The 72,089-nt window shown below is 43.3% G+C and overlaps 2 protein-coding genes and 1 long non-coding RNA gene across 3 annotated transcripts; all 3 read left to right on the top strand.

Moving 5' to 3' along the window:
- The first annotated feature begins 14,063 nt into the window (after nt 1–14,063).
- Nucleotides 14,064–56,438, top strand: zmiz2 (zinc finger, MIZ-type containing 2). The gene is made up of 21 exons (XM_080739645.1): nt 14,064–14,185; nt 27,249–27,327; nt 28,345–28,459; nt 32,064–32,251; nt 33,100–33,256; nt 34,813–35,055; nt 35,751–35,877; nt 36,529–36,647; nt 36,865–36,957; nt 39,845–40,031; nt 41,023–41,164; nt 42,638–42,716; nt 44,426–44,557; nt 45,055–45,160; nt 45,462–45,619; nt 45,822–45,889; nt 46,726–46,794; nt 49,158–49,468; nt 52,796–52,980; nt 53,599–53,802; nt 54,341–56,438. Exons 2-21 carry the CDS (start codon nt 27,293–27,295, stop codon nt 54,446–54,448), a joined length of 2,826 nt encoding a protein of 941 aa, XP_080595771.1. The 5' UTR covers nt 14,064–14,185; nt 27,249–27,292; the 3' UTR covers nt 54,449–56,438.
- A 1,256-nt stretch (nt 56,439–57,694) lies between these two features.
- LOC308296218 lies at nt 57,695–58,889 on the top strand. The gene is made up of 2 exons (XR_013962608.1): nt 57,695–57,766; nt 57,797–58,889. It is a non-coding gene; the product is annotated as an uncharacterized lncRNA (long non-coding RNA).
- A 3,310-nt stretch (nt 58,890–62,199) lies between these two features.
- ppiaa (peptidylprolyl isomerase Aa (cyclophilin A)) lies at nt 62,200–67,296 on the top strand. Its single transcript, XM_080739302.1, has 4 exons — nt 62,200–62,361; nt 65,399–65,518; nt 66,020–66,192; nt 66,857–67,296. The coding sequence occupies exons 1-4, from the start codon at nt 62,293–62,295 to the stop codon at nt 66,987–66,989; spliced, it is 495 nt and encodes a 164-aa protein (XP_080595428.1). The 5' UTR covers nt 62,200–62,292; the 3' UTR covers nt 66,990–67,296.
- Nucleotides 67,297–72,089: the final 4,793 nt, after the last annotated feature.

Consider the following 72,089-nt stretch of genomic DNA (forward strand, 5'->3'; position numbering starts at 1 on the left):
CAACAAAATAGTTAGTCTGATCACTCTGCAAAGCTGCTGCCATCACTGAAACAGGATGTCCGGGTCATAGTTTAGATCAGTGGTTCCCAGACTTTTTAGCTCAAGACCCAAAAGAGAAATGAAGTTTGCCCGCTACCCAAACTAGTGAAAATAGCAGATCTACAAGCTCACAACACATCGCTTCATGCCACATTTTCATTTTATCTTATGAGCAATGAACACGTGATGACCATTTATATGAAGATAGGATGAAAATCGGTGAAGAGGTCCTTTAACACTCCATCTCCATCGATTTGTAGCTATTTCTGAGTTGTGGGTGGATTTTGACCATCACTTCAAAGAAAGAACAACTGTGTAAAAGCATCCATCAGCTTTTACACAGTTGTATGTTTCATTCAATCACTCTAGAGCGTCCCGGGCTGAATGTCAAGATGCTGTGACTTTAAACAGAGTGTTTCCATAAACAAACATGGAAACAATTTCACCATCCAGCTTGGCTCCACTCCTCTCCTCACAAAGACCCTGTAAATGCAGTATGAAACATATCACCAAAATGGACATAATATGTCCATTATCATCCTATAGCACACAACGGCCGTTAATTACTAGTAAGACGGCCTAAGGGCATGAAGCGACCTCACTGTAAAGGGCTAGAAGCGACCTCTGCCTAAAGGCGATGTCGCACACATGGGCACGTGCACATGGGTGTGTAAACACATCCGCCTGGGTGACAGCAGACTGCTGGCCGAGCGCCCGTCATCAACTTAAACCAAAAAAATGCACAGACCTGATTGGTTGTTTAAGTTGGACAAAATGTTGCCATATTTTCCCAAATATGTAGATGACTGACATCTGACATCACACAAGACTGACGTTATAGACCACATCAGACTGACACGATATGCCCATATATGGGCATTCAGATATGGGCTTAATATTGACGATCCCTGGGATCTTGGCCATATATGGAGTGTGACGCACGCATGGACGGACATGATCTGCAGGATTTCGTACTAAATGCGACCTACGGTCGCAACCATTCTTTTATCTTTTTCAACGGAAGCCAGCGACATGAAGATACAAAGACCCATCCGACATTTATGGCTATTACAATAGCTACAACAGCTCCAAAGCTACAAAATGTTGAGCTGGTTTCAACTTCAGCTACAAAGATACATACAGTAGCTACAAACACGCTGTGTGTCTTTGTATCTTTGTATCTTTTGTATCTGTCAGTGTGAAGGCAGGCATGAGCTGCTGAAACACACTGCTGTCCAATGTGCAACAGACCCAGCCGGTGACACATACTGTATCACACAAGCGGTGACACACATCACGACACGGCCAGTGATGATACGCACATTGAGCCACATCAGAACGGGGGACACACATGACCTGACGAGTGACACATGACACTAGCGGTGACGCACATGACATCACATGACCCGTAACCAGTGTTGGAGTAAGTATATAAAATAAATCTTGCGCTCAAGTTAAGTATCAATAAAGGTAGAAATACTCTCATTCAGGGCAGGAATTTCATGGAGGCCATGAAGGCCATGGCCACCGTTGCCCCTCAGTTTGGCCTTGTGCCCCTCAAAACAAAGGCATGACCTGAGGCCACAGTGGCCTTAATGCCCAGCTGACTGTATTTTCTCCTCTGTCAATTTCTTCAATAATTATGTAGACAGTAGACACCAGTGTCTCTTTCTTGTCATGTCGACACCAATGTCTTTTGTTGAGATTCTGAAATCTTAACTCCCCCTCAGAGTCCCCATCTTTAAACCAATCCAGTGACTTTGATTTGATTTGATTACCATCATTTATCTATTTCACTGCAGATTCAACAAATTCTTTCAATGGACTAAAATCTTGTTTTATTTGATGGCCTTCCTGCCCTGGCATTCGGCCTTTGTGCCCTCAAAAAATACCAAAGGCCCAAGTGGCCTTGCCCCAAAACTGATGAAATGCCACTCACGCCAGGCCTGCTCTCATTACAAGTAAAGGTCCTGTTTTTGAAATTTGACTCGAGCGTATTTTGGGGTGAGTGTTAATAGTCACATAATTTAGGCACACTGCAGTTATCAGTTATCACACACGTCGGTGTAAACATGTGCATGGCAGTGGAGGACGCCTTGCAATCTTATATAGCCTACACACAAAAGGCCATCTACACCTGTGTTGTCAGGAAGGCCTGCTCAGTGCTTGGTATAGCCAGTCAAATGGCACTACAATTAGGCCTATTAAGCCTACTGGTGGCAGAGAATGTGCTACTAAGTGCAATCTTTCTACTTAATAATTAATTAATGATCTCGGACCAAGTGGAAAACATCTAATTTGGAACATAATGTGGTCTTTGTGACCTGTTCCACTATGGTGTCTCACCTACAGACAGATTGCCTCACATTCAGTATGTACATTGTATATACAGTTCAAGAACAGAAAATGACAGTGGACGGTTTGTAGGCCTATCTGCAAATTACAGTTTGCAGGGTTTGTTGTGGACGCAAGTCATATGATCAGCTGCTGTTTTATTGCCTGGATGCACGCGCGCACACACACGCACGCGCGCGCGTGTGCACGCGCGCACACACACACACACACACACACACACACACACACACACAGACACACACAGACACACACATGCGCACAGTACGCCCTCTCTCTCTCATTGTGTTTTCCCTATCTTTCTGTCTCTTTCTAACCCCCCCCCCATCTCTCTCTTACACACACACGCGCACACACACACACACGCACGCACGCACGCACGCACGCACGCACGCACGCACACACACACACACACACACACACACACACACACACACACACACACACACACACACACACAACCAGTTAGAATGTGCTGAGTCACTGTAGAGAAGTGAGTGAGTCCTTCTTTCTTCCTTTTAAGGTGGTTTTACACCAGACTAACTCTGCCTTCCAGAGGAGCTCGTCTCCAAGCCGTTCAGTTCAGACTGTGAAGGCAACTCAACACAGTAGCGTTAAATTGAGGATTTCACTGCTCCTCTGGAACCAGGAACACATGAAGCCACGGGAACACACAGGGTTCTTTAACAGTTTTCAGTTCAGACACTCTGAGGCTCTGAGCTCAGAAACAAAGATCAGCGAGAGATTTAGAGAAAGGGAGGAGGGAGGGATAGAGGGAGGGAGACTAAAAAGAGGAGGGAGAGAGAGAGAGAGAGAGATGCTGTGTTTACACATTACCAGTATATTGCTGGCTACAAAAAGTGACATAAATTGCCGGCATAGGCAGGAAATAATAGGGGAAGAGTTGCTCACACATCACCTGCTGTCATGTCTGTCCATCCATCCATCCATCCACCTTCAACCGCTTATCTGGAATCGGGTTGCAGGGTGTTCCCTCTCCTGAGCATTCATATCCACTTCATCCAGGGGGATCCCCAGGAGTTCCCAGGCCAGTGTGGAGATGGAATCCCTCCATCTGGTCTTTGGTCGCCACAGGGTCTGCTCCCAGTGGGACGTGCATCAAGGACCTTCCTAGGGAGAGACTCGGGAGGCATCCGTACTAGATGCCTGAACCACTGGCTCCTTTCCAAGCGTAGGAGCAGCGGTTCTACTCCAGCCTGCACTATCACCAGTACAGTACTGTACGTAGAGAGAGAGGTGACTATAAGCATGCAACAAGATGGCATTTGGAGCTGACCAACACTGTCTGTTCCCATTCCCTTCAGGAAGATGCACCTGCACCTACCACAACCACATTGCAACAGGTAGACCAGATAGATACAAATAGTGTATACCTACCTATGCAACTATCCTGCACTAATATATCTTGGATCAAAACGTATCTGTTGGTTGGGTGCCTTAATAAAAGGCATTAAAGGGAGCTACAGTGTTCTATTCTTATCATTTTGAAAGGGAACTTAGGTAAAGCACATGGACTGGTGGGTGCTGGGCTAAAGAGGCTTTAGTTCACAAAAGGATAGAGCCAGCACGCCGAAGTAGGTACAAGCGTCTTTATTTGGCTGACAACGTTTCGATCCTGCTGTGGACCTTCATCAGGTCAGTTCTTATTCTCTGCCTTTGGGCCTTCAAAGCACAACTAAACATTTGTTTTTGAGTAAAAGTGGAGGGAAAAAATGCAATTCTAGCAATTTAATGTCATTGTTTATGTGTGTTTGTTGCCAGGGTGCAGCAGGTCTCCCCATTCCCAGCTCAGATCTGGATGCAGTCCAACGTCTTGTTGGGTCACTGATTATTCCAACCCTCTCCCTGTGCCGTTCCTCACTCATCATCCTGGGACCGGGAGGATGAGTGGGTGGAGACGAATCCACAACTTTCTTACATGCATTTTTTAAGAACAGGTTCAAACTATAACAGGTTGTTTGATTATATTTCTTTTTACGGTAAAATAGATGGGTGCTGATTGCTGAGGACACCTTAATCCATGCTCTTTGGCACTGATGCTGCAATTGAAAGGTTCTGGAAACGAGTCGATAACACTTGACGGGGTAGATTTCCCCTCTTGCCCAAGGCTGTACTTACGGCTCGACTGCCTTGTGGTTAAAAGCGTCTGCCCTGAGATTGGAAGGTCGGGGGTTCAATCCGCCGCAGAGCAGGCCAAAGACTATAAAGATGGGACCCAATGCCTCCCTGCATCAAGGGTCGTATTGGGGCAAATCCCTGTGACATGGTAGCGTGGTGTCCACGGGCTGTGCTTGTACATCAAGCTGTCTCACACTGAAGGAAACAGGAGATAATCTGCTGACCTGTGGGGCACACGGGAAAAACCTTGGTTCCCCAGGCTACTTTAATATTGCTGAGAGACTCAACCAGTTTGCTGCCCTGCTGTAATGATTTCATCTTGACTGCTGTCTGGTTGGAGGACAGGTTCTGGTGAGGTGATGGAGGTCATCAATATGTCCGTACACTGACAAATGTGTCCATGGCAAGACTTGTCCGTGTCTGTGGCATATTTTAAATAACATTATAATGTTGTGTGTAGTGTCATGTAGGGTGCTTTTTAAAGCAGCATGTAGTTTGGGGTATCAGTGGCCCCTTTGGACACAAATAACATGGCAACCAACGTCTTTGACTTCATTACCCATGAGTCTCTGCAAGCATGTATTGTGGGGAGCCAGGGACCTGCTGTGATTGGCCAGTCTTTGCTTTGAATGGCAGTTCTGCATTGGTTCCTTGGCAAATTCCAGGATGAAACTCATTGTCTCCCCTACTGTACATACTGTACTACTCTTCATACTGTAGTAATACCAGTAATACAGTCGAGCCCCTAGCAGCTAGGGACCCCCTAAGTCTATTCATTTATGGAATTAGTTTTTGCTTAAACGATTTTGTGGGACATAATATGCTATATAGTTGTTAAAAAGCTACATAGTGCTACTTTAAGTTGTCTTTGAGCTTTTTCTTTTTTTGTGTGTGATAGTTTTTAGTTTTTTTTTTTCTTTTTTTTGTACATATCTTTATGTGATCCTTTTGCTGATGTGTTAAGTTTCGTAAAATGTAAAATGTTGTTCAAATGTATGAGGTGGGGAAGTTTTGAGGGCAGTTTTAAAAGAGGATTGGGGTGGGGGCTGCTTTGATGTGGGTTATGTGAGTTCCATAGATACTGTAGGCCAGGGGTGGAACTGAGAAGAAGGCCCTTTCACCCCAGGTCCAAACATTAGCCTTGTCCTAGTCTCCCGTAGCCAGACAACTATTCCACAATCTCTGAATGCTATATAGAGTCTGGAACAGCAGCTCCCTAACGGCGAGTAATGGAAACGGGCATTACCGTTCAAGAAAATATATTTCAAAATGTCATTTCTGCTAAGCAGCAAGCTAAACATGCTTATATGATTTTTATTTGGGTCATGATAAATGTGTGCGATGTGAGACAGAAACGGAAGTGACGAGGAGGCTTCACTTCCGCTTCATCTCGCACTCATCATTTCTGCTCCGGTTTACCAGACTGTATGCCGGGAGCATTTGCCCAAATCGCGGCGGCAACAGTCTGGCCTCGCGAGACTAGCCTTGTCCCAACCTGTCCTGCCATACAGTGATGTCATATCCTGTTTACTGGTCGTACAGATATATCTTGTTTACTCTCTTCTCTTATAAAACATATCCTGTTAAATGTCATATCCTGTTAACTATTTGCACTGCAATAGACATTGTTAATAATTTTATTAAAATCTTGATGAATGTAATAAGAAAGAGTCTGTTTACTCTACCTAAACAGAAACAATATGCCAAATAACTCAAAATATACTTTATAAATATATTTGGTTTCTTTTTTCCAGAGGCTAGAATATATCCAAATACTGTATAAGATGGAAGTACATTTCTGGAAGTACATTTTTCAAAAATGTACGTATCTAACTATTAATTTAGAGAATGTCCGTCCGATGTCCGCCCGTCGTCTGACCGTCTGTCTGCATGTTGACATCACTGATACTAAACGGGTCTGGTTAGGGTTAGAGTTAGTTTTAGGCATAGTTTTACTGAGGTTAAGGTTAGGATTAGGCACTCGCTGAGCACACGCCCGGTGCGCATTTCCGAACGCACCCTTTGATACACTCGGACTGAAAGACCTGCAGAAAACACTCTCCCGATACTAAACAGTGTTCCCGCCATGGTAACAGCCATGGTGAAAAAATGCCCAAATTTGGAGATGATATCCACTGTCTGTCTGCATGTTGACATCACTGATGATATACAAGTCGCCACCATGGCTGTCTGTCTGCATGCTGACATCATACTCTGACGTCATAGTACTGACATCACAGACTGATACAACGGGTATTGGACAACTGCACATCAACGCTGACTGTTCTGCCCAACGGGCACCGGTTCTCTAGCTCAACCTTTTTTCTGCATGGGCACACTTTTCATGTCCCAAGAATCCATGGTCACACCAACATAATACGGGGGTGTAAATATCCTCACTGTCGGGAAGAAACCTTGTATCTCCAAGTTTCAAATTTCTACGTTTCTTCGCAAAGTAAAGCCCTGCTTCATCATACAAGGCTGTCGCACAACAGTGAAAACAGCAGATCTACAAGCACACATGCAACGCCTCGCACCGCATGCTTGTAGATAGGCTTTTTTCACTAGTTTAAATCATTTTTACAATGATAAATACAATACTGGCTTTCAAGCAGTTTCAAGGGGCACACTTGACCCTTCTCAGGGGCACACCAAAGGTCCCCAGGCACAGTGGATGAGAAACACTGAACTAACATTACTTCTGAGACTCCTACATTCAATCCCTCATATACTGTGAGTGTGCATATAGGACTCGTTTATATAATAAATAGAATATTGAACTACATTATGACGTTAAATGTATTTGTAATGATCATGGACAGTATCTATAGCCAGGGGGAGCCAGGAATGGAACAGGGCCACTCTACCTCCTGACTGTCCTCTTTGTAATGAACCATATCTGTGAAATGTGTGTATTGAAATAAATGAAATGTATGTCTGGTAATATTTATCTTTCTGTTAGTTTTGTACAGTTCTATCCGTCTCTCTTGCTCCAAGCCTGTGTCTCCTTATCCCTATCCCTCCTCCCTCTCCTTTCCTTTCCTTTCCTTTCCTTTCCTTTCCTTTCCTTTCCTTTCCTTTCCTTTCCTTTCCTTTCCTTTCCTCTCCTTTCCTCTCCTTTCCTTTCTCTCTCAGTTCTTGACCCCCCTCCCCTTCTGTCTTTGTTAAAAGGAACTGTTGGAAAGGAACTTGTTCCACCACATACTGCAGCAGCTTTCACTTTGATCTCTCTCTCTCTCTCTCTCTCTCTCTCTCTCTCTCTCTCTCTCTTTCACTCTTTCTCCCTGCCTTTCTCCCTCCTTTCCCCCTCTCTTTCTCCTTCCCTCCCTTTCTGTCTCTCTCTCCCTTGAACTGACTCTACCCCTTCTCAATTCAATTCAATTCAATTCAGTCCAAAGGCATGAGAAACATACACGTAGGTCTACAGTATATTTACATTGCCAAAGCAAAAGTGAAATAAAAACAAAACAAATGTAGGTCTACCTGTACATACAGTTAAAGCCATAGGCCTGCTAGAATAAAGAAACATGTAAACAGAGCTGTGCAACACTGCAATCGAATATGGTAGGTAAAGATTTACAGTAAAATACAAACACAAATGTATGCTTTTTTTTTTCCAGTACAATACATTTACAGATATGTACTGTGTGTGTATGTATGTACAGTATGTACAGTAACAGTATAGGTCTGCACTGAGATCAGTATGGTGCAAACAGAGCAGGAATCTACGCAGATGATTAATGACTCTCTCTCCCCCCCTCCCTCCCTTTCTCTCAGATAGAAATTCAGTTTGACATCTAGCAGACCTTGTGTGTGTGTGTGTGTGTGTGTGTGTGTGTGTGTGTGTGTGTGCGTGTGTGCGCGCGCGTGTGCGTGCGTGCGTGTGTGTGTGTGTTGATGACTGCAGCAGGTGAAGGGGCGGGGGCTATTGTAGCAGCAGAGCATGTCTGCTACTGTGTGTGTGTGTGTGTGTGTGTGTGTGTGTGTGTGTGTGTGTGTGTGTGCAAGCTTCGTCGTCATGGCAACAAGGATCTGCAGATCACAGCAGCTCTTCAGGCTGCAGACTGTCTACATACATGCACGCACGTGCTCGCTCCCACACACACACACACACACACACACACACACACACAGAGCAGTAATGTATGTGCAGCAGCAGTAACATTACATGACATATTGTACTGCAGTTCACGATACAGTTATACAATGTATCATATTATAGTGACATTATTTTCACTTATTGTTACATTTGTTACATACATCAGGACAGACTATGTTTGTTATACGTTTTTAGGGTCAGGTTATATTGTTACTAGGGATGGGACGATACGCGATTTTATCGTGATAAAAAACACTCACGATAATCGTATCGTGGAGATTTAATTAATCGTGATATCGTCCTCCGTCATGCTCTGGGATCAATTCACCTTTTATTTGCCAAGCTGCATATATCCGGTACCACTTAAACCCTCTATAATTGGTAAAAGGTACTTATAATATACGTACTTGATACAGTCTTTTTGTTCACTCTCTATCAAATGTCTTTGTCAAAAAATAGCCGATCTACAAGCTCACAACGCGTCGCAACGCGACGCGTTGTGAGCTTGTAGATCAGCTATTTTTTGGCAAATGTTCCGCCCCGGGATAATGGATTTTGATTATCGTGATGATATCGTAAATCGTGATTTCTTTGGTCACAACAATCGTGATATGAAATGTTCATATCGTCCCATCCCTAATTGTTACAGGACAAATGATGTTGTTACATTTTAACCACCTTAACCCTATGTGGTTGACTGGAGTCCCTCAGGGATCTATATTAGTGTCTTTTCTGTTTTCTGTTATTGTGGGGAAAGGTTCAACAGAAAATATCAGATTCTTGTCTTTATGTGGTCAAAGACAGATTATGTAGTCGCGTTTTCTTTTTCATTTGTTTTTGCCTTTATTGGTAGTTATTTTTATTGATAGTTATTTTTATTGATAGTTATTTTTTAAGTGAAGGTGGACGGGAAAGAGGGAGACGGTGAGAGACAGCAAAGGTCGTCGGGGACGAGACTCAAACCCACGTTGCACTGTCAGGCTGCATTAGAGCCTAAGTGTCCGGACCGCTAGGCCAAGGTGCGGGCCGTAGTTGCAAATTACGATAACGTACTGTTTTCTAATCACATTATGTAATTATTATGTTAAATTGTGGTACATTTTCATGTCATAATTATTAATATTATGTTACATTTGGTTACATGTTCACCCCAGATATGGGGTATTTCCAGCGATATTGTTATATTATTTTAATATACTGGGTTTAACATTTTAATAAAATACACATACAGTACAACGATATGCTACTGTATGTGTATATGTACAATTGCATTTTACTATTACTTTAGATGCCATTTGTATTCGTGGAAATGATACATTCCTTCAGAACTGCAATATCTCAATGTTCAATTTGGAGAGAGTGAGTGTCTGCGTGCGTGTGCGCGCGCGTGTGTGTGACAGAGAGAGAGAGACACAAAAGGTTGTGTTGAGCAGGCGTGCGTAGCAGAGAGAGGGGGAGAGAAGGGGTTGGGACATAAAGGTTGGCTAAGGAGAGAGAGGGCGAGGGACCTATGGTCAATATTGTGTAGCGTGTAGAGAGAGAGAGAGGGAGGGAGGGAGTGTGTATTGTGTGGGCTGGATATTAAGGAGCTCCAGACCAGTTGGCAGTAGAACAGAATAAACACAGCCTGCCAAATACTGCTACTCTATATCTCTGTCTGACTATCAGCCTGCCAAATACTGCTACTCTATATCTCTGTCTGACTCTAAGTATCTGTCTGTCTGTCTGTCTGTCTGTCTGTCTGTCTGTCTGTCTCTCTCTCTCTCTGTCTGTCTGGCTCTAAGTATCTGTCTCTGTCTCTCTCTCTGTCTCTGTCTGTCTGGCTCTAAGTATCTGTCTCTGTCTCTCTCTCTCACCCATTCCACATCACATCATGTACACCAGGGTTCCCAAATAGGCGGCACGCGGGCCATTTGCGGCCCGCGGGGGGCTACTGTCTGGCCCCCACCAACCCCAGTAATAATGGTGGTATAAGAGCAGCAACAACACTAGTATATCGTCGTTGTTGGGTGGAAATCTCGTATCTCCAAATTTGTACGTTCTTTCGCAAATCATACAAGGCCGTCGCACAAAAGTAGTGAAAACAGCAGATCTACAAGCACACAACGCCTCGCACCGCGAGACGTTGTGTGCTTGTAGATCGGCTGTTTTCACTAGTTTAAATCATTTTTAAAATGATAAATTCAAAACGAACGGTTTTGGACATACAAGATTTTCACCCAACAACGACGAAAACTGTCGCTGGAGTAGTGGGAACGCCACCGTCGCCCCCTGCAATGTTGTGGCCCTCGGCTTGGTACCCTAGACATAATTCGGCCCTTGGGGAAAACTAATTGGGGAACCCTGATGTACACTATATTTGCTGCTATGTTCACGTACCTTTATGTCTTACCTCTGGCACTACACGGGTACCATGTGTAAATAAATATGTAGATGAATTGTTTGTTTTGTATTGATCTCAATTAATTCAATTCAATGACGACATTATTGACTTGGGAAACATACAGTATGTCTTACATTTCCACAAGCAAGTTTGAAATACAAACAAAACCTATAAATCTACATAGTACCGACTATAGGCCGACTAGAACAGAGAATTGTGTGCAGAGCTGAAAACACGTCAGTAAAGTAAAGATAACTTCAAATAATAATAGCAACACTTTTTGTTTTCTGTGAGTATTTAAAGGTGTCTTCTCTGTTTGTATGTAGGCTACACTATAGTTAAAGATGAGCATGGTGCAGATATGGATTACACAGATGATTGATTTATTTTCAAATCTGTGGCTATATTCCATTGGACATTCTTTTCCTGTCAGAACTGCTCACAAATGCAGCTGTGTTTGCACATTGCTATACTTCACCCAGGAGATAAGGGAGATTCTTTTTTGTATTATTATTTGACCCCTTGCCAACTCTACACACACACACACACACACACACACACACACACACACACACACACACACACACACACACACACACACACACACACACACACACACACACACACACACACAGAGCTCTTCACTATAGTTTCTTGTCCTCACATTCACTGTGGACACGTTTTATTGACCTATAAATAAATATTAGTCATCTGTATATCGATACATCTTGGTGTTGCCAGGTAAGGTAGTAAAATAATTATGTTCTTTGTTGTGATTGGCTTCAATTAATTGAAAGGTGATTGACTAATTATTGCAGATAGGTGTTCATTGTAATGATTGTCTTACCCCTTATGTCATAATTCTCTAATATAAAGATCCTTGATAATATTTTACAATGAGACTGTTTTGTTATTATTACAAATGTTATTATATATAGGCTAGTTATATACTATTAATTATGCCATTGTGTCTTAATGTCAGGCTAATGGTGCTCTGGTGCCGCTGGCAGACCAACTCCTTGATGTGATTGTGATCCCATCATCATGAATAAATTACAGCAGCGATGTGCCAGGGAGGCAGCCTGGCACGCACTGGCAGATCCTCACCAAAAACACACAGACACGTGGAACACTCCAACAGGAGACATTATAAATGATATGTCTAACCCTGTGTCTCTGATGGGACTTTGCTCCAGCAGAGCAGAACCACTGCTCAACCTGTGGGTCGGGACGGGACCCCACAATTTGTGGGGGTCCCCAGATGACAATAAAGTGACAATTTAAAGACCTTTTTAATGCCCCCAAACAAGAAAGAAATAAAGGAAAAAGACCATTACTGCATTAAAAGTAATCAACAAACTATAGGCTACAATAGAAATTCCCCAAACATTGGCTAACTTGTCAAATAATATTAGAAAGAGGCACACAATGTGAAAATAGCTGATCCATACAGCTATTTTCACAATATTAGTGCTAGTCAGGGTGAGGTGTGTGTGTGTGTGTGTGTGTGGGGGGGGTACCCAGTTCAGTGGTCCTATATTCAATTCAATTTCAATTCAAAGGGCTTTATTGGCATGAGAAAACATATGTTTGCATTGCCAAAGCAGAATACACAATACAATACAATACAATACAATACAATACAATCTATACTTACATTCCTCTAAGAGCCGCATCCCACTTCCAAGCCCATTCACGCCCACTTCACATCCACCTCAACTCATAGCTAGATCAGATGTAGGTCGGTAGTAGGTCGGTAGAACTCACGGAATACCGCCCTAACTCTATCATTGGCCCCCCGTTGCCATGGTGACCGGTGACCGCCGTCCATTGGCTTGTATTCCCAGCTATGGGACCGGCGGATCCAATTTCAACCGAGGGGGGCGTAGCCAGAACACACACACACACACACACAAACACACACACACACACACACAAAAATTCTCTTTCACCTCAATCGCAGTAACATCCGTATACACCACGTCATCGCATCACCATTTTTTTTTTCCAAATTTTTTTTTTCTCAAAATTTTTTTTTCTCAAAATGTTTTTTTCTCAAAAAAATTTTTTTTCTCAAAAACTTTTTTTCCTCAAAAAACTTTTTTTTTCTCAAAAAACTATTTTTTCTCAAAAAACTATTTTTTCTAAAAAAAAACATATTTGGCCATTACACACACCACACTGCCGCAACATAGCGGTGAGGGCCGCGCAGCGGCCTGAACTCTAGATTTCGGGCCGCAAACTTCTAGTACAATACAATACAATACAATACAATACAATACAATCGGAACACAATATGTACAGGTGAAAAGAGTGTAACAGTTTTCATGCATCACGGTTATGTGCAGGCAGAGGAGGGATATATTCAATTCATCAACTTCCAATTCCAATTTAGTTGATTTTGGTGAATAATACACAATGAGGTGATGATTCAGACAGACAGACAGACAGACAGACAGACAGACAGACAGACAGACAGAGACTCTTATTATTTGCTCATGGTTTCTTGAGATCTCTAAGGAATTCTCTTGTGCTGGATGGGTCACTCTCTCTGGCTACCCCCCCCCCCCCCCCCCCCCTCTCTGATCGCCCCCCACCCCCCTCCTCCTCCTCTGTCTCTCCCTACCAGGCAGCAGGGAGGGAGGGTGAGACTAGAGAGAGAGAGATCCAGTCCTACAGAGCTACTGCAACTGTAATTCTCCAGTGTGCAATGCAAAAGGAGGAAAAGAAAGGAGTTAAAATGGCCTAAATGCATCAGTCGGTAGTCGGTTTGATTGTTCGTTAAAGCCTGCACTGAGAGCAGGGGATGGACGAGAAGAAGATCTTGTGAAGGATAATAGCAGTCCAACAGGAGGACCTCATAGAGGTGCTGCTAGCTGCTAGCTGGGCTGAGGCTGCTTGGCCAGCGGGGGCAAAGCGAGAAGAAAATCCAGTTTTTTTCCTCCTCGGGGGCTTCAACGCATGTCGCTCTCCATGGCAGGAGGAGGACATTATTACTACTGGGACATGTTGTTGTTGTTGGACAATCTCATCCTGGTTTTGTGGTGTAACAATAACTGATCAATAAGGATTTAATCGATAACGCGGTGATTAATGGTCCGGAGAGGAGCAGCTTCTTCTGTGTTACTGTACTGTTGGTCGTTGGGGACGCAGCAGAGGAAGAAGTGAAGAAGGTAAGATCGAACAGAATATCGGATTTATCGATTATTATCGGGGTTTAATGAAAAGATACGTCCGTTGGGGTTTTAACGGTTTTTAACGGGGAAGGCTTGAAAGAAGCGACCGAAGCCTCGCTGTGTGAATGCATTCTTGTGCGTATTATTGGCGCTGGTGGCTAACGGCTAGCCTAGCCTCCATTGTCACACACATACTACATACATTACACACACACATACAGTCCCACGGCTAGGCTAAATGCTAATGCTAGGCCGCCCAGGATGATAAACACGTCAAGGATCCGCCGGTGACGTCGCGCTGTGGCGTTGAATTCCAGAAAATGGCTCTGCAGTGAAACCTGAACACGCTGCTCCACACTTCCGCACCGTGGGTGACATCACCGACGCATCCTTGGTGGGTTTCTTTCTCATCCCAGGGCTAGGAGGCTAACATGCTAGCGTAGTGAGCTAATATTAACGAGCTGGTTTTCTTGTTCCCACGTTAGTTTTTGTATTTATTTACTGGTTTTGGGTGGAAATTGTGAGTTTTTTAGACTCGACGCCGCTGAACTCACGCTTTGTTCGGCGGCGTTTGGGTTTATTTTTTAAACCTTAAACCGCTTCGTTAGCAAGTTGGTGCTAATTAGCAGGAAGCAGTGGCATGCTAGGCTAGGCTAGGCTAGCTGCTGCTGCCATTGTAAACAGTGGTGTGTTGCAGGTAACTGTTAGCTTAGTAGTAACAACACACACACACACACACACACACACACACACACACACACACACACACACACACACACACACACACACACACACACACACACACACACACAGTAATGGTGGTAATAACAAGGCAAGACATTAGTGTACGAGTGTGTCTTTTTGATTGAAGACTTTATTGTCAGTTTGCATAGGAAAAAGTACAGTTTCATGACGGTACAGTTCACTGGTACAAGGTCTACCAAAAGGAGATCCTAGAAAAGACTAAGCTTATTTCCATAGGAAACCATTGAAGTATCTCATATAACTTTGAATGACAGACGGATAGAACACAGTACTTACTATGCAGTAGATATATATAGTCAGGAAAAAGGGGGAAAACAATTTAAAAATAAAGACATACAGTGTGTCATATTATATGATGAACAGAGACAATTCAAAGTGCTTTGCGTAAAGAACAAAATGCATTTTACGAGAAATAACAATAATATTAATAATACAATTAAAATAAATGTGCATTAAATGAATAATGCTAAAAGTGCAATCGCAGGTTAACTCTACTTTAATTGCCAAGTTGCACATTATCGGCAATAAACTGCTTCTTCAGGACCAAATCATCCTGTTCAGCCACCACAGCTTGATGATGCTGCTTCAGTTTTTGTGATGCCACTTTAAACTAAAGCAGTGTTTCTCAACCTTTTTTTTTTTCTGCATGGGCACGCTTTTCATGTCCCAAGAATCCATGGGCACACCAACATAATACTGTCGGGCAGAAACCTTGTATCTCCAAGTTTCAAATGTGTATGTTTCTTCACAAAGTAAAGCCCTGCTTCATCATACAAGGCACAACAGTAGTGAAAACAGTAGTGAAAACAGCAGATCTACAAGCACACAACGCCTCGCGGTGCGAGGCGTTATGTGCTTGTAGCTCGGCTGTTTTCACTAGTTTAAATCATTTTTAAAATGATAAATACAATACTGGCTTTCAAGCAGTTTCAAGGGGCACACTTGACCCTTCTCAGGGGCACAGCAAAGGTCCCCAGGCACAGTGGTTGAGAAACACTGAACTAAAGGAGTGTTTTATCAGCTACCACATGTGGACAGACAGACAGTGGTAGTTGGTGCTTGTAGTGGTAGCAGCAGTGATAGCAATAACAGCATGTGGTACTAAAGGTACACAGAACACAGTGAAATCATTTGGTTCACATAGGCTCTCTGTGTAGTGCAGCCACTACTATATTGTGACTTTTAAACTGCCCTCCCCCTGACATTTTCACAGAGTTGCAGTAATTTCACAGCCTAGGTCTGTAATACATTGTATTATAGTTACTTTCTCTTCAAACCCGGATTTGAACCCTGTTTCCTGCACAAGTGCTGATGTTTTTACCCATCTGATTGAGCTGATGGAGCTTGCTTGGGTGATAAATGAAATCTTGACAATCGGGTCAAAATTCGTGTTAGATCTGTGTCTAGGTGAGACATGACCTTTCACAAAGTTAATATAAGTTACTAAATGCATTTGCAAATTATTATTTATTTGTAGTAACTATTCGCATACTGTGAACTCTGTCGGCCATTTGAGTGATGGCGTTTACAGTATACTACCGGTGAGAGACTGTGTGCATATGAAAAAATGTGGCCTCCTGGAGTGCGTGTGGAAATGTAGTGCCCGTAACCGTTCTCCCTCATCAATGTGTCCCATCCCTTAGCACAACATTGGAGAATTTAAGGGGAGCGTTTCTACTACGGCAACGTGAGGCGGGACAACGGCTGCTATGACGCAATCGCCGTTGCGGTCTAAATTGTTAAGCAAAGAGCCGTCGGCGACGGGGTCCCACCTCTTTCACTGGACGCTTTGGTTCCCATGCCGACGGTGTCAGACCGCCATTCCGAAACACCGCCATTCCGAAACAGGGTTAGGGTTAGGGTTAGGGTTAGGGTTAGGGGTAGGGTTAGGGTTAGTTAGGGTTAGGGTTAGGGGTAGGGTTAGGGTTAGTTAGGGTTAGGGTAAGGGTTAGGGTTAGGGTTAGGGTTAGAAGTCAATGTTCGGAATGGCGGTGTTTCGGAATGGCGGGGTGTAACCATGCCGACGTGTCTATACAGCAGGCGTTGTAGGCGCAACGTGGAAAGGGACCTTCTGGCGTAGTACAGACGGCTGCTACGGCGGCAGGTTGATCTATAGAGCGCTGATCATTTCCGGTTTCCGTTGTCATCTGCCGTCGCCGTACGAAGCTTAAATAGCCTATTATCTTACAGAGCTGTGGAGGGAACTGGGGTGGAGAACTCAACTCGTACTCAAAGTCAGTGGCTGGTTGTATTGCACCAACCTCCTTATTTCCCCAAAAGATCTTGGAAATATCTTAATTTCGTATCTTTTTTTGCCCCGTTTTTCACCACTGCGGAGGTTGTGTGTTCCAATCCACCGTGCATCTAGCCTACAATGACCCGTGTTCAGAAGGCGGGTGGGGACTTGGGGAGGGTGATACTGTCACCCTGGGAGGGTGATACTGTCACCCTGGGAGGGTGATGCTGTCACCCTGGGAGGGTGATACGGTCACCCTGGGAGGGTTACTGTCACTGACTGTACGTACTCCTACGGGCTGATGAGGACAGTGGTTCTCAACCTGTGGGTCGGGACTTTTTAGTACCTCTAAAATGACAAATTAAACATTGGTCAAATATTAGAGGCAGAAATTGGTGAAAATAGCCGATCTACTTGATCACAGCGACTCGCGTTGTGAGCGTGTAGATCGGCTATTTTCACCATAGAACTGTGTTATACAAAATGTAATACCTCAACTCTTAGTGCTCGTCATGGTGGGGGAGTCCCCAATTAAAATATGATTATTTTGGGGGTCGCGGCCTGAAAAGGTTGAGAACCACTGGGTTAGGACATCTCTGTCAGCAGGGAGTGTTGGGTGGGGGGAGCAGGACGAAGGTTCTGCGTCTACGTCCTCCCGGTGGGGGCTCCTCACTGGCAGGTGAGTCAGTAGGATGCAACAGTAGTGACAACACAGAAATATGTGGGGAGCAATGGACCAATCCCCAATCACATACACACCCATTGTAACTGTTACAATGGGTGTGTATGTGATTGGGGATTGGTCCATTGGCACACTGACTAAACTAGAAATATCTTCTAAGGAAATCACAAAATGCATTTGTAAGGAAAGTCTTTCGAATCATAGTATTTCTTTCTTAGAAAGTCTCAATTCAATGGTGTGCCAGATTGTGAGACTTTATTCTTTTGGGGGCCAATTCGTTAAATCACCCATGACTTTCTATAATTGCAATTACTGGGCAGAGACAGAATTACTTTAAATCAAATCTTCTCTTCTGGTTTTGTGCAGGGACTGCCAGAGAGGGACCCCCTGCACAAAACCTTTTCGCAGGGTCTGTCCGGCCAAATACATATCATTTTGAGGGTCCTTGTTGGCGCAAAAAAGTTTGAGAACTGCTGATTTAGAAGAAGGAATCGTCCTCAGGTCTTAATGGGTTTAATGAAGGACTCTAAAACTCCATCTGCTCCACAACAAACAACATCCCTGCATTCTTTACACATTCTCTCTCTCTCTCTCTCTCTCTCTCTCTCTCTCTCTCTCCCACCTCTCTCTCTTACCTCGCTCTCTCCTTTTCAACCTCCTCCTCTCATCATACCCTCGCTCTCCCTCAGTGGCGTCAGTTCAGCAAAAGCTAGGGTAAGATGGGAGTCCTCATGGAAAAGAGGAATTACATTACAAAATAGCAGATCTACATGCTCACAACGCCTCGCGCTGCGAGGCAGATTGGCTATTTTCACAACGTCTTAAAAAAACCTGAGTTTTGTCAGTTTTTTTACACAGGTTTCTATGGTTTCTTGGGCTGGATATGGCAGCCTGGAATGGTTGAAGTGCAGCTAAACTTGGCATGTTAGTAAACGTGCCACAATTAACAATAATGCATTGCACCTGTGCAGCTGACCTGCGGAACCTGGGAATATACCATTTTGTCAAGATGGGGAGAATACAAGTGTGGAGAATATAATTATAATACCTTGTTAAAGTGACCATTTTGTTAAATTTTGCATTTGTAGTTATTTTACTGCGCAGATAGACATGGATTTATATTTAAAAGTAACTTTTATTTTCCCCCCTGGGTATGGCAGCTGCATACCCCTGCCATACCCAATTGACGTCTCTCTCTCTCTCTCTCTCTCTCTCTCTCTCTCTCTCTCTCTCTCTCTCTCTCTCTCTCTCTCTCTCTCTCTCTGGTGAATCAGACTGTGTGATATGAGTTCTCTCTGGTTGCCATGTCAACAGACAGGTGTGTGGTTTGATTCTTTCACTTCCCCTGCCAGCGAGGTGAAACTGACCCTGAATTATCAATCGCCGTCGTGACATCGTATTTGTCACGAAACGAATTAACGTGATTAACCATTTAATTTGTGTTTTGTGGCGGCATTGGGCGCGCGCGCGCGTGCGTGCGTGCGAAAGAGAGAGAGGGGGAGAGAAACTGAGCTAGATTAATCCGAACAAAGAACGGAAGTTTTTTTTCCCTTTTGTGAATACTTCCTCATGCACTTCCTGCCATAACTTTCTTCAGTACGAGGGGAGACGAGAAGCCATTAAAGCCCCTTTTTAACATTCACTAATATATAAAATTACACCCATTCTAGCCAGGGTTAGGAGGAATATTGCCCCAGTCAGTGTGTTGCTTTTTCACCACTGTTTTCATAAAGAAGACTGTTTTCCCCCCCCCAATTAAGAAGGGCCTGCTAAAGTTCTCTAACCCGCTCAGTTGCTGTCAAATAAAGATACTTCTAAAGATATAAAACACAGAGGTTTAGAACCACTGTTCTAGACTATGCCTATTCCGTTAACAACCCATTTAGAACGGGTACACATTATTGTGTATCATTATTTTATGCTTTAACTGTTGAAAAATAGCATATATACAAGCTTACAGCGCAGCACCGAGTGCCGCGCTGCGAGCTTGTAGATTTGCTATTTTTGAAAAATCGTGAAAATTTGAATTTTGACCTGATTTGACCCGTGTCTTTTGAATCCTTCTAAGATCTTTTCAAAACCCTATGTTTCTATGTCAGCAATCTGGCCAGCCATCGTCAAAGAAAAGGTCCTTTTCACTTAACCGGAGCTCAGTTAGTCTGTTCTTGAGAGACTACTATGTCAGTGGTTCTCAAACCTTTTCATGTGAGGGACCCCCAAAATGATATTTATATGGCCACAGACCCCCATCTCAAAATATTTAGTTCCAGGGACCACCCAGAAGCAAAATTTGAGTTACAAACGTTCACTTTGAAAATACATATATTCAAAGATTTGCACACATTTTCACGACTTTAAAAAGATCTACAAGCACAATCTGCTATTTTTCAATAACTAAAGCATTCAATAGGCCTAAATGGGGTTTAAATGTGTTGTTGCCATGTGTCAGGTCAAGAGGAGGGACTTACAAAATAACAGCTTTGTATTCTTCCATTGAAAACATTGTATCGTCTTTAATGACAACCAGTCAGGTCGGGTCAGGTGGTGAAAATTGATACATTGAAGCAGCCGGTTTGGCGGCTGGAAGTTGAAAAGAAAAAAAAGAGAGGAAAAAAAGCATGAATAGTGGAAATGGCACGATTTATGCAAATAAATAATTCAGATTATTGCGACCGTAGGTCGCACTTACTATCAAAACCTGCACAAACTGTGAGTGAGTGAGTCAGTCTGTCCGTCTGTCTGTCACACCTCACACGTCACACTATTGCCCTGCTCATATCTCCGCAACCGTTGCCCCGATCCATGCCACATTTTGCACACATGCTCCTTGGCTGCCAAACTACAGCCTCCAAGGACCCCCGGAGGTCCAGGGACCCCCAGGTCCCTGGGGGACCCCCAGATGTAAAAAATGACCAAATGTGCAAAAATGACCAAATGACCACCCCAACGGGGCTGCTCACGGGGAATTCCCGGGGACCACCGACTCCTGGTGCTCCAGAACGGATGCAAAAGTGGTGGCGCCCCCAGTGGAGGACCCCATCCACTGCAGCTCACATAAAATGCCGTAACTCGGGCTAGGAGGGTCCGGGAGAGCCGGGGCCGGTACCTATTCGTCCGCCAAGGCAACGCGGACACCCCACCCCTCATTTCTCCCATGGCCCTCTTCTAGCGCCACTATGAGGCCGATTTTTAAAACACATTTTTGGACACTGCTCCTACAGTTTTTGCCCTAAAATCACGCAAATCGCTACACAGTTTGTCTACACTCATCCCATCACCATGATCTGTCCCATATAGCGCCACCTTCAGGCCGATTTTTAAAAACACATTTTTGGACACTGCTCCTACAGATTGTGCCCTAAAATCACGAAAATCACTACACAGCATGTCTACACTCATGTCATCAACATGGACCAGGAAGATTTTGGAAAAACACATTTTTGCCCTATTTGTGGAGATAAGCGACCTACGGTCGCTTATCTCCCGATTAGGGAGTCTTACTGGTCTTGAATAATTGCATTTAGGTGATTATGTAATAATCTTTGACAGACCTAGGCGTTTTCTAGGATAAAGCCTCTCAATATGTGTCCAACTTAATAGATTTTAATGCTAATGTTCACAGCATGAGCAATTAATGTTACGTACCACTTAGGATTAAAGGATGATTCTATCCTTAAGCATAGCTCCAGGGTAATTGATGCTGCAAGGTTTGCAGCAGCTTTTCAGGCCAAGGACCCCTTAGTTGAGAGAGAGATGAAGCAGGGACGCCCCTCAACCCATAGATACCATATAGTTTCATTGTTTGACAACACAATCAGTGTATTTTGGGTTCATGTCAATTTGTGTTTTCAGATATTTAACCACTTGAACCGTCAATACTTAATAAACTTGACCTTTCACTCTGTACTTAGTCTGCTCTTTTTCCCCTCAACACCAAACCTCTTTGCCGAAAATAGCCGATCTACAAGCTCACAACGCCTCGCAGTGCTCTAGGTGGAAAAGTAACACCAAGGGCTGTATTGAGGTGCAGATACAATGATAATCATTATTTTTGTCAATACGAAATCACAATTAGAAACCAAACCATGTATTTATATTTTATTATCAAATTAAAACAGGATTTCAACAGTTTGTATGTTAAACTGTCCTCCTGGTATGCGATGTCATAGGTCATAATGAGATTAGCTCCAACCAATCAAATCAACAAGGGGCATATAAACAACTTCTTGGGGAGGAGTTACATCAAGCTACAACACACACACACACACACACACACACACACACACACACACACACACACTTTTAGGTAGGTGTCAGAACAAAAGAAGAGTATAATTAAATACATAGTGTAGCCTTTGTGTGTAGAACTTGTGCAATAATCTTTTCAGTTAAAAAAAATAATAATAATAAAAAAAAAACTCAGAGTAACTTCTGAGACCTTCGACACAAACAACATCTCTGTGGGTGTGTGTGCGCGTGCGTGTGTGTGCGCGCTTGCGAGTGTGTGTTCAGGAATGTGTGATCACCCCTCCCCCCTCTGCACTATAAACGGCCCCTCCCCTCTGTCTGCCCTTTAACCAAAACACACACATAGTACACTAAAACACACACACACAATACACACGCAACAAGAAGACACGCGATACACAACATGCACACACACACACCAAGACACAAAGGGGGGGGGGCTGTGTGTCATGTGACACTACTATGTTCTGTCCAGTCAGCAGAGTTCAAGTCAGTGTGTTGCTAAGCAACCACCAATTAGTTCCAGGAAGTAAAAAGACTGGAGACTTAGCAAGTACTGGTCTGAATGTTTCCTCGCCTCGGTGTAATACCAGCTTCATACTTACAGTTAGTACAGTTAGTACCAGGTCATTATCATAAAGTATATTACTAGGCATTCACCAATAGTGATTTTTAGTATTCAAATTATTCAACCTTAAAGTATTCGAACAGTCGAATATTCGACAGGACTGGCCAAACTGTCAAATATTAAGTAAGCAAGAGGCGAACATTGTGAAAATAGCAGATCTACATGCTCACAATGCCTCGCAAATGTAGATCTGCTATTTTCACAATATTTATCTACGGAACCGAGTCACATTAAATGTAATACCTATTACCTACAATTCCAAGTGCTTGTCAGGGTGGGGGTCCCCAGTTCAAATATGTTTTTTTTTGTTGTTTTTTTTGAGAACCCCTGGTATAGATGGAGCATTAACAAATTCATGAAAACGCGCGCTGCGGTGGTTGAGGTGGCTCCATGCTGCTCTCTCTGCTACTGCTGGCTGATGTGTGTTCTGTGTGTGTTCTGTGTTGGCGCTCTGCTCGAATTTGTCCCGTGAGATGGAGCTACGTAACATCCGGTTCCAGATTCCGTCCTGTACCACGGTAAAAAGATAAATTAATTTAACTTTGAACGGCACGTCTGCCGTTTACCGTCACCGGTTTCGACTGCCGGACTACTGTACCGTTTGACGTTCTACTCCCGTCCACTAAAATGACTTCCGGTTTGCCGTCTACCGCTTGCCTGAGCCCATCTGAACGCAGCATAAGGCTTGCCCACCTGCCCCCGGCAGGTAAATAAAATCTTAGGGCAGGTGAAGTTTGCTTTCAGGTTGCCTGACCGGGCGAGTGCTTGTTTGAGAGGGGACGGAACCACCTATAAACACAAGACCAGATATTTGTCTAAACACCTGAACGTGGCCAGAACGCTCTGTCTTTGAGTCTGTGGAATGTAAAATAAGAGCACTGTTGACCTGTAATTTGATGTTTTCACTGTTGCTACACTTAAATGTATAACCCATAGTCATATTCAATCATAGCTATGTAGATATTTGTATAAAATTGTAGATATGATAGGTAAACAAGTGGTTAAATTGAACGGTAATTAAAATGTTAGGCTATCATTTTATAACAGACGATTTTTGTGGGCATGACCTTTGGGCAAGTCGAACATTGAGCTGTACTTGCCCGACGGGCAAGTGCCTCTAAGACCTTAGTGTCAACCCCTGCTTAAAGATCTATCAATAAAAAGGCAGAAAAGCAACAAAACAAAGAAATTGCCACCTCCCATGCAGAAACATGGAAGGACACCTCTTGCTCCACAGGCCTGAGAGATGGGGAAAGACACCGTTTGTTCTAGGGTTAGTTCAAGGTTCTTCTCACCCGGAAACCAGTGGACTGTCCACTAGTCAGTAGGCCTGTCACAATTATTACATAATCGTCCACTCGCAATTATTTGACAAAATCGCAATTATTTTGTGATAATCGTCATAATCGTTTACATGTTGAAAATACCTGCTGTATGTACAACAAAGGAGAAAAAAAAAGAAAACACTGTGGCAATGAATGTGAGCTTGTATATCTGCGATTTTTCATTCCAGGTCTTACTGGGTAAATGGATGTCAGGGCATTCAGAGCAGCAGAATGACAACTTTCCCATGTTTGTTCTAAATGTTGTGCTACCATATCAGTATCGAGGTCAGAGGTATTAATATTCACACATGGCAATCAAAATGCCTTGGCTGTACAAAAATGAATACAAAAATCAAACCTCGGTTCGAAGTGGAGCGGTGAATCTGAGCGTGCGTGCGTGCGTGCGTGCGTGCGTGCGTGCGTGCGTGCGTGCGTGCGTGCGTGCGCGTGCGTGCGTGTGTGTGTGTGTGTCTGTGTGAGTGAGTGGTGAGTGTGCCTGGCCTGCACAAAACAGCGCCCCTCCTTTAACTAGTGTGTTGTGTGTGGCCACTCAAGGTATTGCCAGGCTACGGACACGGCCAGCCACCCACCCTCCCAGGGACATACCCACGGACATACCTGTCTATTGGGAGCGCTTTCACCGCTCCAAAAAGCACAATGATATTTAGTGCATGTGGATCTACTCTCTACCTCCTCTATCCTCCCTACAAACACTTCTATAGACAGGGTTCCCACGGTCATGAAATTCCTAGAAATATTTTTAAATTAGAAAAATATTTTTCCAGTACTGGAAAAGTTTTGGAATTGTTCAAGGGTCCTGGAAGGTCCTGGAAAAATTAGCTGTGCATTCACTGCATTGTCTTTGATTATTGATTTTGTTAATGCCTCTGAAATGACAAATTAAACATGGGCCAAATTGTCAAATATTAGAGGCAGAAATTGTGAGAATAGCCGATGTGTGAGCATGTAGATCGGCTATTTTCACCATGAAACCGTGTTAAACAAAATTCCTCAACTCTCAGGGCTCGTCAGGGTATTTCACGGCCTGAAAAGTTTGAGAACCACTGTCTTTGGGCATTGCTCATAGGAGTAAGCGACCTGTTATTGAGCTGAACTATTGTTATATAGTCCTGGAAATCGGGTTAAATATTCTGGAAAAGTTTTGGAAAAGTTTTGTAAATTATTGATAAAAATGTGTGGGAACCGTGTATAGAAGTTTGTATTGCAACATCACTGAAAGAAAGACCAAAGAGGGAATCGAACATGCAACCCCCTGTCAGGCTACACTAGAGCCTATATAGGCACTGGTGCCCCAAATTACTACAATTTAATCTTACTCAACCTTGCACCGTTAACTGGAAAGAACAAATGTGACGCAACTTGTTTGTTAGCTCTGCGATGCCTTTTCATCGGTGGGGGTTGGGATGAAGATGATGTTGGCTCTTCTTCACCATCCTTTGTCCCCAAATCCATGAAAAGAAAAGAACGGCTTTGGGTTCAAAATGTAGTTTATTTCCTCCTTCACCTCTCATCATTTACAACGTCATCATATCACATTCAAAGTCTTCCGGTTTGAAGTAGGGATGGGACGATACACGATATTATCGATAATCGTAGGGAGATTTAATTTATCGTGATATCGTCCTCCGTCATGCACTGGGATCAATTCACCTTTTATTTGCCAAGCTGCATATCCGGTACCACTTAAACCCTATATAATTGGTAAAAGGTACTTATAATATAGGTACTTGATTCCACTCTCTCAAATGTCTTTGCCAAAAAATAGCCGATCTACAAGCTCGCGACACGTTGTGAGCTTGTAGATCAGCTATTTTTTGGCAAATGGTCCGCCCCAAGATAATGGATATTGATTATCGTGATAATATCGTAAACCTCGATTTCTTCTGTCACAATAATTGTGATATGACATTTTCATTTCGTCACATCCCTAGTTTGAAGTGCAAAGTCAAAGATGTGTCCGGCGGTTGAGATTTCGGGGGGTTTCATCTAAAAACAGTACGATTTCCTACAGCTTCTGTTTTGCTCTGCTTGTTGTAAGAAGAAGGACAAAGAAGTCTTGGCAGATAGGATGGAGAGATGGAGAGTGGAGTAGAAGGAGAGATGGAGAGATGGAGGGTGAAGGAGAGATGGAGGGTGGAGGTGAAGGAGAGATGGAGGGTGGAGGTGAAGGAGAGATGGAGAGATGGAGGGTGGAGGTGAAGGAGAGATGGAGAGATGGAGGTGGAGGAGGTGAAGGAGAGATGGAGGGGGAAAGCTGGATAGATGGGGAGAGGAGGAAAGGGACGAGGAGAAGAGAAATGGGAGAGCGAATCGTACCAATAATAAAGAATGAATATAATTATGAAGGGGAGTGGAGAGGGTGCACTGTGCAGTGTGTGTGTGTGTGTGTGTGTGTGTGTGTGTGTGTGTGTGTGTGTGTGTGTGTGTGTGTGTGTGTGTGTGTGTGTGTGTGTGTGTGTGTGTGTGTGTGTGCGTGTGCGTACGTACGTACGTACGTACGTACGTGTGTGTGTGTGTGGCACGCATTTGTCTATTTATAGCTTTAGCTCCTCTAAGCACACAGGAATCTGGGAGACACACACACACACACACACACACACACACACACACACACAGTACACTGTGTGGTAAGGAAGACAAAGCAAACAGAAACACCAGTACATTTCAGTGTTCCAGCCTTCCAGGACATTCCAATACATTTCTCTCGGTATGTTCCGGTTCATTCCAGTACATTTCCAGTACACAGTGTTGCTGACAGTTCTACCAATAGGAGCAGGCATAGAACTTCGCTAGTAGTATAATAATAGTAGCCTCGCGTAGCCAGGCTTACTCGTCATGGAAGAGAAAAGCCTGGTTACGACCATAGGCTGAAACGGCATGAAACGGTGCTTCTTCCGCCGGGAGAATTTCACCGGAAGACTGCAACTTCCGTTAACCTATCACACAAAGATCTGGTGGCCCCCCTGTGGCAACTCTGAGGACCCCCTGTTGAAGACCCCTGGTCTAAAGGCCAATTCATAGTTGCAACTTGCTCATGGGGGATGGAACATAGAGTTGAACCGGCATCCTCTTCTCTGCTCCCACATGCAATATGTGAAATCTCTTCTTAATATGTGTGTGTGTGTGTGTGTGTGTGTGTGTGTGTGTGTTTATAGGCTGTCATCTGTGGGAGGAGTCTGGGGTCCCTCGCCCTCTCATCATGAACCCCCTCAACCAGATGAAGACAAATCACAGGTATGTGCAGCCATTCTGGTTCCTTAATGATTCCCTTCTAATGGTCCAATTCCTTAACGGTTCCCTTCAACGATTCCTCTAGGTCAGTGTTTCTCAACCACTGTGCCTGGGGACCTTTGGTGTGCCCCTGAGAAGGGTCAAGTGTGCCCCTTGAAACTGATTGAAAGCCAGTATTATATTTATCATTTAAAAAATGATTTAAACTAGTGAAAACAGCCGAGCTACACGCACACAACGCAACGCAAGGCGTTGTGAGCATGTAGATTGGCTATTTTCACAATTTTCGCCTCTTGCTTACTAAATATTTGACAGTTTGGCCAGTCCTGTCGAAGATTCGACTATTCGAATACTTTGAGGTCGAATAATTCGAATACTAAAAATCACTATTCGTGAATGCCCTAGCGCGGCACAGCACACACACACACACGCATGACGCACGACCAGTGATAATAACAACTAAAGCCCCTTTTCGACTGCAGTTTTAGCACCACACCACACCACACTACACCACACCACACCACACCACACCACATAAAAATATCTACATTTTCCATTACACAAAAGTACCCCTATCGGTAAGAAACAAATTGACCCTTTTAACTGTGATTAATACATTTGTATTACAACTATCCTAATTATAATGCACTATAATGGATTATTACTGTGATAGTATACAATACATTATAAATTATTAATGTATTACTATGATAATTATAATATACCATAATAGATTATAATAGTGGTTATAACACAATATAATCTATTATCATGTATTACAACTATATCCTGAAAACCCAGTGAGTGATCAGTCATTATGATGTGTTTGGCCCTGTTTGGCCTAGCTCAGACCTACTCTAGAGTGGATACTTACCGGTACCCCGTTTAGTACCACTTTCACACCACTCTACCCAGGACCTTGTAGTGGAAAACCTCACACAAGTGGGCGGGTGGTTTGGAGTGGTGTGGAGTTGGGCCAGTGGAAAAGGGGCTTTAGCGTGTGTTTTGTTTTGTTTCCAGTGACGGTTCGTACCCTTATGACCCCTCCTCCTGGCAGCAGCAGACCAATCAGCCCACCGGATCTCTCTCCGTGGTTACCACCGTCTGGGGCGTGACCAATCCCTCGGCCAGCCAGGTATGACATCACGTGGGGCAGTGGTTCTCAGTAGGGTTGGGGGCGGTAACCGCCGTACCGCGGTAAACCGAGGCCTACCGCGGTGTCATGGTCCTTACCGCGGTCAAAAAAGACAAAAATAGTATATTTTTTTATTGAAAACAAGCGAGTTTTAAAACAGGGGAGAAGCGAGGACCGCATGCGCTCCATGCCGCTCTGCTCTGGGCCGTATACCACAGTTTGGAAGCCACATACAGTGTACGTCACTCGTGACTGTCCGAGTGGCCACTGGCTGCTGCCCTGCAGCAGCAGCGTCGTAGGGGAGTACGGAACAGAGTAAACTTTCTCTGTAATCCACGACACAAGTATGTTAATACATACCTTGTGTTGTGGCTGTTTCTTTTTTTATTCATACGGATTACGAGCGGAGCGCGGGCCGCGTGGACTAAAACCGAACATGAAACTATTTTACTTTTTCAACCGCGACGCGCGATGAGCCCCGTCGGCGATTTTATAACCTTTTCTGTCAAGTCTTGTAACTAAAACCTGTATCAGCACTCAATCACTGCGTTTTGAGACGTGAGTTTACCATAGAGTTATGGAGTTTACAGAATCACTGTAGCCTACACGATCCTGACTACCCGTCTCTCTCTTCTGGTTTGTTCACACACAGTAGCGTCAGTTCAGAAAAAGCTAAGGTATGGCAACATGACTGGTGTTGCCATACCTTAGCAACAGGCATGATATATTTATTTTAAGAAGTACATATAATATATAATTATATATATACCTATAATATAATTATAATACCTTGTTAAAGTGACCATTTTGTTACATTTTGCATTTGTAGTTATTTTACTGTAATTTACCAACATAATAACCAGTACAGATAGACAAAGAGACATTTATGGATTTACATTTAGAACTAACTTTTATCTTCCCCCCCTGGACCCAGGGTAAGGCAGCTGCATATCCCTGCCATACCCAATTGACGCCCCTGTTCACACGCAGCTGTGTGAAAAGTACGGAGCCTATGTTACTATGGTAACCCGACAGGGCACAGATCTAAAACACGTCGCATCCGCGACGCGTTCTGAGCTTGTAGATCTGCTCCTTTTAAAGCCAGACCCGCTGTGCTGTACGGAGAAGTATAACTCGGGCAGTCAGGCTGTGGGGAGGCGACTTTTGGGAAGATGATTGCAATATTTTGGCTTATCGCCGAACCTTAATTAATAGATACGGGGATGCGGTAATTACCGCAGTACCGGCGGTAAATGGGAAGACGGTAATCGCGGTAACAAAATGTCGATACCGCCCCAGGCCTAGTTCTCAGCCTTTTCAGGCCGCGACCCCCAAAATAATCACATTTTAACTGGGGACCCCCCGACCCTGACAAGCACCAACAGTTTTGGCATTACATTTTGTATAACACGGTTATATTGTGAAAATAGCAAATCTTCATGCTCACAATCGTCTATTTTCGCAATTTCTGCCTCTAATATTTGACAATTTGGCCAATGTTTGATTTGTCATTTTAGAAGTTTTAAAAAGTCCTTAAAGGAGTAGTTCATCCCCAAAATGACTTTTTTTCTATTGATTACTCATGCCATGGAGAGTAGAGTTCAATAATATTTTTTGTTTTTTGTCGCATTCCTAAGACAAAAATGTGATAACAATAAATGTACCCCCATTCGTTCCGGATGGTGACCCGTTTCGAAACGGGTCACCATCCGGAATTAATGGGGGTAAATTTACTTGAATCAAATTTTTGTCTTAGGAATGTGACAAAAATGAAAAAAATATTATTGAACTCTACTCTCCATGGCATGAGTAATCAATAGAAAAAAAGTCATTTTCGGGGTGAACTACTCCTTTAAATTGTCACTTTAGACACTTAAAATCTATACACTATACACTTAAAATGTATGTTGGTTTGTTTACTGTTGAGTGAGAAAACAATGTTGCACAAAATAATTTGGGGATTATTGGTTAGCTTACATGGTTTTCTCACTCAACAGTAAACAAACCAACATATTGTACAGTATAAATGCTTACAGGGTATCTGCACATTTCTAAAATGACAATTTCAGGACTTTTAAGACCTTTTTAATAGGTGTAAAACAGACTCTTTGTCTAGGAAAGGAGATTTCCTACACGTGCTAGACTCGAGAAAGCTACTGGTTTGCTGTCGCTTGAATTTGCTATATCTGCTGTATTGCATGCGTAATACTGTATGTTATTGCTTAGTATGTTATTGCCTCAGTCATCAACCACACAATGTTTGATCGATGCAAAGGTAAAATATAGATTCATGACAACGTATCTTCTTTTGTGCAAGCTACCCTCGAATTGCAGTTACATAATACGATTATTTTAAACATATTTAATATCAAAACCAATATTCATAAACTGTAGTGTGTGCAAATAGAATAGATGGGAATGGGGAGTGTATGTGTTCACAGTACATTAGTAGGCCTACTGTATTTTACACAGTACTAATGTAATGGAGCATCTAAGACTGACAGTGACAGACCTCAGTGCTTAGTGTTTACTGTATAATATATGTAAGCCATTTACCATGAGAGGGAGTGAGTTGTTGGCTGATTTACCACTGTTTCAGGGTTGTGCCACGAGCCACAGCAGAGGCGTCAATTGGGTATGGCAAGCTATGGCAGCTGCCATACCTTGGCTACAGGGGAAAATAATAAAATGTACTGCAAACGTGCCTGTTGTTGCTAAGGCATGGCAACATGACTGGTGTCTTGCACGCGCGCGTCATGTTGCCATACCTTAGCTTTTTCTGAACTGACGCCGCTGAGCCACAGGCTTGTGGCACATGGCGAATGGTAAATTGCTTTTCTACCACCTTTTCCATATACTGTAAATGAAAGAAAACACAGTTGTAACTTGCAAGGATCTTTAGTTACAATCATTAATTGTTTCAGAATACACATATACTTCCGCCACAGCATATATAAAGGTTGAGAAACACTGTTTTAGATTGAGCTAGTGTGACGGAGAGAGTCGCAGCCCCAGCCTTGAAGCCTCAAAAGTCTAGTATCTCCCCCGGACTAAAGAGATGTCTCTTGGTCTAGTGGTTAAGATATTGGACTTTCGTGTGGGAGACCCGGGTACGAAGCCGGGTGGGGAGGTTCGGATCACCTCCGTTACATTGGTGCCGTGACCCGGATCCGGGCTTCCCCGTAGGAGGAGGTCAAAGGGGGGTGAGTGTGACGGAGAGAGTCGCAGCCCCAGCCTTGAAGCCTCAAAAAAAGTCTAGTATCTCCCCTGGACTATAGAGATGTCTCTTTGGTCTAGTGGTTAAGATATTGGACTTTCGCGTGGGAGACTCGGGTACGAAGCCGGGTGGGGAGGTTCGGATCACCTCCGTTACACTAAGACTGAGCTAATTAAAACGATTCAACTCTCTCTTTTCTCCCATTGTCTCTTTCCTCACTCTCTCTCTCTCTGTCCTCTCCTCCCTCCCTCTCTCTCTCTCTCTCTGTCTCTCTCTGTCCTCTCCTCTCTCTCTCTCTCTCTCTCTCTCTCTCTCTCTCTCTCTCTCTCTCTCTCTCTCTCTCTCTGTCCTCTCCTCCCTCTCTCTCTCTCCCTTCCTTCCTTCCAGGGTCTGATGGGCCCTGGTTCTAGTGGAGGTTCGATGATGCCTGGCCAAGGGGCTCCAGGTATGGGTGGAGGTCCAGGCAGTTACATGGGCCAGCAGGGATACCCAGAGCCCAACAAGAGCTACCTCAGCCAGGCCATGTACCCCCGGAACACTGGGGGGTACCCTGGGAACCAGCCCTATGGAGGGAGGTACGTAGTCAACCCAGGAACCCTGGGGGGTACCCTGGGAACACGCCCTATGGGGGAGGTACGTAGTCCCCTCAGGAACACTGGGGGGTACCCCGGGAACACGCCCTATGGAGGGAGGTACGTAGTCCCCTCAGGAACACTGGGGGGTACCCCGGGAACACGCCCTATGGAGGGAGGTACGGAAAGACACAGACGGGGAGAGAGAGAGACACACGATGGCATGGGGGAAGCGTGTATCAAAACAACATCCCGGTTCCAACAATGGAACAAGGCGTTATATTATAAACACAATCTGATCTAGCTATAACAACAATCATGACATATGCTATTTATTATAATCACTAATTCACTATGAAGTGTCTTTAATTAGTAAAAATTGTCAAATAACAAACAAAGACAAATTGTTCTGCCCACATCAAACCAAAATGCCTAAACTACTGTAAATGGCCTATTTATTTTTAGGCCTATTATAACTATGATAATTATTAATGGTTCTTAACTTCTTGTAAGTCCCAATTATTAAGTAGAATACTTGACCTTATAAATATAGAATGTTTATGATTATTTCTTGTTAGGCCAATATGTTATGAAACATTGCATGTAGGCCTATTGTATTACTATACACCAGTGAGCTCTCGGCACCTCCGCGCGGTCCAGGCAAACACAACGGAGCGCTCCCTACCTCCGGTTCAGCCAATCACAAGCTTCCATTGTAGGAATCGGGATGCTGTTTTGATACACACGAGAGAGAGGGATACACGATGGCATGGGGGAAGGGTGGCATGTTTGATGGATGGATGGAGGAATTGATTGATTGATTGATTGATTGATTGTTTTTGTCTGTATAGTTACCAGTCCAGTGGAGTTGGTAACCGTGGCGACTTCACCCAGGCAGCAGCAGCTGCAGCCGTTGCCGCGGCAGCAGCCGCCACGGCGACCGCCACCGCCACGGCAACGGTGGCCGCCATCCAGGAGAAACACAACCAGGAAATGAACTATGGACAGGTGAGTGGGGGTCGTTAAAGGGATATTCCACTTTCCAAAAAACGTTTTGTCATTTTATCGTCTAATCAGGCTTTTATGAACACCCTGAACAGTTTTTAATTTGCTTGATTCAATATTTAGATATTTGATGTAAATGTTACCAGGCCCTCCAGGCCCAGTTCCTCTCCACATACACACCCATTGTAACTTCAAACTTAATTAAAAACACCCATTATTATTATTTTCTGGTGACTCATAATACCCTCCTAATACGTGAGCAGGCCGTGTTTTTTCAATAACTTTTTTCATTTATTTTTAATAATTCTTTTGGAAAATGGAAAAAATTAAATACAATAAAATATTATTAAATATAAATGAAAAAATATTAGGAGGGTAGTATGAGTCACCAGAAAAAACAACAGGTGTTTTTAATGAATCTATCATGGTTAAAATGGAGTTTGAAGTTCCAATGGGTGTGTATGTGGAACGTCCTGCAGGAGGAGGGCCTGGTAACATTTACATCAAATATCTAAATATTGAATCAAGCAAATTAAAAACTGTTCATGGTGTTCATAAAAGCCTGATCAAACAATAAAATGACCATCCCACGGCACCCCTGAATTACACTGTTCATTTTTAGAATCTTCATATCCGTTTCCTTCAGAACTGACTGAAAATAACTTTATACTTTATACGTTTAACCACTTGAACCCCAGCATCCCTATTCTGTGGGGAAGCCGATCTACAAGCCGTTGTGACGCGTTGTGGGCTTGTAGATCTGCTGTTTTTGGTGAAGAGAGTTGGCTGTAGATTGAAAAAGTAACTCATCAAGTACAGTGCAAATCAGGTCTGTTTTACTAAGCATAGTGAAGTGATATTGATGAATTCCAAATGTTATCCAATTATTACACGGCACCCCTAGACTGGTCACCAACCCTGGTCTACTGTCTTATAGCAGGAAAAAAGCGATTCGAATTCGAATCGCGTTTCTAACATGCTAAGATTCAGAATCGATTCTCATCTTCCAAAAAACATTTTTTTATTAGATATTATTTATTAGATAATATGATTATTTTATTTCATGATTTTTTTATTATGATTTTTTATTAGATCTTATGTTGTGTTTGTACGAGTTAAAATAATGTGTGCACGCATCAATAAATCAGACATGTTGTCTTGGATTTATCTTTGAGTGTTTACATTATTGCAATAAGTTGATAAAACCTTTACCTGGGCTAAAAGCTACGTAAATGTACTCTGCTTTCATGCCAGCAGACTGGAGTAGATCCTGATATATGAATTGAATAGAGAATCGTTTTGAATAGAGAATCGTTTTTAAATCGGAAAATAATCTTTTCTGAATCGAAACGTTTGGATTTGAAAGGATCGAAAAGAAATCGAATCGTGACCCCAAAGAATCGATTTTGAAACGAATCGTGGGATACCCAAAGATTCGCAGCCCCTGTCTTATTGAAATGAAACGACAAGTAAAACACTTCTGTCTCATCCAAACGAAACAACAAATAAAACCAAACGTTTTTATGTGTGCATTTGTTTTCCACCTCTGCTCCTTCCAGATGGGTGGGCCTGGTGGCTATAACCAACAGTTCATGTCCCACGCGGGCCCTCGGGGGCCTCATGGCATGGGTCCAGGAGGCATGGGCCCCAGCCCCGGGAGCAGGGGCCCCCCCTCCATGGGTCCCATGTACGGCCCTGGTGGGGGGGGCCAGAGGATGGCCCAGCACCCAAACTACGGCCCCGGGCCCCAACAGGGCCCCCTGCGGCCCCCGCAGGGCCTCAAACGACCCTACAACTCAGAGGTAACGCTCCATGCTGGACTCCTTCATGATGCACCATATTGACATTCTGGCTGAAATCCAATAACCGACTAATTACGTTGTCAGATCGACCGATAAATATATTGCAATCAGTGTTGTTTTTGACAGCAAGATTTAGTTTTAGTCATAATTTAGTCACCGGAAAACTTTTAGTTTTAGCCGACTAAATCTATAAGATGTTAGGCGACTAAATCTACAGTTGATTTAGTCAACTAAAATGTATTTTGGCAGGCCTTGATGGCATCGCAATGACTGATTTTATACTTGGTTGTGTGCTGAAAATAGCCGATCTACAAGCTTATAGATCGGCTATTTTCAGCACGCAACACCTGAGAGCAACCAAACATAAAATGACTCTTCTCCACTAGTCCCTCCCTATGGTTTTAGTCTAGTTTTTATTTTGTTGACGAAATTGTCAATATATTTAGTCTTAGTTTTAGTCATCATAGTTTAGTTTTTATTTCGTTTTTATTTAGTTTTCGTCAGTGAAAAAAACGCAGTCATAGTTTTAGTCGACGAAATCAACACTGATTGCAATACAGATTTTTGTGTTATTATTTTGATATATCCATATTGCATTTTTAAGGACTATATTGCCAATACCAATATGATGACTGATTTGTCCATCCCTAAATAAATCCATCTCCTGTCTTTAACTCTGGTTCCTCGTCTCCCAGTCTTTTCCAGGGATGCCTCAGCAGTACGGCGGTCCAGGCTCTGTGGGTCCCGCGGGTTCGATGCCAGGTTCTGCTGGTCCCAACCATCCTGGACCCCCCGGCCCTTATAACCTGCAGTACCACACAGGTCTGTCTGTCTGTATGTCTGTCTGTCTGTCTGATATACTACCAATGTTAGGGCTTCTATTAACCCTGTAAATCCGGGAAAGCATCTGTGTCATTTTAGATTTGAGCTATACCGTATATACTGTATAGCTAGCACATTGGTTCTCAAATTAGGGTCATTAGGGGGGTGGGCAAAATCCTTGACATGAAAAAGTTTGAGAACCACTAATATAGCGAATTTTATTTATTTTTTATTTTTAACGTTTCGAGCACTAGCTCTTCATCTGGTCAAATGCAAGAAGAGCTAAAATTCACCCATTTGAAGCAGAGTGTTCGGGTCTCTTTTCAATCATGCTATTTTTCAGCCAGCACCTTTAAGAGATGTGCGAATGTTTCTATTTTTAACCACTAATATAGCAACATATGTTTTTCAGAAAACTGTTAGGATTCAGAAGACATATTTCGATTCAGCCTCAGGTTTTAACCACTTAAACCCTGTAGACTTGAAAAACAGGACCCGGGTTTGGCTCTGTACTTGGGCCACTTTTCCCTTCTCCCCTAAATGTCTTCTGCCTAAACAGCCGCTCTGCAACGCGTTGGGAGCTTCTAGATGGGCTGCTATTGGCTAACGTTGAAGCTGGGGGTTAAAGTGTCCTTCTCTGTCCTCCTATAGGTCCCGGTGGCCCAGGCCCCGCCCCGCAGCGCTCTGGCTCCTCCCCCTCCTACCAGAGCCACAAGATGCCCCTCCCACAGTACAACCCCTCGGGCCCCCCCAACTCACAGTACTACAAGGTAACGTAGACGTAGAATAAGAGGAGAATAGAATGACAATACAGGCCTCTGTTGTTACCCTGTCTTATATACTCTGTGTGTGTGTGTGTGTGTGTGTGTGTGTGTGTGTGTGTGTGTGTGTGTGTGTGTGTGTGTGTGTGTGTGTGTGTGTGTGTGTGTGTGTGTGTGTGTGTGTGTGTGTGTGTGTGTGTGTGTGTGTGTGTGTGTGTGTGTGTAGCAGGAGCAGTTTAACGGGCAGGGTGGCACATTGAACCCTCTGGCTGCAGGGGGGCAAACTGGAGCCTACAACAACTTCAACCAACCAAGTGGGGTGAGACACTGTGTGTGTGTGTGTGTTCATCGTGAAGACAGTACCTTTATGTCCCCCACATGAAGCTATACTGTATATGAAATCTATGAAAAAGGTTAATCTGCAACACGATTTGATACAATATGTGGGGGTCCCTGCTTCATCTCCCTCTCAACTAAGGGGTCCCTGCTTCATCTCTCTCTCAGCTAAGGGGTCCCTGCTTCATCTCCCTGTCAGCTAAGGGGTCCCTGCTTCATCTCTCTCTCAGCTAAGGGGTCCCTGCTTCATCTCCCTCTCAACTAAGGGGTCCCTGCTTCATCTCTCTCTCAGCTAAGGGGTCCCTGCTTCATCTCTCTCTCAGCTAAGGGGTCCCTGCTTCATCTCTCTCTCAGCTAAGGGGTCCCTGCTTCATCTCTCTCTCAGCTAAGGGGTCCCTGCTTCATCTCTCTCTCAACTAAGGGGTCCCTGCTTCATCTCTCTCTCAGCTAAGGGGTCCCTGCTTCATCTCTCTCTCAGCTAAGGGGTCCCTGCTTCATCTCTCTCTCAACTAAGGGGTCCCTGCTTCATCTCTCTCTCAGCTAAGGGGTCCCTGCTTCATCTCTCTCTCAGCTAAGGGGTCCCTGCTTCATCTCTCTCTCAACTAAGGGGTCCCTGCTTCATCTCTCTCTCAGCTAAGGGGTCCCTGCTTCATCTCTCTCTCAACTAAGGGGTCCCTGCTTCATCTCTCTCTCAGCTAAGGGGTCCCTGCTTCATCTCCCTCTCAACTAAGGGGTCCCTGCTTCATCTCCCTGTCAGCTAAGGGGTCCCTGCTTCATCTCCCTGTCAGCTAAGGGGTCCCTGCTTCATCTCCCTGTCAGCTAAGGGGTCCCTGCTTCATCTCCCTGTCAGCTAAGGGGTCCCTGCTTCATCTCTCTCTCAACTAAGGGGTCCCTGCTTCATCTCCCTGTCAGCTAAGGGGTCCCTGCTTCATCTCTCTCTCAGCTAAGGGGTCCCTGCTTCATCTCTCTCTCAACTAAGGGGTCCCTGCTTCATCTCCCTGTCAGCTAAGGGGTCCCTGCTTCATCTCTCTCTCAACTAAGGGGTCCCTGCTTCATCTCTCTCTCAGCTAAGGGGTCCCTGCTTCATCTCCCTCTCAACTAAGGGGTCCCTGCTTCATCTCCCTGTCAGCTAAGGGGTCCCTGCTTCATCTCCCTGTCAGCTAAGGGGTCCCTGCTTCATCTCCCTGTCAGCTAAGGGGTCCCTGCTTCATCTCTCTCTCAGCTAAGGGGTCCCTGCTTCATCTCTCTCTCAGCTAAGGGGTCCCTGCTTCATCTCTCTCTCAGCTAAGGGGTCCCTGCTTCATCTCTCTCTCAACTAAGGGGCTCCTTGGCCTGCTTCAGGGAGACGCCAGCCTCTCCTTAGAGCTGCTTGTTCTTTGGGTCGTGACCCACATTTCCTGGAGCGTAGTTTAAGAGCATAGGAATCAAGAATGTCCAGGAGAGAAGCTTTGCTTTGCCTTCTGCTCAGCTCTCTTTTGTCTCCTTCTCTTGGCTGTGGCTCAATATAAGCATGTAAAAAGAAACGTCAGACATCATTAGAAAAACGTGTCATTTGTGGAAATTGATAAAAAGACATCAAATGCAAGTTCAAGACGGTGCCAAATTCAGACCATGTTGTGATCAGAGCCTGTTAAGCAGTTCGGTGCTTGAGCCATAAACCTAAAATATGCCTGGGCCATCAAACAATGGTGTAAAAATAAAAAATAGAATCATCCTACCTCTGTCAGAACAAAGCTGTTTCTCAAGTGGTGATTATAAATATTTCACTATGAAAACTAATAATGACTGAATAATAACTACATAAAATCCACTGGAACGCAGGTTTTTGTTTCTATTTTCTTTCCTGAAAGTAAAGTTTTTAACTTTTCTACTGTACAAGGTTTTATATTGTCGTTGTCGGGTGGAAACCTTGTATGTCCAAGACCGTTCGTTTTGTATTCATCAAAAATCGAACTAAACTAGTGAAAACAGCAGATCTACAAGCACACAACGCCTCGCACCGCGAGGCGTTGTACGGCCTTGTACAATGAAGCAGGGCTTTATTTTAGGAAAAAACATACAAATTTGAAACTTGGAGATACAAGGTTTCTGCCCGACAGTGACGATATATCGATATATAAGGTCTGACAGAGAAAATATACAACGAATCAACTTGTGGCTTGGGGTCTAGAGCAGTGGTCCTCAACATGTGGGTTGGGGTCCCCAGATGATTGCTTAATGTGCAACATTGTTTCTCACTCAACCGTAAACAAACAAACAGTATTACACTGTAAGTGTACAGTATATAGGGTAACTGCACATTGATTACTTTTGACCATTACTGCGTCAAAGTAATCAACAAACTACTATAAAAAAAGGTCAAACATTGGCCAATTGTCAAATAATAAAAAGAAAGAGGGAAAGATTGTGAAAATAGTCGAGCTTGTAGATCAGCTATTTTCACAATATGTATATCTGGAACTGAGTTATAAAAATGTAATGCCTCAACCCCCTCAAGTGCTTATCAGGTTGGGGGGGGGGTCCCCAGTTCAAAAATGATTATTTTGGGGGGGTCGCAGCCTAAAAAGGTTGAGAACCACCAGCATGACCAGGTTCAGTGCCCAGCTTTTCTCACAGGTCTGGGGATTGGTTACCCTTTTAAGATACTCTCGCTCTCTTTCAATTCAATTCAATTCAAAGGGCTTTATTGGCATGAGAAAACATACGTTTACATTGCCAATACAATCAGAACAAAATATGTACAGGTGAAAACAGTTTTCATGCATCACGGTAACGTGCAGGCAGAGCAGGGATATATACAATGGTTTTTAAGGTGGTTGGGTTCCATTTGATATCCTTCTCAGCAGCTCTTTTCTCTCTCTCTCTCTCAGCCCGGGCGAGTGTTGCCAGGTTACCCCAGCTCTCCTCTCCCTGGTAACCCGACTCCTCCCATCACCCCTGGCAGCTCCATGGCTCCGCCCTACATGTCACCTAACAGCGACGTGAAGCCGACGCCTTCTTCCTTCCTGCCAGACATCAAGCCAAATATGGCCAGCCTGGCTCCTCCCCCTCCTACTGGTAAGTACACACACACACTAACTATTGATTTGTAAAACTATCGATCGATCTGTCTACTTTCTTGTGTTTTTCCTATTGCTTTATTGTGCTGAAAGTGTTGAATGTCAGCTCTAATGCTGCGTTCACATTGGCAAATACAAAAGATACACAGCATATTTGTAGGTTTGTATCTTTGCAGCTGAAGTTGGAAACCAGCTCAAACTTTTTTTGTAGCAGCTTTTGCAGCAGCTACAAACGTTGGATGTGTCTTTGTTGCGACCGTCAGGTAGCAAGTTACTATGAAAAGCTCTACCGGCTGTCCGTCCGTCACGTCACACTTTTCCCCCTACTCTATCTCTGGCACCGTTGGCCCTATCCATGCCAAACTTTGCGCACACACTCCTTGGATGGCATCTGATTTCTCACATGGCCCTCTTCTAGCGCCACCATCAGGCAGATCTTTGCAAAACACATTGTTGGACACTGCTCCTACAGATTTTGGCACGCAATCACGCAAAGCGGTACACAGTATCTCTAAAGTCATGTCATCAACTTGGAACTGTCCCATTTCCCATATTCCCTCCTGATTGGCTACGATTGCCTTCTAAAGTTTGTGTATGCGACGTGACGGTATGCGATGTATCCTTCCTAACTAGGTACCAATAGGATGTGTCCTTCCTAACTAGGTACCAATAGGATGTGTCCTTCCTAACTAGGTACCAATAGGATGTATCCTTCCTAACTAGGTACCAATAGGATGTGTGCTTCCTAACTAGGGACCAATAGGATGTATCCTTCCTAACTAGGTACCAATAGGATGTATCCTTCCTAACTAGGGACCAATAGGATGTGTGCTTCCTAACTAGGTACCAATAGGATGTGTGCTTCCTAACTAGGTACCAATAGGATGCATCCTTCCTAACTAGGTACCACGGTGATACGATGTATTCATCCAAACGAGACGGAGCAGTAAAGTTGAAACATCTTTTGTTGACTTCCTGGTTGTTAATAGGTAACCCGAGCGACGACCTCCGGCTGACCTTCCCCGTGCGCGACGGCGTCGTATTAGAACCCTTCAGACTGGAACACAACCTGGCCGTCAGCAACCACGTCTTCCAACTCCGAGACTCCGTCTACAAGACTCTTATATTAAGGTACTACACACTCTGTCTAAGACTCTTATATTAAGGTACTACACAGACTCTGTCTAAGACTCTTATATTAAGGTACTACACACTCTGTCTACAAGACTCTTATATTAAGGTACTTCACAGACTCTGTCTACAAGACTCTTATATTAAGGTACTACACAGACTCTGTCTAAGACTCTTATATTAAGGTACTACACACTCTGTCTACAAGACTCTTATATTAAGGTACTACACAGACTCTGTCTAAGACTCTTATATTAAGGTACTGCACAGACTGTCTACAAGACTCTTATATTAAGGTACTACACAATTTTATATATATATATATATATATATATATATATATATATATATATATATATATATATATATATATATATATATATATATATACACACACACTCTATAATAAACAAACACATCTAAGACATTTCATAAATAAAATAAGAAGTAGTGAAAATGGCTGATCTACAAGCTCAAAACGCGGCACGAAAATGCTGTTTTCACTAGTTTGGGTCCTGGGCAAATGTCTAATTTCTCTTTTGGGTCACGCTTTAAAAGGTGTCAGTTGTCAAAAATGTTTTCAAGTCAAGAGAAGATTTGCGTTTCGCCACAATTATTCAAGAACAGGGGGTCCGGAACCCTAGGGGGTCCTCAGAGTTACTACTAGGGGGGCCACCAAATCTTTGTGTGATGGGAACGTTTTTTTTTCTTTTTTTTTTTACATTACTTGAACCCTAGCATCCCTATTCTGAGGGGAACGCAAGGCGGCGTGAGCTTGTAGATCGGCTATTTTAAGCAAAGCGGTTTGGTGTAGGGGAAACAGAGCAGACAAAGTACACATTTTCTAGGTATTTAAATGTTTTATGTGCAAGCTCTCAGCGTTGCAGTTCCATGAAGAGTTAGAACAGGGAACAGAGGGGAGAGGAACACCTAACACAGAACAGATCAGATAACAGGAAGGCACAAGACAAACCAAATAATACAAAGTCCAACATGCACAAGGTGCAATGATGACACAAAGACATTGCAATGAATGAATAGAGGTTCCACCAGGGAAGGGCCAAAACATATCCAGCATGTCCATCCATGCTGTTGAAACCTCATGTCTGAAACGTTATAGAAATAGCAGCCGTTATGTACAATCAGAGTGTCATGTGCATGGTTAAAGTGGTTAAAGTTATGTACAATCAGAGTGTCATGTGCATGGTTCAGAGTGTCATGTGCATGGTTAAAGTGGCACAGATAAATGTCGGGTATAAAATCATAGTTTCATGGTTAAGTGGCAGTGCGTCATGGAGACAGGGCTTGTTCAGTAGTCTGATGGTTATCAGGTGGAAACTCTACAGAAGTCTGGTGCTAAGGGTTCTGATCTCTCTGTGTCTCTAAAGCTTCTGATCTCTCTGTGTCTCTAAAGCTTCTGATCTCTCTGTGTGTCTCTGTGTCTCTCTAATGCTGCTGATCTCTCTCTCTCAGGCCAGACTTGGAGCTCCAGTTTAAATGCTACCACCATGAGGACCGACAGATGAACACTAACTGGCCAGCCTCTGTCCAGGTTAGCGTGCGCACACAAACGCACACACGCACGCACGCACGCACGCACGCACACACACACACACACACACACACACACACACACACACCCTCCCTTGCTTTGCACCATATCAAATCAACAACTTACATTAGGCCTAGACGGTATATGGGCTACATTGGCTTTCTATATCATATCATAACATCACATAACATCAATGCCAATCATAGTCTGAGGTACACGGTTGGGTTTATTGGCCGCTGAGTGAAGTTAATAAATAAACCATATTTAGGCTAATGCTTTTACTTAGTCAAAAGTAATATTTGTACACAGGGCTGTTAGCAAAACAGACTGTACAGAGTTTTATAAAGTTGTATCGACCTTTTTCTGTGAGAATTTACTTTAGAATTATGTGTGGAACACATTCGGAGAACAGCTGACATACAAGCTCACGTCACGTCGCAGATGCAGCTGTTGTGAGCTTGGAGATCAGGGGTTTTCAAAGTGGGTGACGGGGCACCCTGGGGTGCCGTGAGATCATTTGATAATATTTGGAATTTATTTGGACACTTGAAGAAATATTTAGTATAATTTTAAACTTGAAGTACAAAGTTATTTTCAGTCAGTTCTAACCAAAATGGCTGTTATCTCAATGTTTTCCTCACAACATAATCACTAAAATATCGTCACTGTCAGGCAGAAACCTCTGTCGCACAAAACTAGTGAAAACAGCAGATCTACAAGCACACAACGCCTCGCATCATTTAGTACATTTTATAGATGATAAATACAAAAAGAAAGGTTTTGGACATACAAGTTTTCCACCCGACAACGACGATATGCTATAAATATAAGGTGCTGGGAGTGGAAATGATAATGTAGGGGTGATTAAATTATAATGTAGGGGTGCCTGGGATTAAAACAATATTTATAGGGTGCCTCGGATTAAAACAATATTTATAGGGTGCCCTGAGACTAAACGGTTTGGGAATCCCTGCTGTAGATCACTCTCAGCTGCGACGCCGGAAACTGCTGCACACCTTCTGCGCAATGCATGATGGGACGTTAGAAAGGTGTGGATAAGGGGGCACGGTGGCGCAGTGGTTAGCGCTTCACCTCACAGCTAGAAGGTCCTGGGTTCGATTCCCGCCGGGGGACGCTGTGGGTGCTGGGGGCGTGTTTCTCCCTCCGCGTCATCAGCGCCCACACCCTAGGTGGGGTTGGCGATGGGGCCTTTCTGTGTGGAGTTTGCATGTTCTCCCCGTTTCTCCTAGGGTTGACACCCTCACAAAAACATGCAGTAATCCTGGTCTCAATAATGCCTCCCCCTGGCCAGCCGGGGCGCTTGATGGAGGGGAAAGGAACTGGTTGGAATAACGTGTTCCTTCCACGCGCTACATCCATCCCGGGGAAATCCCCCCTGTCAGGTGAAAAGAAGCAACTTGGACTACTCATGCATTGAAGGAAGCATGAGGTCAGTCCGTTGTCTCCCCAGGCGCGGCAGAGGGAGAGCAGAGCCCAGGATTACATAGGCAATTGGCACTGGGTGAAAAAATGGGTTGCAAAATCGTGGGATAAAAATGTATATAAAAAAAAAAAGAAAGTTGTGGATAAAGTGACCATTTGTTGCCCTTCATTGCCTCACCCAGCCCTCTCTCTCTCCCTCCCTCCCTCCCTCTCTCCCCGTCCTCCAGGTCAGTGTTAATGTCTCTCTCCCCCTCTCTCTCCCCCAGGTCAGTGTTAACGCCACTCCGCTGACCATCGAGAGAGGAGACAACAAGACGTCTCATAAACCACTGTACCTGAAGCAGGTCTGTCAGCCTGGGAGGAACACGATACAGATCACTGTCACCGCCTGCTGCTGTGTACGTATGCACACACACGCACGCACGCGCGCGCGCGCGCGCACACACACACACACACACACACACACACACACACACACACACACACACACACACACACACACACACACACCCTCGCTTTGCACACGCGTGCATGGATTAAAGTTCTCAGTTGCCACGACTGCTTCTAAAGAAGCCTGTTGCGCAGAGAAAACGACCTACGGTCTACGGGCTGTTTTCAGTTATTCTTAGCGTTGTAGTGGGTCAAACTAGTATTTTTGTATAAAAGCAAAGGTTAAAGCCTCAGTCTGCGAGGTCCTCACCTGGTTGGCAGTACTGGATGTAAAACAGCGAGTAACGATGTTACTAAAACATCGTCATTTTACATATTGCGTTAATTGTTTAGGAAACGGCGCTAGTGTGGGGGGCTCCTTTCACTCTATATACTGTATTATGTAAATATGAATTTGTACTTACAGTGTCTGTCTGTCTGTCTGTCTGTCTGTCTGTCTGTCCAGTCCCATCTGTTTGTCCTTCAGTTGGTCCATCGTCCGTCAGTCCGCTCGGTCCTCCAAGGTCTGATGAAGAAACGTCTGCTGCCTGCAGAACACTGTGTTACCAAGAGTGAGTTATTTTATTAAAGGACAACTTAGTGTTTTTACAACAAGGGTTCATATTTTAGATTGCAATTAGAGAAAACAAAAGATGAGTGTTAAAATGTTTTCATTTACTGCTTTCTATTGTTTTAGCCATTTTAATGACATTGATTTCAGTGGTTGGGGGCATGCGTACAAGTCGCTAAATATGTCATTTTAGACTCAACTAACCTCTCTCTCTCTCTCTCTCTCTCTCTCTCTGTGTCTCTCTCTCCCTCTCCCTCTCCCCCTCCCTCCCTCCCTCCCTCCCTCCCTCCCTCCCTCTCCAGTAAAGCGTAACTTCAGCAGTGGGACCATTCCAGGGACCCCTGGGATGAACGGAGAGGATGGCGTTGAACAAACGGCTATCCGTGTGTCTCTCAAATGTCCAATCACGTTCCGACGCATCCAGCTTCCCGCACGGGGTCACGATTGTCGACACATACAGGTCAGACCAACAACAACAACACGTTTACCATCGTAGCACATTAGGACATTAGACCATACAAACTTTCTCAGTTGTGAGATAAATTTTGCTTTAATCCATGTGACCGCTGCAGGTCAACTGGTACATTACAACCTGATTAAGCCATACATCAACACAGTTCTGTCTGACCTCTGACCTTACGTACCTAACTGTCTGTCTGCAGTGTTTTGACTTGGAGTCGTACCTTCAGTTGAACTGTGAGAGGGGGACGTGGCGCTGTCCTGTATGCAAGTATGTCTCCCTTTATGTTTACATTTAGTTGAACTGTGAGAGGGGGACGTGGCGCTGTCCTGTATGCAAGTATGTCTCCCTTTATGTTTACATTTAGTTGGGTTTTTAGATTTTCAATTTCAGTTTAGTTCTAGTTAGTCTTATCCTAGCCTCGGAAACCCAGGCTTAAGCCTGGGCCAGCCCCCCTATAACTGTACTGGTTCATGACATTTTAATTGTATATAAAATAAATGTAGCCGTTCAGATATCTTATTTTACATCAGTATTGTTCATGTGAACTGTATGTTTAGGCTTATCCATTATAATGATAAAATCGCTTTGATTTATCACTGGTTTTCCACCGCGGATCACTGTGCGCACGCACACACACACACACACACACACACACACACACACACACACACACACACACACACACACACACACACACACACACACACACAGATAACTACTGTGCTGTATGTGTGTGCATGTGACTGTGTTTAAGAGAGCATTGGCTCTGCATCTTCAGCCAATCTTGAGCAAAACATGTCATAACGTCACAAGGCAGCACTTTGCCATTTATCATAATACGAGCAATTATACGTATACACAGATGTATTCATATTAATGGATAGAAAAAAGTTACGTCCTTTACATAAAGATAATAAAAGAGCTTGTAGATCTGCTATTTTTGCCAAATGTTCACCTATTATGACTTGAACAGGGAAGCCAGGGTACATGTGGTTACGGTTGTTTGTGTAGAAATGGTTTATCTGTTCTTCTAACTTCCTCTCTCTCTCTGTGTGTGTGTGTGTGTGTGTGTGTGTGTGGTGACTCTGTGTGTGCACATGCAGTAAGACAGCTCTGTTAGAAGGTTTAGAAGTGGACCAGTACATGCTTGGAATCCTGATCTACGTCCAAAAGTAAGGCTTTCTTCTTCTCTTCTCCTTAATCCTTTGTACAGTATGTGCCTAATATCAGAGTTCCCACGGTCATGAAATTCCTGGAAATATTTTGAAATTAGAAAAATATTTTTCCAGTACTGGAAAAGTTTTGGAATTGATCAAGGGTCCTGGAAGGTCCTGGTAAAAAATAGCTATGCATTGTCTTTGGTTATTGATTTTGTTAATACAGAAATGACAAATTAAACATTGGCCAAATTGTCAAATATTAGAGGCAGAAATTGTAAAACGTGAGGCGTTGTGAGCATGTAGATCGGCTATTTTCACAATAAAACCGTGTTATACAAAATTATTTTGAAAAGGTTGAGAACCACTGGCATACACTGCCTGTCTTTGGGCATTGCTCATAGGAGTAAGCGACTCGTTATTGAGCTGAATTATTGTTATATAGTCCTGGAAATCGGGTTAAATATTCTGGAAAGGTTTTGGTAATTAATTGGTAAAAATGTGTGGGAACCCTGCTAATATCAGTGGTGGAAAGTACATTTACTCAAGTACAATTATGAGGTATTTTTTTCAACAAAAAAAAAACGTGTATTTTGATGCTAATCCTCTTGTATTTTTACGTTGGTACTTCTTCTTCCATCACTCACCGTGTCTCTGACTGTGCTTGTAGATCTGCTATTTTTGAAAAATCGTGAAAATTAGAATTTTGACCCGATTCTATAAAGCCGGTTTTCCACAGGCCCAACTACACACCACTCCACACCACACCGCCCACTTGTGTCAGGTTTTCCACTACAAGGAACTGGGTAGAGTGGTGTGAAAGTGGTACTTAACGGGGTACTTAAACAGCTCCACTCTCGAGTGGAGCCGGCCTGGGCTAAGTGAGGCCAAATCAGTGACGTATACACGCTGCTGATACTGATTGGTCAGAGACAGAGTCTTACGGCTGAGCTGTGTCTTTCAACACAACAACTTGAGACAGATTTTAGTATGCAGTCACGGCTGCAAATCAAATATAAAAGCAAAGCCTGTTTGTTTTATATATCTGTTTATAAAGAGGACGATTAGGCAGAATTGTGTTCCCCAGCCCTGCAGTTGAGATACCACGAAGCACCAAGAACATTAAACAACACAAACAGTGGACATAGGCTATATCGTCGCGAGTCGCAATTATCAACGGCAAATGCGTCGGCAATCCGTTATTTTATATAGATCTCAGTGAGATGTCTCCTGTTTGTATTTGTAACTGCATGTGTTGAACGAATCTACTGTACAGTAGCCTACATGACATGTACTGTCCTGTTGCTGCGCTAGCATAGCCTCTACATTAGCTTACTTCTTTGGGGAGTTTGGCCAATAAAGTTATAATTTGACCATGAACATCCCAACGTTAGTCGTCGCTATAGTTGTTAAGACTTGATTTAGACCTGTGTGAGTGTGTGGCATCTAAAACATTGTCCACCACATCTCCGTGTTGAATGGGGAAAATAATCTACAGTAGCCTACATGTACTGTACTGTAGCTTAGCATGTATGCTAGTGCAACTAGCCTCTACTCTTCTTTGTGTGGTTTGGCCAATAAAGTTATTATTTGACTATGTTCACCCCGACGTTAGTCGTCGCTATAGTTGTAAAGACTCGATGAAGACCTGTGTGAGTGTGTGGCATCTAAAACATTGTCCACCACATCTCTAAAAATAATTAGCGCAAGTTAGCATCTCCGTTGTGTTTACAGACTGAGAACGAGTATCCGTATGTTGAAAGGGGCGTCGATATATTTCGGGAGCGGAGGGGAGGAGGGGGAGAGGAGGGGAGGGTACTGTAGTGGAAAACCTACATAAAAAATGCGGTGCGGTGTCGTGCCGTGTCGTGTAGTGTCGGGCTAAAAAGTGGTATGGAAAACCGGCTTAAGTGTCTTTTGAATCCTTCTAAGGTTTTCTTTTTAAAACCTATGTTTCTATGTCAGCAATCTGGCTGGCCATCGTCAAAGAAAAGGTCCTTTTCACTTAACTGGAGCTCAGTTAGTCTGTTCTTGAGAGACTACTATGTCAGTGGTTCTCAAACCTTTTCATGTCAAGGACCCCCAAAATGATATTTATTTGGCCACGGACCCCCATCTGAAAATATCTAGTTCCAGGGACCACCCCAGAAGCAAAATTTGAGTTACAAACGTTTGCTTTGAAAATACATATATTCAAAGATTTGCTGGAATTTTCACAACTTTTTTTATATATATTATATATTGTATATCTGCTATTTTTCAATGGTTAAAGCATTCAATAATCCCAGGCCTAAATGGGTTAATACCGAACTTGAACAGACCATTGTTTCACGTTGATACTTCTTCTCCCATCGCTAACCGTCTCTCTGACCGTGCAGCTCGGACTACGAGGAGATCTCCATCGACCCGGTGTGCAGCTGGAGGCCGGTTCCGGTGAAACCCGACCTGGGCATCAAGGAGGAGTCTGACGGCCCGGTGCTGAAGCGCTGTCGCACGTTAAGCCCCTCCCACATGGTGCTGCCTAGCGTCATGGAGATGATCGCATCGCTAGGCCCCTCCCCCTCGCTCTCCTCCTCTAACCCCGCCCCCTCGGCCTCTGGATCCTCCCCCATGCAGTACTCCTCCCTGCCCAGTGGGGGCGCCTCGGGGCCCAACAACGGCAACAACGGGCAAGAATACCCTGGACAAGGTGGGATTTGATTGGCTGGATGGGTGAATGGATGTCTTTATTGCAGACTCATGGCCCATAGAATAAACTTTGTCACTGTCGGGCATAAACCTTGTATACAAGTTTCAAAATAAAATGTCCATTCGTAAATTAAAGCCCTACTTCATCATACAAGAGTGTCGCACAAAAGTAGTGAAAATAGCAGATCTACAAGCACACAACGCCTCGTGGTGCGAGGCGTTGTGTGCTTGTATATCGCCTATTTTCACTAGTTTAAATCATTTTTAAAATGATAAATTCCAAACGACTGGTTTTGGACATATAGGGTTTCCACCTGACAGCGACGATATAATTACATACAACAAATGAAGGTGTACTGAGCACTATAAGAACATGTGAATCATATAGTTATGTTTATAGTTCTAGTGCTCAGTGTGACTGGCAATTAGACAGGCCATTTGTGACAGTTAGAGGAGTATCTAGTGACAGTTAGAGGAGTATCTAGTGCAGTCCCTCACAAGGTTACTTAACTGTTCTGCCGCCGTTGACAGTCCTCACCGTCATTGAAAGGGTTAATACCATGGCGCCGTTGACGGTGAGGACTGTGAATCTTACTGTATATACAGTAAAGATATTATTACTTACTTAATGTCGCTCCGGTCCCGCTCGCATCGGTAATGTCGGCGATTTGTTTACAACGCACGTTGGGCGTGCACGCGAAGTGAAGCTCCTCAATGTTAAGTCAATGGAGAGGCCCATAAAGAAACTTCATTTAAACAAAATAGCCATTTTGAGACATTTTGCAGCAGATCTAAATGTAAACAAGGCACAAGGCAGGGCGCAGCCATCTTGCCTCTTCTTGTCCCACACTGTCATGTGACTAGATGACGTAATCGTTGCCGTCAAGTGATAATCCAAAAAAACAAAAACAACCCCCTTCCAGCCCTTCAAAATAATAGCGGCGGCCTATGGAGGAAACCGCGTGGCACCGAGGCACCAAGCAACCTTCAGATTAAGAGGCACTAATTGTGTTAATGATGCTATTCACAGAGTCAACCAAGCGACACGTGAATCTATCCATTATGTTCTGAAGAACCACTTGAAAACTCTCTGACTCTTGCATCCACAAACATTTCACTCGCACTGCACCGTCTTCATGTAGGCCTTTTCAGTAAAATCTTCATGGCATCATTGCGACCGTAGGCCGCAGTCAACTATGAAAACCGGCACATCTTGTCCGTATCTTGTCTATTTTTTTTTTTTTTTTTTTTTAATAGCCAAAAGTATAAAAAGAATTATGGTTAAAAAAAGAACGAAAAAGAACTAAGTTAGTTCATTTTGGGGAACCATGAACTTTAGTTCAAAATATAGGATTATGAACTTGAAATGAACTAGTTCATTTTAGAAGTTCTGAACTTGAACTTGAACTAGTTCGTTTTGAAAGTGAACTTTCCCAACACTGGGAGCTGACCTCTACATCTGATTGCCAGATGATGCCCTGTGAGGGCAACCACACTAATAGAATCCCTTTATGCCTAAAGGGCGAGGTCACTTTTCACCCTCAGGGGTCTTACTGGTTATAGGTGATGGATGGATAGACACAGAGAGAGATGGAACTCCAATGGATAGATTTGCGTAGGAGTGATGTGATGGGATAATAGACGTCCTGTAAATCACATAATCTGTGTTTGAAGTACAATGAGAAACATTTTCCGTACAGGAAGATGACTCACTTTAGGACCAGGAAAAAGATGGTCAGACTGGCTGTCTGCACAACTGGGCGTCAACACACACACACACACACACACACACACACACACACACACACACACACACACACACACACACACACACACACACACACACACACACACCCCTGCAGTCTCCAGTACTTATTAGTCAGGGAAAATTATCAGAATACCTGTCAAATCTGTGAATAAATTCCTTACCAAACAATTTCTTCACCAATGTGTTTGTAAAGGTGTCTAGTAACATATCTAACAAAGATTGAAATTCAACATCCCTAGCAAAATGTTTGACAGCTAGGGTAATTTTGGGTCTCATTGACTCACTATACACTGACTACACTATAAAAAAATTACTCCCAAAAAATGTGCTTTAAAGGACAACTTTAGTTTTTTACAACAAGGGTTCAAATTACTATACACTATACTATAAGGGAAACATTACTCTCAAAAAATATGCTTTAAGTGGAATGTGAGGGGTCTAACTAGGTGTTTTTAATTCTTCTGAATCCATTGCAAGCATTTGTTTTGCACGAAAAACATTCCTTGGACCCCCATACCACTGTGGAAAAGTGATTGACTCATCACTAAACCATCATTTTTATTTATTGTTTTTAGCCCAATGAATGTTTTCCGTGCAAAACAAATGCTTGCAATGGATTCAGAATAATTAAAAACACCTAGTTAGACCCCTCACATCCCACTTAAAGGACAACTTTGTTTTTTTTACAACAAGGGTTCATATTTTAGATTATAATTAGAGAAAAGAAAAAGTGAGTTTTAAAATGTTTTCATTTGCTTTGTTCTATTGTTTTATCACATTTACCGTGCTAAAATGTGGGGCATGCGTACGCATGGGGGCATGCGTACAAGTGACTAAATATGTATGTTTAGACACAATAAGCCAGCAGTTTCTATATTGCTATTTACAGTAACACTTCTAGCCCCCATAAGTCACATCCAACCATGAAAGGTTGCGTTGTATCTTGGGAATGGGCTTATTCTGTGTAAAATGACATATTTAGCCACTTGTACGCATGCCCCCAACCACTGAAATAAGAATCTCTAAAACAATAGAAAGAAGTAAATGAAATAATTTTAACTCATCTTTTATATTCTTTAATTACAATCTAAAATTTGAACCCTTGTTGTAAAAAACTAAAGTTGTCCTTTAAAGCACATTTTTTGGGAGTAATTTTTTTATAGTGTAGTCAGTGTATAGTGAGTCAATGAGACCCAGAATTACCCTCGCTGTCAAAGATTTTCCTAGGGATGTTGAATTTCATTCTTTGTTATGTTACTAGACACCTTTACCAACACATGGGTGAAGAAATTGTTTGGTAAAGAATTTATTCCCAGGTTTTTATTAAAATTCCCTGACTATTTAAAGACAACGGAGAGCAACGCCACTCCAACTGTAAAGTTAATACGGATCATAAAATAAATGTCTGCGAGGCAATCATTTAAGGCAATCATTTAAGGCAATTCAAACTAAAGTGTGATAGATGGTTGACTGTGTTGTTGCTGAACCTGGTAGCCCTCGTTTACTGCGATCCGAGTCCTAATAATATTTATTCTTCTCTCTTGTTTCCGTCCCTTCCAGTCCCTCCTTACCCCAGTCAATCCAGCGTGTTTTCGGACTTCTCCAGCGGCGGTCCCGGGACCCCTGGCGGGGTGGGCCGGGAGTTCTCCTCCCCCGGTCCTCCCCCTCCCCTCTCCTACCAGGCTGACCTCCCCAGCGGGCTGCTCACCCCCGACAAACCCCCCCCACACAGCCTCAACTCACAGGTAGCCTGATTGATTGATTGATTGATTGATTGATTGATTGATTGCATTCTGTATTAATAGTAGGCAAATAGTATACAAATAGTATAGTGGTACGATTATTAAACCAGATGTCTTCAACGTTTTCAGGCCAAGGACCCCTTAGTTGAGAGAGAGATGAAACAGGGACCCCCACAACCGTAGATTCCAGGCATATAGTTTCATTGTTTGACAGCATCAGTGTATTTTGGATTCATGTCAATTTGTGTTATCAGATATGTAACCACTTGAACGGTCAATACTACTAATAATAAACTTGACCTTTCACTCTGTACTTAGTGTGCTCTTTTTCCCCTCTACACCAAACCTCTTTGCCGAAAATAGCCGATCTACAAGCTCACGACGCCTCGCAGCGTGAGGCGTTGTGAGCTTGTAGATCTGCTATTTTTGGCTAAAGTTCTCAGAATATGGACACTAGGGTTCAAATGGTTAATATAAAAAAGGAGAAAAAAAAAGGTTTCTATCGCACAGAGATTTTGAGGACCTCCTGTAGTAACTCTGAGGACCCCCTTGGGGTCCCGGACCCCCTGTTGAAGACCCCTGTCTTAAACGCATCGTCTCCTATCACCTCTTCTCCCGCAGATGCCAGGTCGCTTGGACCCCACTTCCCATGGTGCACCACTCTCCCAGCAACAGCAGCAGCAGGGTCTCCATGGTAACCCCCAGATGGGGGGCGGTAACCCCGGCAACCAGATGATGCAGCGCGGCAACCAGAATCCTCGGCTCCAAGGCGACTCCTTCAGTTTGGGGGGGCCAGGGGGGGACGTTCCAGAAGCTGCCCTGGATGTGAGTTTAATACTAATTAATAGGTCATGATCAAAATAATAACTCCTGCTACAATATAGATCAGTGATTCTCAACCTTTTCAGGCCGCGACCCCCAAACGTATCATATTTTATCTGGGAACCCCCCCCCCCCCCCCCAGCAGATCTACATGCTCACAACACCTCGCAACGCGAGGCTTTGTGAGCATGTAGATCTGCTATTTTCACAATTTCTGACTCTAATATTTGACAATATGGCCAATGTTAATTCTATTTTATTTTAGAGGTATTAAAATGGTCTTAAAAGTCCTTAAATTGTCACTTTAGAAATGTGCAGATACCCTCTATATACCTACACTGTATGTTGGGGTTTGTTTACTGTTGAGTGAGAAAACAGTGTTTCACATTAAGCTAATCATCTGGGGACCCCTCCAAAATAGTTTGGGGACCCACCTGGGGGTCCTAACCCCCAGGTTGAGAACCGCTGATATAGAGATGGTATCTTGTAAATGTTTATTATATATATATATATATATATATATTTGTGTGTTTGTGTGTAGTTGCTTCCAGAGTTGACCAATCCAGATGAGTTGCTGTCGTACCTTGGACCCCCTGATCTGCCTAGCAACAACAATGATGACCTGCTGTCCTTATTTGAGAACAACTAAATAGACACACACACACACACACACACACACACACACACACACACACACACACACACACACACACACAGAGCCTGCTAACTGATACACATTCATGCACAACATACACAACGATACACACACACACACACACTATATATATACACACACACACACACACACACACAGTACGGAGAGGAGTTTCGACTAATTTTATAGTCGACTAATCTAACCTGACCAACATCGACTAACCGACTAGTCTGAAAAATAGAAAGACTCAGAAAAGGACATTCTATGCTTGATATAATCTATCCAGTAGCTACAGTGTCTACTAGTGTTCAGTAAAGCTATTCAAGATGTTTAAAAGGGCCTGTTATTATATAGTTAATTATTATAAGAAAATGTATTTGAAAGATTTTATGATGCACTGATCATGATGACATTTTGGGTCTGACAAGACGAGCAGAGAGAGAGTGACAGGTGGAAAACTTTTAACACTTTTGTGATCTAAATCTCTTCTGGGATCACACCTCAAACGCATGCTTTAAACATGCTTTTAATTATTATTTTTTTTAAACATAATGCCGTGAAATAGATTAATTTAGCTCCTGTTCTTTTGTTTTTGTGATTTTTTTTTTTAGTTTTTTTTTAGTTTTTTTATTATTTTTTGTCCGTGGAGCTGTCAAGGGCAGTGTGTCTGTCTGTCTGGCAGTAATGCTGTCTCCTAAAGTAGGGAACAAAAGTACTTCTTGTGCACTGGAAAAGAAAACAGCATCTTGGGGTGACATTAAGGACTCTTAATTAACATATTACAGTGAAGCCCGTTTATAGAAGATGTGATCAAGCAGTTTGGTATTTTTAGAACATTTGGCAATTTCTTTCAGATGTGCTCGTTACAAAACGGCTCAGCATCGGTCAAAAAAACTAAAACAAAAAACACAACGTGAGGTTTTATAGCGGTTTGTACAATTTAGGTTAACCAACTAGTTTTTTCTTTTCTTTTCTTTTTTTTTTTTGCAGACTAGCAGGACAGTCAACGGTTACTTGACTAGTCGGTTAGTCGCACACAGACACGATATACACCTGCACACACACACACACACACACACACACACACACACACACACACACACACACACACACACACACACACACACACACACACACCCTGTATATGCTTACATACCCACAGAAAAAAAGAAATCCTACCATGATGAATTGTGGGTAGAAAAGACTTCCTGTAGAAATATGAACCCTCTGCACCGTCCAAATATGGGTGTTTCCTGTGGCTCACACTTTGACTCCACCCCCTCCTGCCCTGCACTGGACGGGCGGACGGACGGATGGACAGAAGAGGGCAAAACGACAATAATGAGGAAAAAAAAGGTTTTAAATATGAGAATCTTTGATGTAATGAAGTTGATGGTAACTTTATTTGAATGTTTTTTTTTGTTTCCCTGTTTTTTGTTTTTTTTAAATCTCTGAGACAAAACTTCTATTTGATCCTTCATTGTCATTCCCTGTCAGAACGAACGACAAACTACCTTTTTGCAGATGTCTGTGTGTGGAAGGTTTTCCTTTTTTTTTTTTTATCAGTGCCAGCAATAAAAAGCATGGGACAACAAGACACTCTTAAAACCCTTGGTCCTCGGGGACCTCTTAGCTACTGGTCTCCAACACCAGGTGAATGCAAATAGCCGGGGACCCCCAAGCCCAAAAGCTCAAGGAACAGGGTAGGACCTGTGATTTTCTGCCGTACTTTTTATTTCTGTTTTATCTATTAGTTTGGTCATTAAGGTCCACAGAATGAGAGGCCTGCTCTGCCGGAAACGTCGTGAAAAAAAGTTATGGCCATTTGTATATTCACTGTCCCATTGACTCCACTACACTGTGACTACACAGGAAAAGAAAAATATTAAAAAAAGAAAGAAATCTGCTTTACGTAGCATGTGAGGGGTCAAACTGGGGGTTCTTCATGATTCTGAATCCACTGCAAGCATTTGTTTTGCATGAAAAACATTCCTTGGGCTACATTTCGACCCCAGAAAATGGTGAAAAGTGATGAGTCATTAAAAGAAAGTTAAAAAAGGTGATGATTCATCACTTTTCACCGTTTTCTGTGTCTGAATTTTTGCCCAAGGAATGTTTTTCATGCAAAACAAATGCTTGCAATGGATTTTTTTTTAAACTTTTCTTTTATGACTCATCACTTCACCATTTTCTGGGGTCGAAATGTAGCCCAAGGAATGTTTTTCATGCAATAACAATGCTTGCAATGGATTCAGAATCATGAAGAACCCCTAGTTTGACCCCTCACATGCTACTTAAAGCAGATTCTTTTCTTTTTTAAATATTTTTCTTTTCCTGTGTAGTCACAGTGTAGTGGAGTCAATGGGACAGTGAATATACAAATGGCCATAACCTTTTTTCGCGATGTTTCTGGCAGAGCAGGCCTCTCATTCTGTGGACCTTAATGACCAATCTAATAGATGAAACTGAAATAAAAAGTACGGCAGAAAATCACTGGTCTTCTCACATCCTGTAGGGGGGGGGGGGGGGGGGGGTCCCTGACTAAGAATACTTCCTGGTCGGACGCGGCAGGACCAGGACTGAAGAACCAACGAGACGAGACGGTTTTGGTTCTTTGAGCCCATTGGACCTACAGTAGGGATACGTATCCATGAAGGTCCTCCTCTTTGGCCGCACTCACACACCTGCGAGTGGCAACGTGCCAGATAACGCTGGGGGGGGGGGGGGAGAAGGGGGGCGTGGCCATTTATATTCCTTTCCTATGGAAATCACATGGTTTTTGAGCGTCCAATGGGAAGGGGAGGAGCAGGTGCGGGCCGCAACACGTCGGACACATGAAAATCACCTGACTTCCTAAGGCATACATGGGCAACCTTCACTTCATGCGGCCCGCTGGTTAATACCGGAATACTGATATATTATTGATTACAGCTGTTACAATTCCAAAAAATGACCTACTTTAATTCCGTCAGTGTATATTATTAGTAGCTTAATGACTAGTATAGTAGTATGTTTTATGTCCAATGTTTTTGTATTTATGTTCATAAAGTTAACATGAGTATGTGACTAAATGTGTTTGAAATTCAATCAAAATTTTACATTTCAGGATTCCGATTAAAAAATAAAAAACATAAAATAAAAAAATCGATTTCAATTCAAAAGAAGCAAAAATGGCCGGTCTACAAGCTCAAAACGCATCGCAGCACGATGCGTTTTGAGCTTGTAGATCTGCTATTTTTGCTTCTTTTGTATGAGATACTAGAATGACAAAGTAGGACGTAGCAATATGCATTGTGGCCCTCTGGAGTGAAGGTGGAAATATAGTGGCCCTCTGGAGTGAAGGTGGAAATATAGTGGCCCTCTGGAGTGAAGGTGGAAATATAGTGGCCCTCTGGAGTGAAGGTGGGAATAGTGGCCCTCACCATCATCAAAGTTGCCCACCCCTGTCCCAAGGTAATGAATTTAAATGGCCGCGTCCCGTCCCCCCTCCCCTCCCTGTCTCCCCCAATGTATCTGGCAAGTCGCCGCTCGTGAACGTCCCTTGAGTTCGTTCCTTCTCCAAGTACGGTCGGTTGTCTTGGCATCCAAGCCTCCAGGGCCTTGGTGGGTGACGTTGGTACAGCCTAGTTCCACCTCCGCCTCCTCGGACCAGTTCCTCCCCACGTGTCCACACGTTGCTGACCAGTTCCTCCCCACGTGTCCACGCGTTGCTGACCAGTTCCTCCCCACGTGTCCACGCGTTGCTGACCAGTTCCTCCCCACGTGTCCACGCGTTGCTGACCAGTTCCTCCCCACGTGTCCACGCGTTGCTGACCAGTTCCTCCCCACGTGTCCACGCGTTGCTGACCAGTTCCTCCCCACGTGTCCACGCGTTGCTGACCAGTTCCTCCCCACGTGTCCACGCGTTGCTGACCAGTCCCTCCAGCTCCATCAAGGATCCTCCTCCGGAAGCATTTATTGATAAGTCATGTCTGCCTTTTGTGTCACTCTTCTTCGCCGTCTCAGAGCCCTACAGAAGCACAGGCCACGACTGTCGTGTGAAACGGCCACAGCCCCAAACATTTACGCAACGGGATGAGAGTTTTTAAAATGATGAATTTAGGATCAAATCCTGTTGGATAACAGTTGTGGGCGACGCTGCAGCTGTCAGCGCTGGCCCTCATAAACCCTGACCTTTATAGACACACCTCAGAAACCACAGCCACTGTAAGTTATTAACGCTCATCGTCATCCTCATCACCACCATCTTCATCCTGAGATTCTATGTTGTACATTGATTGCAGTCCAAACGGTTGTGATGTAATTTTCTGTGTCCCGCTGAACAGCTGGGGGCTTTTGAAAGAAAAAAAAAAGAAAAACAATGTCCATTGTCAATCAGTATGATTCAGTAACAATGATAATAACCTTTTTAATTTAATAAACAGAAGATAAGACAGACTGCGAGAAGCAAAAGTTTGTTCTAGAACTGAGAAAAACTTCACTTGAGTTTATAATGTTTTGTCGTGTGTGTGTGGATGTGTTGACAAACTGGTGTCTGGCAAAGGAACATAAACTTACTGTCATCACATTGCTTTTATTGTATCACTTTGTCTTTCAAACAGTGTTAAAATACACTGCAAAATAATGAAAAAATATATAAAACGTCAAGCCTCACCAGCGGCGTCAATTGGGTATGGCAGGGGTATGCAGCTGCCATACCCTGGGTCCAAGGGGGAAAATAAAAGTTACTTGTATTCTCCCCATCTTGACAAGATTGTATATTCCCAGGTTCCGCAGGTCAGCTGCACAGGTGCAATGCATTATTGTTAATTGTGGCAAGTTTACTAACATGCCAAGTTTAGCTGCACTTGAACAACCGTTCCAGGCTGCCATATCCAGCCCAAGAAACCGTAGAAACGGGGGGAAAAAATAGAATGTACTTCTTAAAATAAATGTATCATGCCTGTATGGCAACATGACTGGTGTCGAAGCGCGCGTGCAAGACACCAGTCATGTTGCCATACCTTAGCTTGTTCTGAACTGACGCCACTGAGCCTCACTGAGGGATGCTGTTGTCAACATACAGGTTTTCAATAATGAATGTGTATTACTGTGATGGTTATTTTTTGATTGAATACTTTATTAGTCAGAAATGTAAACGGCACATGGTACAGACTGATACAGTAATTAGGCTAAAAGGATAACAAAAAGGTACCGAGGACTATTTTCCATTGTGGTCCTATGTATTCAATTCATCAACTTGGCATAAAGACAACATGCACAATAATACATAACATCTACTTCAGTGTTTCTCAACCACTGTGCCTGGGGACCTTTGGTGTGCCCCTGAGAAGGGTCAAGTGTGCCCCTTGAAACTGCTTAAAAAGCCAGTATTGTATTTATCATTTTAAAAATGATTTAAACTAGTGAAAACAGACGATCTACAAGCACACAACGCCTCGGTGCGAGGCGTTGTGTGCTTGTAGATCGTCTGTTTTCACTACTGTTGTGCGACAGCCTTGTATGATGAAGCAGGGCTTTACTTTGTGAAGAAACGTACAAATGTGAAACTTGGAGATACGAGGTTTCTTCCCGACAGTGAGGATATTTACACCCCCGTATTATGTTGGTGTGCCCATGGATTCTTGGGACATGAAAAGTGTGCCCATGCAGAAAAAAGGTTGAGAAACACTGATCTACTTTAGTATCTAAAAGCATGTTTATAATCACTAGGATGGTTGACATGAAAACATGTTTATTATGAGTCATTTAGTTGGTACAGGCATAGGAGGCCTACAGGCAACTTACCATGTTATTATAGCCTATACAAGGTTTACAATCCCTAACCTAGTTATTATAGCCTACAAGGTTTACAATCCCTAACCTAGTTTGTATTAAAGTGTGAATGTATTGCTGTGACGGGTTGTTCAGGAATTCATTCAAATCCGCACAAAGCAGTTGGACAGAAAGGAATGTTACAACACCTGCTGAAGGCTTAATCAACCGCACCCAACACACACACACACACACACACACACACACACACACACACACACACACACACACACACATGACACACACACACACACACACACACACACACACACAGGGGCGTCACACTAAATTATGGGCCCTGGGTACAAGGATTCACTGTGGGCCCCCCATGAATGTTAACTATTGAAAAAATAGCAGATCTACAAGCTCACGCGAGCTTGTATCTGCTATTTTTCAATAGCTAAAGTTACTAGGGCCCCTCCACCTTGGGCCCTCGTAACTCAGTCCCACTCCCCCCCCCTTGTGACGCCCCTGCACACGCGCGCGCGCACACACACACACACACACACACACACACACACACACACACTTGATCCAACTTGCCCTTGCTTTGCGCCATATAAAAGCATCAACATACAGTAGATCTATACATAACATAAGGGCTACATTGGGGTTACTATTTCATCATAACTGCAATGGCAATCACATTCTGAGGTACACGGATGGGTTTATTGTCCTGGAGAGAAGTTCTGTAAATACTCAAGTTCATAAAATTAACCATATTTAGGCTAATGTTTACTTAGTCAAAGAGTAGACCTATAATAGCATAATATTAACACCTAGCTGGTTGTACATGGTTATCCATGGATTAATATCTGTACATGCTGTACTTTCCTATCAAATAATTCTCTTTTGAGGGAAACTTTTCCTGTCTGCTCACTGCGGAGTCTCGTGGACCGCGCCCTGATTGCGGCGCGCGATGCGGAATTGCCTCATTTCCCGCCCGCGCGCGCTGATTGGTGGGCACAGCTGTCACTCAAGCATGGCGCGCGCTGTTCGGGCACGCCTACGCTCGGGTTCACTTCCCTGGGTGCGCCGAGCGGGCGGTGCCGTGCCGTGCTGTGCTGTTGAGTAAACCCAAGAACATTTACTCAGCACAGCAGTAGAGACTACTACTGTGTACAAAGAATTGAGTCAGTACAATTTTGAGATACAGTTAACTTGAGTATATAATTTGTTTATTGATGAAGCCTATTTATTATATTATTTTGTTTATTCCTCTAGAATTATTTGACAGCTAGTAGTTAAGTAAGCTGTCAAATAACTCAAGTTACATTACATTATTGTTACAAATTACACTTTAACCGTAACGGCATAAGTGCAATTCACCCTGGCACTATAACTAGGCTACTGTATATTGTTCACTTTGTTGTAGTCTGTGAACTTTGCCATCCACTTGACTTTTAAAACTGTATTAAACAGTAGTCTACTCTACTCACCCTGCTCAGTGTGAATGGCCATTTAAACCCTATTTTATTGTTTTTCTCCCCTCACATTTAGTTTGAAGTAGGCTAATACTAGTACTAATACTTTGGTACTTAAAAATCTGCTCCATTCCTTCCCATTGAAATGCATTGGCAGAATCCACTCTCATGTAGAATATTATTCCGGTTTGACTGTGTCCTAAGAGTCATTTTATATTGTGTGGTGGTGGTGGAGGCTACTTTACTTTTAGAAAAAAATAAATTGGGATAGGCCACTTTGAAATGTCCCGTAGCTCCGCCCGGCCCCTACACACAGCGGCGGCACGGGACGTGTCACAAACCGAACCGACCGTCACGGGGGCCTGTCTGACAGGAGGGGGGCGGTCCGCTGCGGCGGCCGGCGATTCGCCGAGTCGCGCGTCAATCAGGCGCCGCGGCGTCGCCATTCGACCTCTCCTCGCCCGGACGCCGCCCACCAGCGCCGTTATATAAAATCGATCGACGCTCCTCCATCTTTTTCGGTTCCCTGTGGTCAAAGGTGTTTCGCCTCGCCGGAAAACGTCCCAAAAAACCAACAACAACCTCCGCACCCGAGCAGACATGGCCAGACCAAGAGTGTTCTTCGACATCAGCGCCGGCAGCCAGTCCGTCGGCCGCATCATCATGGAGGTAAAAAGCCCGGCGGTTCCTGCTTTTTTAGCGAAACCAGTAGTTTTCCGTTACGTCGATATAAAATACTGCATCATCATCGCGTGAACCTCATCCTGGTTCGGTGCGATTCTTTCTAATGTAGCTTATCGTATTTTAACACCAAAACGACCATGTCTGCGTCACTTGTTCCGCCTGTCGTGTTGTCGCGTTTTGTTTGTTTCTAACCGTTTTCCGTTAGCTGTGATGCTAGCTGTCACGAGCTTGTCGTGTCTCTCTTGAAAAGGAACCGGGCGGCCACGTGCGCCGCGGTGTTGTCGCTTGCCGACAATACAGAGTGGTGGTGGGCCTTGAGGCGGGCAACGTGTCGCAAACCACTAACGTTCGCTTCCCGAGTGTATTTCGTGCTTGTACTTTTAATTCGTGGCTTTTAACCGGACTAAATGTGAATGAATGGACTGAACGAACGCGCATGAGGGCGCGTGCAGGCCGCGCTTTTGTTGCATTGTGTCTCGCGACGGCCTGCGTGGGGAGGGGGAGGGGGAGGGGGGGGGGGGCTCGCGCACTTTAACCGTCAGAGGAAAACCATTCAATGTGATTTTCATCACATTTCAAACTAATTAAATGCGTTGAAAACCCGTCTCACACGTCTTCTTCCTCCTCGTGAAGCTGCGACTAAAGTGCGACGAAAGTGTACGCAGCTTTACGTTAGCTATGAATGGCTAACGTTGCCGGTTTGTGTCCCATTTCTAATGGAGACTCGAGGAGGGACCGCTGGATGGTCTGGAAGGTTCCATGAGGAGGAGGAGGAAGGGTTGAGGGTTTGCTTTGCGCTGGACTTCTCCTGCAGAGAGAATAGAGCGGTGCAGATTAATCATGCTAACAATGCTAACGTGCTAGCTCTGCACATCGTATTATGAAACCAATCGACGTCAGCCGGCGCATCATTCAGGGTCTCCACCGATCGAGAAATTCCTGGCAATGTTTTGAAATCGGAAAAGAATAGTTGGCCTGTCACTGGAAAAGGGTTGGAATTGATAAAGGATCCTGGAAAACGTCTATGCATTGTTTTTGGCCCTTTTTCCTCGTTAGTTAAACAAATATATAAAACAATTTTTTCAGTGTTTTTTCGCCGAACGGGCGTGCCGCGTGGTTGCAGCCTAAATGTAGGCATATGTGACAAAAATAACATTACAAGATCATTCTGTTTTATATTTTGTTACATTGCCTGTCTTTGGGCATTGTACATAGTAGTGAAAGACTTGTTGTTGCACTGAATGATTGTTACAGGCCTGGATTAAATATTCTGGAAATGTTTTGGAAATTCGCTGGTTTAAATGTGAGAACCCTGATAATTGCACAAGATAAGAAAAGATGATAATTGCACAAGATGAGATGGCCCAAAACAAAATGGCACGATATCGGTTCCCTTCCTGTCACGGTTGCGGTTTGACTCGACACCGCATATTAATGAATAATGTAAGGGTAAATACACCGGATTTAGCAACGATGCTAATCCAATCTCGCCTAAAAAAACAATGGTACATTATGACAAAGCTTACTTTACACAATTACTAAGCTAACTGGACCGGTTTGGTAGGATTGGCGTAATGATGGCAGGTCCGTCCAGCCATTTTGTTGATACCGGGGGGCAGCGGCGTCAGTTCAGAAAAAGCTAAGGTATGGCAACATGACTGCTGTCTTGCATGCGAGCCCTCGCTCGCGTGCAAGACACCAGTCATGTTGCTATACCTTATAGCAACAGGCACGATTACAGTACATTTTATTATTTTCCCCTATAGCCAAGGTATGGCAGCTGCCATTGCTTGCCATACCCAATTGACGCCTCTGCCGGGGGGCAGGGACTGCGGTACCAATGTGAGGCTTTTCTATTTTCACGCGTGACGTTAATTTATGGGACGATTTGGCTTCATGTTTGGCTTAGCAAAAAGAAAAAAGCAACACATTCCTCCTGGTACAACGTGTACGGACACAACACATTCTAGCCTACCAGGAAATCAATTGCACTGCGGATGTAGGCGGTAATGAGAGCTGCGTGCGTGTCTATGAGTAGTGAATTCTAGAAGTGTCGTAGCCAGGCCTGTGTGTGTGTGTGTGTGTGTGTGTGTGTGTGTCGGTTTGTGGTCTCCTGGAGTCTCCCTATAGAGTTTCATGACTTCATGCTTGTGTGGTGTTGTCACTGCAGTGCACACACTTACAGCTCCAGAATTCATTGTTGTATTTAAGCTCTGCATATTATTATTATTATTATTATACAGCCTTTCTGTAGATCCCACACTATGTTTAGTGGTCTCATTCACTGAGACATTGCAAAGGCAACAAGGCCCAATTGCCTAAATGAGGCATACGTTTGTATTTTTTCCCCCAATGCATAAAACAAATTGCTTCAAAGCAACATTTAAAAGCCCAAACCAAATTATTGCCATGCAATTCCTTGCAACCAAACGGTTGCATGCAGTTGCAAGGAGTTGCATTGGTGTGGGGTTCTTTAAAACGTTTTTTTTTTTTTTTGCAAGGACTTGCGACAATGAAATTGCTGTGGTTTGGGCTTAAGACTATTGGTCCAGAGTCAAATCGGACCATATGCATTACTGCGATGTCTATTTGGTTATTTTGGCCAACGGTAGACCTAGTAAGGGTGGTGAAACAATATTAAGTAATGTCCCCTCGCAGGGCAAAGTGCAGCGCAACCAATAACTGATAGGATTTTGGCTTGGAGCCCAGAGGGAATGCTAGACTAATGCTGAACTAGAGTTCACACCAAAGTGCACCATGCAGGAACTCTGTTAGATGCTGAATAGAGTTCACACCAAAGTTAGATGCTGTACATTCTTGTCTTCAGGCATTGGAATTGTCTTCAGTGCCAACCATGGCCATAAGCAAAGTTTAATTAAATTGGCCACCAGGAATTGCAGCCCTCTTAAAAACCTATCAGTTTGATCTTGTGTGGACTTTTAATCCAACCACAGTGAATTTGCAGGCATTCATCTTATGTGTCAACTTAAGTTTCACTTTTTAATTGGTTGTGTTTTTGCAGCTGCGTGCCGACGTGGTTCCCAAGACGGCTGAGAACTTCCGTGCGCTGTGCACCGGGGAGAAGGGCTACGGCTACAAGGGATCCATCTTCCACCGTGTCATCCCCCAGTTCATGTGCCAGGTGAGATGAAATGATCAATCTGTTCAAAGAACATAAAATACATGGATGCTTTATTAACTTTGCATAGATTATTGAGTACATGGCGTCTCGTGTTATATCACAAGTAATGCAGTACTTTAATCAGAGCTTTACTAGCAGCCATGGTAGACATGACTCGGTTGCTTTTTAGCTGTCATTCAGTGTTAAACAGATTGGCAGACGTTAGCCAAGGAAATGAGGAGCAGTTGACGGTACACGTCACTGTAAGACTGTCAAGTCGAGTCACATTTATTCATAGAGCACATCTCGTATGACGGAAGCAAAGTTTGAAAAAACGATTAAATTGAAGACGAGAGACTGCAGAGGTTGGCAATGACACAAAATGAACACAATTGAATACATGCGCCGTAAATCCCAGATTTACCAGCTCGCAACACGCCGCTGTAGAACTGGTGTGTTCGTTGCATGTCACAAGAAATATACTGTATGGCACTTGTTAATGTTTCTTGTTCATCCCTGCAGGGCGGCGACTTCACCAACCACAATGGAACCGGGGGCAAGTCCATCTATGGGAACAAGTTTGCCGATGAGAACTTCCAGCTGACTCACACCGGCCCTGGCATCCTGTCCATGGCCAACGCCGGACCAAACACCAACGGATCACAGTTCTTCATCTGTACTGAGAAGACCTCCTGGTGAGTCTGATGTCAGATGACAACCAGTATAGAAATACTGGGGGGGGGTTGACTACTTAAAGGAATAGTTCACCTTTTTTTTGTTTTGTTTTTTTTTGTTTTTTTTCAATGGGGATGATTTTATTCTAATCAAAGTATTGGCTTAGGAAAGTGACATTGAACCCATGGTGTGAGTAATCCTACAAAGAGTCTCCTCAAATTATTGTTTTAGGATGGAATGCGACAAACATAAGAATATTATTGAACTAAAGCCACCATGGGGTGAGTAATTGGCCCTATTCATGCCCCACTCACTCAGCAACTTCCTGGTGCTGAAGTAACTCGTTGAAGGGTAAACCCTGCTAAAAGCCCATAGAGTTGACACAGAAACCCTGCTAAAAGCCCATAGAGTTAAAACCCTGCTAAAAGCCCATAGAGTTGACACAGAAATCGCAAATGTAATGCAATTTCCGAATAGTAATTTCCGAATAGTAAAGTATAAAATATGGCTAGCATGATCAAGAACACAAGATGGTAAAAGGCACAACGCATTATAATTTACTTTACCGTTCGAAATAATGATTTGTTAAGCTTGTAGATCTATATTGGCATTTAATCTTCTCCCATCTGACGGACCCCAGATTGACAGTAGTTGACGTTGATGTGCGCTCGTTTCGTCCTCCAGGTTGGATGGGAAGCACGTGGTGTTCGGTCAGGTGGTGGAGGGGCTGGACGTGGTGAGGAAGGTTGAGACCTACGGCTCCCAGAGCGGCAAGACGAAGGAGAAGATCACGGTCACCGACTGCGGAGAGCTCTGAGCACGCCCACTTAACCTCCAATCCTGCTAACTCCACCCACCCTCACTAGCCCCTCCCCTTACACTGCCTTCCTTCATTCAACATTCCTGTTCCTGTCTGTTGATTGACCACACCCCCTGACCACACCCCCTGACTCCACCCCCTGCTCCACCCAGCTCCATGTTGCTGCATTTGTGACTTTGCCTTATAAGTTTCTTTTGCATTACTTTTTGTTTTTCAAAAAGTCCAGACGGTTTTTTTGTTAAGTCAAATAATGAACGAGAAAAATAAAAATTTAAAAGGAATTTGATTCCTTGAAGACTGAAAACGTGTTTGTCGTCTTGTCCTCCATAGTTGAATCGTAGACTTGAATGATTTAATCCTTTTGGTGACGGATTTATTATAGAATTGAGTTTGTTTAGCGGTCTTAATTTATACACCATGGCACACAACTAGGCCACTGAGGCAACCAAACTACTAAAGTTGGGTATTTTGTCTGAATGGTGTTAAGGAAGCCACTTGATTCTAAAATGCCCCGTTTTAAACTCATTAGCTTTATAAAGTAACACGTTTAGTTTTCATGCCCAATGGTACTCTGCAGGCAAAGCTCACCATGTTAAGCCTTTAATCTGAATGCAAAGGAATGCTACGCACGCTCTAGTCCTAGGCAAAATGATCCAAATGACTTCTAGCCAGTGGTTAAAGTAACTAAGTGCATATACTCAAGTACTGCAGAAACATTGAGTTATAGTTTCAATACTTTTTCTTCTCTACATTTCAAATTTGTACTTTGTAGATTGGCTTTTTTCAAAATATTTAATACATTTTAGACTTGTGAAATGGGTCACTGTGCATATTGAATACTAAGTGCTTGAGTAATTGGTGTATATCACATTGCCGTATTGATGCTTTCATTAAGTAACACAAATGGGAGTACATTTTCCATCACTGCTGGTTGCCAAATGCCACAATTATTTTTGTGGCATTTGGAACCAATGTTGCAGCATCTCTGCCTCCAGGCTATACAGAATAGAAGGCATTACAAGAATCACATAAATTTGCCTAAGATCATTTGGAAATCCAACTAATCTCCATCTCTCTAAAAACAGGATAGAATGAGTCCCTATTGGAGCAGGGACAGGTGCTCAGTCTTATAACTCAGTGGTTTTCAACCATTTTCATATCGAGGTCCATTTATTCATTGGGCATTTGAGCCACGGACCACCATTTAATGACATTTAGCCTCTCACTTTCAGACCCAGAACTTAGATTTGGTCGCTGGATAACATTTTTATCAAATTATTTCTTGTAATTAAAGGGATATTACACTTTCAAAAAAACTTTTAGGTCTAATCAGGCTTGTATGAACACCCTGAACAGTTTTTAATTTGCTTCATTCAGTATTTAGATATTTGATATAAATGTTACCAGCTCCAACACGCCCAGGCCCTCTCCACATACACACCCATTGTAACTTCAAACTCTATTTTAACCATGATAGATTCATTAAAAACACATTATTTTTTCTGGTGACTCATAATACCCTCCTAATACGTGAGCAGACCGTGTTTTTTCAATAACTTTTTTCATTTATTTTCAATAAAATATTGTATTTAATGTTTTCCATTTTCCAAAAGAATTATTAAAAATAAAAGAAAGGTTATTGAAAAAACACGGTCTGCTCACGTATTAGGAGGGTATTATGAGTCACCAGAAAAAATAATGTGTGTTTTTAATGAATCTATCATGGTTAAAATGGAGTTTGAAGTTACAATGGGTGTGTATGTGGAGAGGGCCTGGGCGTGTTGGAGCTGGTAACATTTACATCAAATATCTAAATACTGAATGAAGCAAATTAAAAACTGTTCAGGGTGTTCATACAAGCCTGATTAGACCTAAAAGTTTGTTTGAAAGTGTAATATCCCTTTAAGTAATACAGATGTTTAACAATACTCTTGACTTGACTGTTTATTTGGTTACCAACTCTCCATTTAGCAGGGGACCACCGGGGACCCCCTCCAGGACCACTGGTTGAAAACCACTAACTAATGGCCTATAATAAACCTGTAATCTGTGTGTAGCCATTAAATCTGCAGTATTCTGTGAAACCTGCAGTGTTTTCATTATGGTAACTAAATAACTTGGTTCATACAGAAATCTGCTACTGAAAACTGTTAGTTGGTGAGCTTGGTCTTGTGAATTTGATTCTGCTGGTGAATACAATTCATAATAGACTGAAAACCATCTAGATGTATAAGCATTTCCCCAGAATGTTTGACACAGAATCGGTATTGGATAACCACACAAATCTGTTTTTGGCATGTCATTTTCTAGTGAACATTTCAAATATGGCAGATCTAGAAGCTCACAATGCATCGTGGTCATTTATAACGGTGGTCTGATTGTGATGCGTGCAGTTGGAAGGAGGGTAACACTGGTGTAGTTTGCCCAGCAGAGGGTGCCAGACAACCGTATAACTACAAAGGTCTTCTGAATGATGGAGGATGGTACTAATGTCAACCTGGTAAAGCTACATTTCATGTGGTTCAGATTAAGAACTCCATACTCTGTTATGAGAAGTGTTGTTGAGTCAACAACTGTTGACTGGTGTCTTCTGTAAATAATTAATACATTGGTCTTCATGTTACCTGGTCTGTTGATGTCATTTTCACTCTGAGGGTGAAAACCACCGGTGTTGCCAGATTCCATGAGAGAAATAAGCAACCAGGTCTAGGAAAACAAGCCGAGGCCACACGAACGCTGATCTACAGTATACCGGTATAATAGGGTCCATTCGGTTACCAACTCTCCATCATTTAGCTGGGGACCACCTGAAACGCCCTAAAGGACCACTCATTCAACAGTGTCGCTCAAAACTAGTGAGCTTGTAGGTTGGCTATTTTCACTACATTTTAGTTTAGTATTATATTCTATATATAATGATAGTTTAGTATTATATTCTATATATAATGATAGTTTAGTATTATATTTTATATATAATGATAGTTTAGTATTATATTTTATATATAATGATAGTTTAGTATTATATAATGATAGTTTAGTATTATATTTTATATATAATGATAGTTTAGTATTATATTTTATATATAATGATAATAAATATGAGGTTTCCTCCTGACATCAGTGATATGTCATCACCTGTCAGTCACCTGTCACCTGTCAGTCAGAGCACATGTGTTCAGTGTTCACAAGTCACATCTCCGGTGTCACTGGAACCTGCAACATTCACTTATTGCAGAGGTCTTCAACGTTTTCAGGACAAGGACCCCTTAGTTGAGAGAGAGATGAAGCAGGGACCCCCACAACCTTATCATAGATTCCATATAGTTTCATGATTCATCGTTTGACAGCACAATCATCAGTGTATTTTGGATTCATGGCAATTTGTGTTTTCACATATTTAACCTCTCAATTTTAACCACTCGAACCGTCAATACTTAATAAACTTGACCTTTCACTCTGTACTTAGTCTGCTCCTTTTCCCCAATACACCAAAGCTGAGCTTGTAGATCTGCTATTTTTGGCTACAGTTCTCAGAATATGGACGCCAGGGTTCAAGTTAATATAAAAAGGATTGGAAGATTTGGAGCACCCCCTGTAGTAACTCTTGAGGACCCCCTAGGGGTCCCGGACCCCCTGTTGAAGACACCCAACTTATTTGTGTAAAGCTGCACTTCTATATAACTTTCCTCTACCCCATATTTGAAGCAGGTTTCCTGAGCAAGTACTGACATTGTTTTACCGTAGAGCTAATAGAGCCTGCCTGCTTTCTCAGGGGAGACATTGAATCTTGCAGGTCAAGATTTGTGTCAGAACCTGTCTGTGTCTTGGTGAGACATGACCTTTGACACAATCTAAATGTCTCAGTAGAAGCCAGTCGTTATCCCGTGCCTGTTGTATGAATGAGCCCATTAGATAAATCCTATAACATCATGGTGTTATCTATTGTATGAATGAGCCCATTAGATAAATCCTATAACATCATGGTGTTATCTATTGTATGAATGAGCCCATTAGATAAATCCTATAACATCATGGTGTTATCTATTGTATGAATGAGCCCATTAGATAAATCCTATAACATCATGGTGTTATCTATTGTATGAATGATCCCATGAGATAAATCCTATAACATCATGGTGTTATCTATTGTATGAATGATCCCATGAGATAAATCCTATAACATCATGGTGTTATCTATTGTATGAATGATCCCATGAGATAAATCCTATAACATCATGGTGTTATCTACTCTAAATGTGCCCCTCCCTCCTTGCCTGGTTAATAAACCAGACCGAACACAACACCACCCCCTGGCGGTAGTGGTGTTGTAGTACGGTCTGGCACCGATCCATTGAGATTCTATTTCCTCAACCAGCTTCAAGGGTTGGCCAATCATCAGGGTTGTATGCTTGTAGGATGGGGGCAAACCCCAGAGATGAAAACTCTTCCTGAAATCCCAGACTCTCTTCCCAAAACGAAGTGTGTGATAGAGGCTGGCAACGCCAGGCAACCTCCCTCCCATTGTTGTAATACGTGGACATTAAAACGTCTAATGTTGTTGTTGTTTTGCACTTGCTTTTTGGATCAGCGATGGACAAAACAACTCTCTCTACAAGTTGGAGTTAGGAGGTTTGACTGACAGTTTGAGGATCCAATGGTGTTAGGAGGTTTAGTCAGAAGAGCTTTTTAATACGTTTCATTGGTTGGATATTTGTAAAACCGACACACAGACATAAAGACAGGGTGTTCAATATAAACTGACTTATTAAAGAAAGTTAAAAGTAAAACAAATGGAGATCGCTGGTTTCTGCCTCTTTGGGGGGAGGTGTAAATTGTTTGTTTTTTTGCAGTGAGGGGACATTTTCAAGCCTTCATTTCATAGTTACAGTGCTCATTGTGCCCGTTGGGTAATCCATCCCTGCTACGTACTGTTTTGTTTACAACTATTTGAAAATATCAAGCTCACAACGCGTGTTGTGAGCTTGTAGATCTGCTATCTTAAAATCTTGAAATAAAATGTGGAATGTTTGGAAGATTTTAGAGGTTAGGTAGGGACAAATAGATTTTAGAGGTTAGGTAGGGACAAATAGATTTTAG

Source organism: Nannobrachium achirus, assembly GCF_963921795.1.
Source record: "Nannobrachium achirus genome assembly, chromosome: 12".
In the NCBI taxonomy this organism is placed as follows: Eukaryota; Metazoa; Chordata; class Actinopteri; order Myctophiformes; family Myctophidae; genus Nannobrachium; species Nannobrachium achirus.

Excerpts from the sequence above, each read along its gene's own strand:
- zmiz2 (XM_080739645.1), top strand. The coding sequence starts at position 27,293 with ATGAACCCCCTCAACCAGATGAAGACAAATCACAG. Across the intron at positions 35,056-35,750 it reads AACGACCCTACAACTCAGAG|TCTTTTCCAGGGATGCCTCA; the intron begins GTAACGCTCCAT and ends CTCGTCTCCCAG. Across the intron at positions 41,165-42,637 it reads TACAAGACTCTTATATTAAG|GCCAGACTTGGAGCTCCAGT; the intron begins GTACTACACACT and ends TCTCTCTCTCAG.
- ppiaa (XM_080739302.1), top strand. The coding sequence starts at position 62,293 with ATGGCCAGACCAAGAGTGTTCTTCGACATCAGCGCCGGCAGCCAGTCC. Across the intron at positions 62,362-65,398 it reads TCGGCCGCATCATCATGGAG|CTGCGTGCCGACGTGGTTCC; the intron begins GTAAAAAGCCCG and ends GTGTTTTTGCAG. Across the intron at positions 65,519-66,019 it reads TCCCCCAGTTCATGTGCCAG|GGCGGCGACTTCACCAACCA; the intron begins GTGAGATGAAAT and ends TCATCCCTGCAG.